General features: G+C 44.4%; 2 protein-coding genes across 10 annotated transcripts in view; both read right to left on the bottom strand.

Moving 5' to 3' along the window:
- Nucleotides 1-2,288: 2,288 nt before the first annotated feature.
- Nucleotides 2,289-36,284, bottom strand: edaradd (EDAR-associated death domain). Of its 8 annotated transcripts, none has more exons than XR_010014274.1 (8): nt 36,140-36,284; nt 24,295-24,356; nt 13,657-13,705; nt 9,314-9,384; nt 3,659-3,705; nt 3,122-3,559; nt 2,874-2,974; nt 2,289-2,776 (listed from the first exon to the last, which is right to left on the bottom strand). XR_010014274.1 is itself a non-coding variant. In XM_063007364.1 (7 exons), exons 1-6 carry the CDS (start codon nt 36,195-36,197, stop codon nt 3,166-3,168), a joined length of 681 nt encoding a protein of 226 aa, XP_062863434.1. In that variant the 5' UTR covers nt 36,198-36,284; the 3' UTR covers nt 2,289-2,776; nt 3,122-3,165. The 8 variants fall into 8 exon arrangements, 4 of the variants coding, with proteins under 4 accessions (XP_062863434.1, XP_062863435.1, XP_062863436.1 ...); XR_010014271.1 differs by having other exon boundaries at nt 2,896-2,974; XR_010014272.1 differs by having other exon boundaries at nt 2,896-2,974; nt 3,130-3,559.
- Nucleotides 36,285-54,173: 17,889 nt separating this feature from the next.
- Nucleotides 54,174-60,948, bottom strand: part of slc8a1b (solute carrier family 8 member 1b) — a 66,225-nt gene continuing 59,450 nt past the window's right edge. For both annotated transcript variants that reach the window (XM_063006969.1, XM_063006967.1), the window contains exon 7: nt 54,174-54,963. In XM_063006969.1, coding sequence (XP_062863039.1) covers nt 54,587-54,963 — 377 coding nt within the window. In that variant the 3' untranslated portion in view covers nt 54,174-54,586. The remainder of the gene's footprint in view (nt 54,964-60,948) is intronic.

Raw genomic sequence — 60,948 nt, 5'->3', positions numbered from 1 at the left:
GTACAAATAAACGATTGTTTACTTACCTTAACAATAACAGGATCGAGTTTTGTATGTTGTATAATATTTCCAGCATGTTTTTATTAGATAAATTATATGAAGGAAACATTTATTTTAAATATAAATCACTATCTGTGCACCTGAAAGGTCATAATGAAGTACCAGCGTCGGTACCGATGCTCTTTTATTCTACGTTTATGTAACAAACTTTAATAATATCAAACCTTTGTTCTGTAACTGTATAAAATATTTACACGAGTATTTTTTCAATAAACGTCCTTATGATGAATTTAAACGTCTACTTTTCTACTTGTGTCTGTTGTGCAAACTTTAAAAATGCAAGTTATATAATTAAATATAGGACAATATACCATTATTTTGGTATCATATTCAGGGCAGGGGCAGCTCAGTGCTTAGGGCACTGGACTAGTGATCAGAAGGTCGCTGAACTCCCGGGTTCGAGGCTCGGTGTTGCCACCGGTCGGCTGGGCACAATCGGCAGTGCCTGCAGCAGATACTAATCGGCCACCGTATCTGCAGGGTGGGGACCGGACTATATGTGGGTGGGTGGGTCTGTACAGGTGTAAAGAAGGCGTGGGCAGCGGCGTGCTCTCCTCAGATGCAAAGCTGGAGTCTGTCAGCAGCGGAGGACAAATTGGACGCACTGGTTCAATCGCCTCTACCGCCAAGCTGTCACAGTTGGGCCCCTGAGCAGGGCTCTTTAGTCTCAATTCCTTGCAATGTACCCACTCACCGAGCACTTTATTAGGAACACCTATCAGGTACATACAGTCAGTGATTATTTTAAAAGCCAGACAAACCATATAGATTAAATGTATAGGTATAGGGACGTCCCGATCACGTTTTTTTGTTCCCGATCCCGATCATTAATTTTGATCCCGATCCGATACCGAGTCTCAAACCGATACTTGTATTTTCTAGATATTGTCTAGATAAGAACTGGATAATACTGTTCACACAGTGCACACTTCAACTACATTACAGTTATTCACATTAATCCAGTGTACATGTTTAACACCTGAATAGCTCTGCAGTGCTGTAGGAAAAACATTGCCTGAGTCCGAGCTATTGCTTAATGTTCTTTTATTTTTACAAAATAAAAGTAAACAAACGTAGTGCAGCGTTGTAGTAGTAACACTAGAACACTCAGAATGAAGTGAATCAGCATCTCTGCCGTGTCAGTGGACGACCGGTTCCTCTTCTCATCATATAATAATAATAAACTCGCTGTATTCGGCCGAGTGTTGATTTTTTAGGCGCCGTATCAGATCGGTAGATCGTTTGGTTAAATGATATCTGGTTTGTTTATGAGCCACCGTACTTGTAGGCGTGTTGTAACTAAGCCAATCAGAGTGCTTGATACTAAGATGTCGTTCAGTCTTGTAACATGGTAACGCTGTATGTTATGCTCCTTTCATACTGGGATTAAAAGTGATTGTTTAGTAAACCGGAGTGATCCTGGACTCACACCCCGTATAAACAGTCAAATTCTACAGTAATGAACGCAGCCTCGTGAAGAGCTCACGTTACACTTTGCTGTTGGACTCTCCGTTCACGACACCTGCTTGACCGCTGACGCAAAACGAAGAATCGGGCTTAGTAAAGCCGATACCGATCAGTTAAAAAATGCCTTGATCGGCCCCGATTCCGATTTTTGAGATCGGATCGGGACATCCCTAATTACAGAGCATTCGGAAAGTATTCAGAGCTTCACTTTGTCCACATTTCGTTATGTTACAGCCCTTAATTTCACACACACACACACACACACACGATACCCTATGATGAAGTGAAAAAAGTTTGCATTTTTTGCAAATGTATTAAAATTAAACCGCAATAACAGAACACGTACAGAAGGATTCACAGCCGTGGCTCAATACACTTTGTTGAGGCACGTTTGACAGCAATTACAGCCTCAAGTCTTTCTGAGTTTGATGCTACACACATGCCACACCTATTTTTGGGCAGTTCCTCCAATTCTTCTGTGCAGAACCTCTCAAGCTCCGTCAAGGTTGGATGGGGAGCGTCGGTGCACGGTGCATCTTCAGATCTCTCCAGAGATGTTCAATCAGGTTCAAGGATCTCGGTGTACCGAGCTGCATTCATCTTTCCCTCTATCAGGAGAACATGCAAACCAGCCGGGGAATCAAACCCAAGACCGTCTTACCCATTATGTAACTTTATTATAATTATAAAGAAAGTAAATATTATGTTAAACGTGTGAGAAAAGCACTGACGATACAAACAAACAAAGGAAACAGAAAAGATTTTGATTGGTTCACTTTATTTGGGTCACTGCATCACCCCACAATATTTGCTGCCCTCGGGATCGTTCCTAATGAACGAAGTTCAGGTGTTCCGGCCACGCCCGTTAATAGCAGGTATTAAATCAGTGATGTAAGAAAGCATACACCACAACGTTGGTTTGTTCCTGAGGGTTCCACAGTGTGGAGGAACTCGTCCATCCACCCACCACCAGAGAAACCACGGTGTTGGGGCGCTTACTGCGTCGTATCAAACAGTCCGTCTCATCGGAGGAGCTTTGAAAAGGTCAAAATTCAATCAGATGAAGCCCAAAAGCACAAAAACGGTTCCGCCGCTTGTCGAGCCTCGGTGCTGCCACAGGCCTGACAGAAAGCCACCGCAACAGCGCCTCCTACTGCCATGCTGGAGGAGTCCGGAGAGCGATCCGCTGACAGTTCAAGCTCTCGAATCCCGGGCCTGACGGAACGTGGGAGAGAGTGACCTCTGCTGGCTGGTTGAGGAATTACAGAACATGTAAACGCCAACAATCATTCGGACAATAATTCTGCAGAGATGCTATAAGATACGTCATCAAAAGCACAATGTACCAAAATTGACAGCAAAACTCACGCGGTCACGTCATCATTTTGAACTGCGAGGCCCTAATTGGCACCAATTTGCCAACGACTGCTAGCTTGTTTGGTACCGACTGCGCCGAGTTCATCATTCGTTTCCATGGTGACCCATATTGAGAAGCAAAATTCATATTGAGATCCAAAAAATCCAGGATCCCAGCAGCACATCCACCCGTGTGTAATATTATTATTTACTTATATATATATATATATATATTTACATTCCTACCACCTGGCGGTAGCCGTCCGTGTGTCTGAGCCTTCGCTAATGCAGCTTCCTCCAGCGCGAGGGCCAGTCGTTCTCCACCCAGTTCTGGAGGAGCCGCAGGACGTCGATGCGCTGGTAGAACTGGCAGAGTTTGGCCAGCTCCGTCACCGGTTTCTGGCCGTAGCGGAACAGGAACTCCTGGGTGGGGCTGTGCGACGTGGAGCCGTGCGTCCGCTGCTCCAGCATGATCAGCTCGTCGTAGCTCATCCCCCAGCGGCTGGCGAAGTTCTTCCAGTTCTTCACGGTGTAGTGGGCGGGGTCCAGCTTCAGGCGCAGGGTGTAGAGGAGGTCCTCGTCGTCCAGCAGGTCGCTGATTTTGGGCGGCGGGGCGGAGCACAGGCACTTCTCGCAGGGGCACGACAGGCACTGGAGGTCTTTGGTGAAGTCTGAGGTTTACAGAGATACGAAAGAAAGAAAACAGCATTTATCCTGTCGCTCGGGATCGACTGCGATCGTCGTGAATGTGAAAACTGCCGGTAGGTTACCTGAGGTGATGGATCTCGGGCAGATGAACTCGCTGGCATCGTTCTCCACGGGCTGGAGGACAAGAACAGGATGTAAAGCTCGAGCAGATAAAAGATAAATGGCAGTAATAATACAGGATCAGGCTTTACGCTGGCTGCTCGCCCTGTTTGATGTGTAAACTTGCAAAGCTAAGAGAGGTTTCATTAGAAACAATCATCTACTCTGAGGTAGAACCTCCTGAAGAGCATTTATTTAGCACTTAGACTAAAATTAGAACTACAGTCATGTTTCCACCTAATGTTTTCTATTTGTGGGGCTGAAACTTTAGGGTGTGTCACCTTGTTAGCAGGCGGTGTGGTTTATACATCCTAAAAGCAAGAGATTAAAAAACAAACCCCAAATATTCAACTAAAATGTGCATTTACTGGAGAAAAATAGCTTAATCAATTCCCTAATATAGCTTGGGTGTTGCTAAATGTTTGCTGTGACAATTAAGGTGGTTTCTAGGTTATTTTAAGTAAGGCTATGGTATCCCAGGTGGTTATTAGAGTGTTAGCAGGTGTTTGTTATGGTATTTAAGGTGGTTGCTTTATGGTTTTTATGGTGTTCCTAATGATTGCTAGTGTTCAAGGCGTTTGCTATGGTGTTGCAGGTAGTTGCTAGGGTGTTTCTAGAGTACTGTTTTATAAATAAAATAGAACACATTTATTTGTCATATATATATATATATATATGTATATATAAACACACGTGCCGTACAACAAAATTCTTTATTTGAAAGCTGGGGTCAGAGCGCAGGGTCAGCCATTGTACTGCGCCCCTGGGGAGGGGTTAAGGGCCCTCTTTGTCGCCCTCTGCTGTTGCTGGAAGGAATGTCATCGATTGATGGTGCAGCTCTAAATTTACAGAGGGCCGATCAATAGTGGTTCAATAAGATTCATTCCAAATGACAGTGAAACTGACCAATCATATCCTTTCTTCACACAAGCAGGTTTTGTAATTGCTAAGTTTATGATTGTGAGAACACTGAGCTTTGTGAGGAGGATTTTGTTCGCGACCCTCGCCGCGTTTCCGATATCGTCTTAGATTTCGTTTCTGATAAACTGGGCCGAGTTGTTTTTGATAAGGGAGGGAGAGAGGGGGGCAGAGGGCTGAGGTTTAAGAGTCGGTTCACTACTGGTAAATAGTATAAATACACCGGATGATTCAGACACACAGATCCACCCCCCAACACACACACACACATTTGGCAATAGCTGAGAGTATTGGGCTGTGGGCTGTGTGGGCACGATTAAAAATAAACTTCCTGAACAGAAGGAAATCGCTGCTGGTACGAGACTCAGCTGATGAAATTTTACAGAAGTTGCGTCAGTAAATCAGTAAAACACTTACACTTTTGGCATTTAGCAGACACCTTTATTCAAAACGACTTACGGTACTGTGACGGTGTACACAAGGGCCAAACAGCAGCAACCTGGCAGTGGTGGGGCTTGAACCAGCAACCTTTGGATTACTAGTCCAGTACCTTAATTACTAGGCCACAACTGTCCCCAACCTTCATGTGAACTGAGCGTCAGTGCGACTTCTGAGCCTTTATTGATGATCAGTACAGAGCGAGACCGTTTCTACCTTACAGGCCTGATACACAACATGCTCAAAAGTATGTGGACACGCCTTTTAAATACAGGCGTACCCACTGCTAACATACCAACTAGGGATGTAAATAGAGATGCATGAGTACCGATACTGGTGTCGGGTATTTGCCCGACACCGCGCTCATTAACTCGTACTCGTCCTCGCAAACGAGGCTCCGATACTAAACATCCGATACCGTGTGCCTAGTGCACGTCGCTGCGTTATACCCGGTTCACACTACACGATTTTTGCCCTGATTTTCGCTCGGCGGCCGGATAGAGTTTTCTAGCAGGTCAGATATCTGATCTGAGACGTGCGACTGGGAATGAGCGACACGTCGAACAGCCAATGAGAACGCAGGATACGGTGTGAGGGGAAACGCAGGAGAGGAGTGTAAACCGGTGGGACGGGGGGATAATATAGTTTATATCAGAATACATCAGCACACACACACGTTTTACAGTATTTCTGACCTGATCGTTCTCTACAGAACATAACAACAAAACACCGACACTGCAAACATATTTATTAATCTCCAACTCACTACAGAACGATCCGTGCTGCTCGTGTTGCCAGATCCACTCAGATTCATTTATTTTTCCTCTTTGATTTCATCACGTCAGCGCACGAACACTTTGATCGCTCGCTACTTGTTGACGTGCATTTTTGGACGTGGTATCATTAAACTTCTCGTCACTTCTCACATGTGTTTTTGTGTAAAAAAAAACAAAACGGTATTCTAAATAGGTATCGGCAAGTACAAAAATACTTGTACTCGTACTCGGTTGGGGAAAAAATGGTATTGATGCATCCCTAGATGTAACGATACACTCTACCCCCGATACGATGCGATTCACGATACTGGGTTCACGATAACATTTTTTCCTGATTTCTTAAAACTGAAATTGAGGACAAATGATGACAAAGTAAAAAAAATACCGTATTTGTGATTATCTTTTATCCCTTTTATTTCTGAGGTAGGTACAAACTAGGCAAAACAATTTTGAATTAAGTCCAATTTGGCTGAAAAACCCCAATTTGGCAACCAGGCGTATAGCGGCAGTGACGTCATCAAGGCGAGGTGTATAGCGCCAGCGCCCTCTGCTGTTTAAAGTGAATATCGATTCATTTTACATGTCAAATCGATTAGAATCGTTGAATTTCTGAATCGGGTATTGACTGTATTGTGGTGAATCGTTACATCCCTAATACCGACATATCAATTGAACTTGGGGGTCCTGCTCTGGCATGACCGTACGTCCATGAACACGTGGTCTGATGAGTTTGTTGTGAGGACGGAACCCTGATCTGTGCGGTTGTTTCCTATGCAGTGTGGCGGTGTCGCTCAGCTTCTCGCTGTGCTTCCCTGGACGCACTCAAAGTTCACCTGATCGACCCAGTTTGCTGACCTTTTCGAAGCTCTTCCAATGAGACGAACTGTTTGACATGAGGCGGTAAAAACTTAACGTGACTTAAGGCCCCGGCGTGCCTCGTGCGGAGACGACGCTCGCCTGGCTCCGGCGGCCGGTGTGACGTGATTGCGGAGCGAGCGAAGAACCCGCGGACGTCGCGCCCTGTCGTGCGCACGGAAGCCGGGCGAACTCCGCGGACGACGACACTCCGCCGGTCGGTCGGTTAAAAAAAAAGAGGCGTGCCATGAAGACAAACTTTGAGGAGCGTCTCAACTGTGATCGTCGGCTGCGTCCGAAATCGCCACTATGAAAGTATGAACCTGAACAGTACAGTACGCAGGAGCGGGCGGGTGTGTCCGAATACGTAGTATTTATTAAACAGTACGTGAAAAGTACCCGGATAATCGACTGCTCGAGCAGCATTTGTTGTGTATGACACACGGCACACTCGTGTACTGAAAGAGCTTCTGCACCGGCCGAGCAGTGCGCACCGCCTCTGATTCAGTACGTACTGTTTAACTATGAGATTTTGGACGCAGCCATCGTTTATCAGTAGTCATGGAACTTAACATTATAAACGTCACAGCATCACCTGCAGCTGTATACCAGCTCCGCAGTTACGGAAGTATGTGGAGGCCTTTATTGTAGTAAAACAGCGAGTGAGGAATGTGATTAGTGGAGGAACTTATGAGCAGTAATAATGAAGAGAAGTTTAGTGCTCCTGTCTCCTTCTTTTACTACATTAAACCACGTTAAGCTTTATTTTCAACCAGAAGCGTTTTAGACTCTGGGAGAAGCTGATTCTGATTCTCACCATTTCTCAGAAGCTGGAGCTGTAACACAAGTTTAAAAGTGAAACAGGGAGGAGAATCCAGATAAACACAGATACATGTGGAGCTGTAACCCTGGATCTGCACCTTATTCGGCTCATAATCACACGCTGATGAGGTTTTACTGCAGGCTCGTGCTGATGTTACGTGGTTCTACGTGTAGACGTTTAGAAACACTTTATATCACTATAATGTTTATATTTATAGCCGTGACTCAGGCTCTGGTTGGAGGTGGTGATGATGCAGTAGAGTAGAAACACTTTGCATATAAGGCAAATCCCCAGTGTGTTTGTACTGACTCATCTCTACATCCACTCCTCTGTTAGATAAAGTTCTATATTTACACTTCCTGTAGTGACACTACAATCACTGCTCCATCACCTACAACCATCGAGCTTCTACATCCATGCTCCTCAGTGTGGTGGTGCAAGGTGCAAACATGGACGTGTTCTATTCTGATCGAGGTGTAAACGTGGGCGTGTTCTATTCTGATCGAGGTGTAAACATGGGCGTGTTCTATTCTGATCGAGGTGTAAACATGGGCGTGTTCTATTCTGATCGAGGTGCAAACATGGGCGTGTTCTATTCTGATCGAGGTGTAAACATGGGCGTGTTCTATTCCGATCGAGGTGTAAACATGGGCGTGTTCTATTCCGATCGAGGTGTAAACGTGGGCGTGTTCTATTCCGATCGAGGTGTAAACATGGGCGTGTTCTATTCCGATCGAGGTGTAAACATGGGCGTGTTCTATTCCGATCGAGGTGTAAACATGGGCGTGTTCTATTCTGATCGAGGTGTAAACATGGACGTGTTCTATTCTGATCGAGGTGTAAACATGGGCGTGTTCTATTCTGATCGAGGTGTAAACATGGGCGTGTTCTATTCTGATCGAGGTGTAAACATGGATGTGTTCTATTCTGATCGAGGTGTAAACATGGGCGTGTTCTATTCTGATCGAGGTGTAAACATGGGCGTGTTCTATTCTGATCGAGGTGTAAACATGGGCGTGTTCTATTCTGATCGAGGTGTAAACATGGACGTGTTCTATTCTGATTGAGGTGTAAACATGGGCGTGTTCTATTCTGATCGAGGTGTAAACATGGGCGTGTTCTATTCTGATCGAGGTGTAAACATGGATGTGTTCTATTCTGATCGAGGTGTAAACATGGGCGTGTTCTATTCTGATCGAGGTGTAAACATGGGCGTGTTCTATTCTGATCGAGGTGTAAACATGGGCGTGTTTCTATTCTGATCGAGGTGTAAACGTGGACGTGTTCTATTCTGATCGAGGTGTAAACATGGGCGTGTTCTATTCTGATCGAGGTGTAAACATGGGCGTGTTCTATTCTGATCGAGGTGTAAACATGGGCGTGTTCTATTCTGATCGAGGTGTAAACATGGACGTGTTCTATTCTGATCGAGGTGTAAACATGGACGTGTTCTATTCTGATCGAGGTGTAAACGTGGACGTGTTCTATTCTGATCGAGGTGTAAACATGGACGTGTTCTATTCTGATCGAGGTGTAAACATGGGCGTGTTCTATTCTGATCGAGGTGTAAACATGGACGTGTTCTATTCTGATCGAGGTGTAAACATGGACGTGTTCTATTCTGATCGAGGTGTAAACGTGGACGTGTTCTATTCTGATCGAGGTGTAAACATGGACGTGTTCTATTCTGATCGAGGTGTAAACGTGGACGTGTTCTATTCTGATCGAGGTGTAAACATGGGCGTGTTCTATTCCGATCGAGGTGTAAACATGGACGTGTTCTATTCTGATCGAGGTGTCCTGAACATCTTACCTGCTGTATTCGGTCCGTGGACGGTGTGAGGTATCCGGGAGGCACTGAGCTGAGCTGCAGGGTTACGTTTTCTGTGTGAAACAGTTAACATATTTGCTCCATTAGCCTAAAATCACAAACCACGTCTCAGTGAGTTTTAAAAGACCCTAATAACAACAAAACAAAACAAACCCCCGAACACGGACCCCTCTACGGTAGGTGTAATTAGGGAGGCACCTCTGTGCTTTAATAGGTGACGAGTGCAGGGATTAGGGAGAGCTGAGCTACTGAAGCTCAGAACAATACAGGGAGGAACCACAGCAGCTCCGACGGATCCTTAATCATCAGGAAAAGCCTCCCTGAATCACTCGCTCACTCAAGCGGAGCTGAGACGTAACTATGACTGAATGAATCAACTCACTAAGTTGTCAAACTAGTCAGATAGATGCTGTAAAGCGTGACCGTGTCATCTTTTATTCCTCTTATTGTCTGAATCACGCCAATTCAAACCTGGATTGAACTGCTTTAGAAGAATTTAATATGTTAAATATGTCGCACGTCAATTTTTCTATCCAATCCCCCAACGGTATTTCACCTCTACTGCTGACCGAGGAGGGTCGTGACTAACGCACGCCACCTCAGACACGTGTGCAGTACAGACCGCTTCTTTTCACCTGCACCAGGGTTCATACGGAGATCCGTATCGTGCACAGAGAGTCACACGTTAGAGAAATCCACCGTCTATGTGCGGCACCATCGATCAGCCAGCAGAGGGCGTAATTGCAGCAGTTATAAGGAATTACCTCTGGCGGATCGACCGTTGGTCCGTGTACCTTTGGTCATTCGTTTTTCACTTTCCTTTTTCGTTTCAAAAAACAATATTGAAAAACGGGAATCGGGGCGTTATTCGTTTTAAGATTAAAAATCAAATAACAAACAAGAGAAATTGAAAAACGGGGCATATTTTAATTTTCAGAAATCAACATTTTCTATCAGTCCAACCGGAAATAAACGCACAAGCGCGTGCACACACTGACATATACGTATTTATTTAACATATACTCAGTGTAAATCAAGCACAAGTGTTGAAACAGTAATAATAATGTAACGGTGCATCTAATGTTGTTCTGACGTTTGTGTTTGTATATTTGACGTGCTTATATTTGCTCTATCTGCAAACAAATAAACAATACGGGGAAGTGATTTCCGTACTGGACGTTGTTCACCGTCGTGGTCATGTTAGTTTATACTGGACGTCCAAGATGTCATTTATATATTTATCTTGTATTATAATATTTCTTGTTCTCGGCCAATAAACACCCAAACATGAATAAAATTGCACGAACGAACTCAGCAGTAATGAGGAGCAACAACAATCACATCTATTTCACAAAGTTATTTAGTTAATTTGTAGTTAAAGCTGTTCCTTTAATGTGAGGTTCGTCTGTGATAAACTGAGGGAGTGTTTAAAAGTGCATGAAGCAGAACGCTGATTAAAATGCATCAAATGTTGTGATAGTTACACAGTGACGGGTACGATTAGTTCTGCCTGTATTACAGAATTGAGTTCTATACGGTAATAAAAATATTAATGTAAAGATGTTAGAAAACAACATTCTTTTTCTTAGAATAGCCCTTTTATTTAGGATAAATAGTTCCTCTGTGAATTACAAGGGCAGAAAAAAACTACGTCAGACACAAAAGTCAGAACGGGGGACGCGGCGTCACGTTATTATTAACTTCTGCTCCGTCTTCTCAACACTTGTGCTTGATTTACACTGTATATATATACAGTGTATCACAAAAGTGAGTACACCCCTCACATTTCTGCAGATATTTTATTATATCTTTTAATGGGACACCACTATAGAACTAAAACTTGGATATAACTTAGAGTAGTCAGTGTACAACTTGTATAGCAGTGTAGATTTACTGTCTTCTGAAAATAACTCAACACACAGCCATTAATGTCTAAATAGCTGCAACATAAGTGAGTACACCCCACAGTGAACATGTCCAAATTGTGCCCAAAGTGTCAATATTTTGTGTGACCACCATTATTATCCAGCACTGCCTTAACCCTCCTGGGCATGGAATTCACCAGAGCTGCACAGGTTGCTACTGGAATCCTCTTCCACTCCTCCATGATGACATCACGGAGCTGGTGGATGTTAGACACCTTGAACTCCTCCACCTTCCACTCGAGGATGCGCCACAGGTGCTCAATTGGGTTTAGTCCATCACCTTTACCTTCAGCTTCCTCAGCAAGGCAGTTGTCATCTTGGAGGTTGTGTTTGGGGTCGTTATCCTGTTGGAAAACTGCCATGAGGCCCAGTTTTCGAAGGGAGGGGATCATGCTCTGTTTCAGAATGTCACAGTACATGTTGGAATTCATGTTTCCCTCAATGAACTGCAGCTCCCCAGTGCCAGCAACACTCATGCAGCCCAAGACCATGATGCTACCACCACCATGCTTGACTGTAGGCAAGATACAGTTGTCTTGGTACTTCTCACCAGGGCGCCGCCACACATGCTGGACACCATCTGAGCCAAACAAGTTTATCTTGGTCTCGTCAGACCACAGGGCATTCCAGTAATCCATGTTCTTGGACTGCTTGTCTTCAGCAAACTGTTTGTGGGCTTTCTTGTGCGTCAGCTTCCTTCTGGGATGACGACCATGCAGACCGAGTTGATGCAGTGTGCGGCGTATGGTCTGAGCACTGACAGGCTGACCTCCCACGTCTTCAACCTCTGCAGCAATGCTGGCAGCACTCATGTGTCTATTTTTTAAAGCCAACCTCTGGATATGACGCCGAACACGTGGACTCAACTTCTTTGGTCGACCCTGGCGAAGCCTGTTCCGAGTGGAACCTGTCCTGGAAAACCGCTGTATGACCTTGGCCACCATGCTGTAGCTCAGTTTCAGGGTGTTAGCAATCTTCTTATAGCCCAGGCCATCTTTGTGGAGAGCAACAATTCTATTTCTCACATCCTCAGAGAGTTCTTTGCCATGAGGTGCCATGTTGAATATCCAGTGGCCAGTATGAGAGAATTGTACCCAAAACACCAAATTTAACAGCCCTGCTCCCCATTTACACCTGGGACCTTGACACATGACACCAGGGAGGGACAACGACACATTTGGGCACAATTTGGACATGTTCACTGTGGGGTGTACTCACTTATGTTGCAGCTATTTAGACATTAATGGCTGTGTGTTGAGTTATTTTCAGAAGACAGTAAATCTACACTGCTATACAAGCTGTACACTGACTACTCTAAGTTATATCCAAGTTTCATGTCTATAGTGTTGTCCCATGAAAAGATATAATGAAACATTTGCAGAAATGTGAGGGGTGTACTCACTTTTGTGATACACTGTATATATATGAAGCAAATAATATACACGTCGGCACGTTTATTTCCAGTTAAACTGATAAAAAATGTTGATTTCGAAAAAATTAAAATATGATCCGTTTTACATGTTCTGCTTGTTATTTAATTTTGATCTTAACCTGAAAAACGAATAACCAATCACGAAAAATGATGACCAAAGGTAGACGGACCATCATTCCACAAGCTGACAAACCCTAAACACGGGCCTTTGTGAGGTCGGGCACTGACGTCGGACGATAAGGCCTGACTCTTAACTGGCGTTCCGATTCATCCTCTTTACTGTTTGGCTGATGCAAGTTCAAACCTGGCGAATTTTGAGTTGTGAACTCGATCGCTCAATGATTAACTAATAAAAAAAGGCATTTTTGATAAATACCATGAACATCCACGCCAGCGCAGCTTCATAGTTATGCTATGTGGCAAAAAGTATGAGGATCGGTTTGGGAAAGGTCCCTATGGTTTGATGAGTTTGGTCTGAAGGAACCAGACCTCGTTCTTACATGAGCCTGTAGAGGTTCTAACCAGCTCCTTTAGCACCAGACTCCTCCACCCACCGCAGCCATTAGGGTCTACAGTAACAACCGGACCCCATAACCAGCCCTAAGCGGAACCCTTTTCACACAACGCCCACATAGTCCGGTCATCCCACCCTAACAGAAACATATCTGCTGCAGGCACTGCCGATTATGCCCGCTAGATGGCGCCCAGCCAAGGAGTTCAGAATCTCGGCGCTGGTGTGCTAGGCCTTCTCGTCCAACGTCTGTACCTGACCAAATCCCACAGATTAGCTCCAAAATCTTTCAGTAAGCCTTCCCAGAATAACAGTAAATTACAAAATGAAATCGAATGGCGTCCACATACATTTGGCGATAGTTTATATATTTTATATATTACAGAAAGTCATTTTAATACCCTGTCTGAGATTTGAGAGAGATTAGTGAGTGTAAATGTGTAGAAGCCTCCATTACCGTGTGGATCAGTGACTTGAACCGGGTAGTTGGACTTCAGAGAGCGAGACTGAGGGAGAGAACACACACACACACACACACACACACACACACACACACACACAATCCGTCACCTTCATTTATCAGAGATGGAGCGTGTACACACAAAGCGAGCTGACACTCAACACGATATTTCTTTTATCCCTCTTTTTTAACCCACCGCCCCCCCGAGAACAGACATATTTGAACAGATTCGGAGGCTTGCGGGCCGGCAGACGCTCGCGGGCTGTGTGGGCTAATGAGGCCGGGACAAGCCGAAACACATCGACCGATGGAGCGCCTCCGTTCCTGCACCCCTCACAAAGCACAAAGCTAATACGCATGAACACGGGGTAGCAGGCACGACCAGGTACGAAGAGATATCACAAGCACCCTCACTAGGACACAAGTGTGATGAGATTATACTAAAGTACCAGGGGTATAAAAACGACCTTCTGTTTTACCAACTTATACCAACTTAGGGCTGGGCGATATATCGCAAATATCGATATACAGCGGTACTTTGGTTCTGGGAGTGGTGTTGAGTTTTAAAGACGTTGAGTTTCGAGGTATTTTTTTCCCATAAGGATGTTTGGGGAACCTGTTAATGCGTCCATGGTCCCGTGGAGCTGCAGATATTTTAGTCTCATGTAAAATAATGAGGTTGTTTCTGACACTTAAACACTGAAAATAACACAAATATAATATAAACACACTGAAATACAATTACTAACAGTTACACATCAATAAAAATACAATAAAAGCTGCACTTTAGTTTTACTTCTTCATCGGTTTCTTTGGAATACCGTATTCCCTTCAGCACCGGCGCATTCACACGAGAAGTGACAAAACCGCTTCTGCGCTTTTCTGCTTTTTTCCACGTCGAGTTTTGTGCACTGCCGCCACACTTCATGTGAATGCGCCGGTCCTGAATGGAATACGGTATTCCAAAAAAACCAATGAAGAAGTAAAGCTAAAGTGCAGCTTTTATTGTATTTTTTTTATTTAAATTCTTCTCCCCCTTTAGCGCATCCAGTTGTTCAATTTTGCATCGTGCTTCCTCTCTGTCTATGCTGAACCCCGCCCTGACCGAGGAGATCGACCCGCACATTGATGAATTTGGCGCCGCCTAGCGTTGCATGCGGAGAGACACACCCTAAGGGCACCCTCCCTCATCTCCTGTGCAGGCGCCTCTAATCAGCCGGCAGAGGTCGTAATCGCATTCTGACAGAGAGAGACCCACATCCGGTTCTTTGTCCCGCCCCCCAACTGAGCAACCGGCCAATCGTTGCTCATACAGCCGCTCAGCCTCGGACCGGTGAAGCAGAGCTGGATTCGAAACGATATACTCAGAATCCAGCCCTGGTTGCAGCGCGTCTCTTATTTTATTGATGTTTAACTGTTTTTCAATAGCAAACAATTTTAAGGGTACACGTTTCTCCCCGAAGGGCGTCGAGTTTAGGGGACGTGGAGTTACAAGGTACCGCCGTATTCTATAGGCATGTTTACATCAGCACAAAAGAACTGTGCAGCACGCTGTCTCTCGCATGAGCATGCACACACACACACACACACACACACACACACCACGCTGGTCCTCTATTGATAGGGTCCTGCTATTAAATTTCACTCATGAACTGAATGATAGAATAAATAGAAGCTACAACACACAGTACAGCTCCCTTAATAGTTGAATGTAAAGGTTCTGTCTCAAATACAAAAATTCTCGTTCATGTCTTGACCCCCCACAGGATCGGTTGTTAGTTTTCCAAGCTCAGTTACCAGAGTCGTGTTTTTAGCTGCTTGAACTCCACATCTCGGACATTTTGTGTAACCGAGCGTCTTTAGAGTTGCTGAGTTTATGAAAAAATCTATAAACTGAACACAGAGAAACTCTGGGGAGCAGAAAACTTTACTGCTTTGTTCTTTTGAGGTGCAGCACAGGGACGATCACGTGTGTAGAGAAACACACTTTTATATTCATTATGGAATCAACAAAGGGACAAAATTAGGGCCGCCACTAACGACTATTTTATCGATTAGTCGATTAATCCAAACGATTAATTTTCCTCCAAAAAATATAATTCAGAATCTGATTTAATCTTCTTTTATTTGAACACTAAACTGTACATGATAATAATCTAACCCAGAACTAAATGTAAACAGGGTTTATGTTCATATGATCACATTCTCCAGCGCTCCATATTAAACCGAGTGCAGCTCGTGTTCATGCTGTTCTGTACACACAGCAACGTGCTTCACCTTACAGCAGAGATAAAATAGTTAGATGTAGCCGCGTCTCAAGTCCAGCGTACGGTAACGACAGAACGATCCCCGATCCTAACCTCCACATTCACTCAACACTTACTGCACATTCTAAACCATGTAAACACGGTGCTGAGTGTTACGCTGTTACCGGCGCATTCACATGAGAAGCTTTTTGTGCTCCGAGCCCGACGCAGCAACCGTAAAAATCGCAGCCCTAAGGAATACGGTAATATAGACGTGCAGCACGGCGCCGGTGCCGCTGTGGTACCATCAAAGCTTTACACAGTGAACAAACCAGCTTTTAGTTCTGTACCAGTTTTAAGTATCACCAAACTTTGGATGATTTGGGTCGTGGAGAACTTTGATCTTTTATCTGAAAGCTCTACAATCGTCCTCTGACGGCTGCAGACGGTGTTTTTTAAGACGGCGCTCAATGCCGCCAACCAGATACGACTGAGGTCCTGCACACGGCGAGTAGTGCTGAGGGAATCATATGAACGCTTATATGTGTGGAAATGAAAAAGGAGCATTTATAAACATAGTCTTAAAAACCATGCATCGACTTAAAATATTGACGTCAATCACCGACTAGGTCGACCAATCGCGGCAGCCCTATTGGTGTTATTATCTCTAACAATTGCTAACTAACGATCTGTAATTATAGTGAAATGATTTATCTTAGTGGTGCCATCGTCCGAAACCCTGCGATTGATTGGCCGATCCAGGGTGTTCCTGCCCTCAACACAGTGGTTCCCAGTGGATTGGCATAGCAAACCCTGGCAAAAAATAAATATGAATGAATATATTTAAGGAAAGGACCCGTTTGTTTATTTCTTCAACTTGTCCGTTATTGAGGATCAGTTAGTCATGTGGAACGTCACAGAACAGAAGAGAAGTTCATTATCATTCCCTCTGTTACATACTTTTGGCGTTCGGTATGTGGACACATGAGCTTGTGTGACGTTCAGGGGGGTGTTCAGGTGGCACCGCGCTGAAATCCGCTAACACACCAGAGCTGACATCTTAAACTCGTGAGTTCAAATCTCAGCTCCGCTACCGGCAGGCTGGGCGCCAACACGGACAACAATCGGCCCGTTCGCAGGGTTAAATGGTGGAGGGGATTCCTCATAACCGCTACAGTTACGCCCTCTGCTGGGTGACCTGTGGTGCTGCACAGAGACGAGGGTTAATGGTCTATTGGTCTGCAGCAGTAGAGAGGAAGCAAAATTGCAATCGGGGGATTGGATATGACTAAATTGGGAGGAAGATACACTATATGGATAAGAGTACTGGGACACCCTCCTGATCATTCAGTTCAGATATTTCGAACACCCCCCCCCCCCTTCCTATTGGGTGTATAACATCAATGATGTAAAATTCATTCTATGCCTCCAAATATGTGGCAGCAGTTTGGGGAAGGCTGTTTCCCTTTCCACCAAGAGTCAGTTTGGATTTTGGTTGAAGGACCGTTAAAGTGTTCTTATGACTGAAATGGCATAAATTCCCGCAGTCACACTTCAAAATCTTGGGTGTGGAAAGCCTGCCCATGGGACTTAAGGAAGTCATTGCCCTACAAAGTGGGCAGCGGTGTCACCGTAATAATGCCCGTGCCTTTGGAATGGCATGTCAAACAGGCTCATTGTAAGGTATAAATTAAGCTGATGCAAGACGACGGAACAAATTCATCTTAAAAGATAAAAGCCGGTCGTCTCGGGCCCCCCCTTCCTCAGCCCACTGATTCGACGGCGTACTGTCGCGACTGACCTCAACTTTCACCCACGCCACAGAACGGGAAACAGAAGCTACGATGCAGCGCTTACTGTATACAGCTTGATCATCAAATAAATAAATAAATGCGGTCTGTGTGGGTCAGACATTCAGATTTAACTTGGAGACAATCAGACGTCTCTTCTCGGTTTTAAATGTCACAGCAAAGCGGTTGTATTCTTAGCTCGACACATAAAGCCGTATCGTATAAATTCTGTCTGATAATGTCGGCGCTACTTATTCTCATAGGTTTTATTTAGGGTCGTATTTAAGGACGCCCGTGTAGAAACGGACCCGGGTGTAGACGACGGGCTCCTCTGAACTCTTTACTGGCTTTCATTGGCTGTTCATTATATCAAATGTTGTTGTATCAAAGGTGTCTTGGTGTAATCCGAACAGAGACAAACTCTGGGGAGCAGAAAACTTCACTGCTTTGTTCTTTTGAGGTGCAGCACAGGGACGATCACGTGCGTAGAGAAACACACTTTTATATCGATTATGGAATCCACAAAGGGACAAAATGCCTCAATATGTAAACACACTAGGGTTGGGCGGTATGACGGTTTTAAAAAAAATGTGAAGCGCCAAATTTCTGCTTCGGGTTTACCTTAAAAACGGAGACTTTAGGACATGCGCGCATCCACAGTAAGGGAGGGGTGGGAGGGGTAGGCGGTTGGAGCTCGCTGATTGGTTGTGGAGGTGATCACTGAGGTGATAACACAAAAACTACCCGAGAAGGAGGCTGTTTGAAACCTTAGACGCCTTAATAAGCTGTAGTTCCGTATCTTAACATTTCAAGAACGAGTGAGCATCGGAAGCGTCCTCGGCTTAAAACATGGCTGACGGTGCGGAGAAACGGAATTATTTTCAAACGTAAATAAATGATTTTATTTGCAAAATCCAGCTTGTGAGTTGACATGCTGGCGCACTGTGCTATCCCATCCCATTGGTTTGAATGGCAAAATGCTAACTGTTAGCTTAGTATAAGACAGCCCCGATATTAATATCGATGATGAACGATCATGAACATTTTGCTACCTTGCCTTAAATGTAGACATAATTCAAACAACACTTCAATGAGAAAAAAGATTGATTTTAAAAGGAAACTACAGGAAAGAGACAGACTGGTTGCATTGCATTAAGTTTCATAAAAATCCTCTCTTGTGCAGAGATGTGTTTGTTTCTGCTTTAAAACATACACGCCATGAACCAATCAGATTTAACATCATTAAACGAGTTTTTTTTTCCAATTATTTGTCATAATACTACTAGCGCTCTCTTTATCTGTGTGTGTGTGTGTGTGTGTGTGTGTGTGTGTGTGTGTCGCTCCCCGTGATAACTGCGCACTTCTAATCGGCTGTATTTCACTCCGCTTCGCATCAGTAGACGGAATTAATCAGTCATTATAAAATAAAAATATATGTAGAGAGCTCCCTAGCACACGACACCACAGAACGGTCTCTTACACTAGCAATCCTACGGCAATTCAGTTAGCAATCAAGTAGTCAAAATGTCCAAGGGGATGAGTATTTTGTTATTTGAGACAGAACATGAAGCCTCGCACCACTGCTGGATGTTCTAGGTTTACATTCAGCTATTAAGGTCGCTGTGCTGTGTATCGTAGCTTCTACTTATTCTATCATTTAATTTATGAGAGTAATATAATAACTGAATTAAGTAGGGTGCTAGTTATAGCTAGCTAACAGCTCGTTTATCTTGGGTTTGCTTAGACGGAGCATTCGATTCATTTCTTAAAAAAATAAATAAATAAAAAACACACTTGCCGCTCAGGTGGCACAGTGGTAAAATACCCTAGCACACCAGAGCTGGGATCTCGAATACATCGTATCGAATCTCAGCTCTGCCTGCCGGCTAAGGATGAGCGGCCACATGAACGACGATTGGCCCGTTGTTCAGATATGGGCGGGACTAAGCCGGATGGGGTCTCTCTCTCATGACTGGCGCAATTGCGACCTCTGCTGGCTGATTGATGGCGCCTGCACAGAGATGAGAAGAGAGTGCCGTCAGGGTGTGTCTCTCCGTACACAACGCTGAGCTGCACTGCACTCGTCAAAGCGTAGGTGATAAGATGCATACGGCTGCTGCCCACGTGTCGGAGGGGGCGTTCTCCTCAATCAGAGCGGGGGTCGGCGTTGGTGGAGAGGAAGCGTGACGCAATCGGGCAATTGGACGCCCTAAAAAGGAGATCTTTTTAAAAAACACACTTGCCGCTCAGGTGGCGCAGTGGTAAAAAAAACATACATCGTATCTAATCTCAGCGCTGCCATCCGGCCGAGCTGGGCGGCCACATGAACAACTGATGCAATTACGACCTCTGCTGGCCGATTGATGGCGTCTGCAGAGAGTCGAGGAATAATGCCGATCAGGGTGTGGCTCTCCATGCACTCGGCTGGTGCAGATGAAAAGATGCAGTCGGTACTGCTCACAAATCGGAGGGAACATGTGTCAGTTCGCTCTCCTCAATCGGGGCGGGGGTCAGCACCAGTAGAAAGTAAAAAAGAAGTAAAAAAAGCCACTTAATTGAACAATAATAGCTTTCAAAGCAATATACTTACATATTAACAAATTATTTATCTCATGACTCCTACTGTTGTTTGGCGTCCCACTGAGGGGTCTTGCCCCTCTATTTCTGAACCGCAGGTTTAGAAGTAGTGTAACGTCCAGACCTACCAAACTCTCTTACCCCTTTTCCACCGACGCGGCACGGAGCCCGTTCCGTGTGTTTCCACTGGAAAAAAGAGGTTCCAGACAGAGAACTAGCGGGCCGATCTGGCACCACAGAATACTGGGTTTTTCAACCCGAACCGTGACGTCACCTGTGGGCGTGTCATGTCATACAGCTAGATGCTGCATTTTTATCTTTTAAACTTCACCTGATCACATTTTGAGTCAGTTTGCCGCTGATATTTTCAAAGCGCCGTTAAAAAGATGAACTGTGTGATATAACGTGGTAAAAGTGACCCGGACAGAACGGACACCGAACGAAAACACACGTGAAGTGAATCCAGTTAAACACAGATACACGTGGTATTTTAGAGTAGATTTGATGGTTATTCCACACAGATGTTTGTTCGTATCGTGGAACTTTAATGATGTTTTATCTCTCGAGTCGAGCGCTGAGTAATTCGGTTATTTACGCCGAGAGTCGCGGTGAGAGTGAAGCACAAAACGCTTCTCACGTCAACAACTGAGACAAACACGTGACGTCTTCTCATCACCGACAGCTGATCCATGCTTTATACATCAAAACCAACATCTGTAAGAGCAGCACAAACGCTCGTACATGATCTACACGCTCCACCATCATGTTACTGCTCTTAACTTTCGTTAAGTAACGCCCACCGATGATGACGCTGCTTAGTTCTCAAAAACTGGTGGAAACGTGGCTCGGTTCTCTACAGAACACCAAGGTTCAGAGAAACCTGAACAGAACCGGTTCAAGAACCAGAACCATGGTTTTTTTGGTGGAAAAGGGGTAACAGTGGCTGGCAGGTGATGCTTTAAAGTGTTTCCTCCACCTGTGTGCAATATAAGTAAATATGAAGGGACGGCTGCACTGGATGGTTAAGATGATGAAATAAATTAATCATGCTGCTACTTTTAGCAACGTTTGTACCGCATAATTTCCACAAGACTTTACGCTGTTATGCATCATCACTGCAGAAACCAAACCATTTCCACACAACCGACCCATGTGCAATCTTCTTTAATTAGATCTTCCCTACCGGTTTCGTTTTCCTCCATGGTTGACTGACTTATTAGTTATTTAATTCTTAACGCAGCGGTCGGTTCTTTAGGGAAAGACAGAGGCAACGCGGTGTTAGCGAAGGATACGGCCGTGGTAGTGAGACACACTGTGAACGAGTGACGTAGACCCGAGTGTGTGAGATGAACGTGGTGGATGTTGCCACAGCCGCATACACAACAGTTAAAGCCCTGCCGTATTCATGGCAGTGAGACGAGCGGTTTCCCGTGTAATGTGCAGTTTGCAGTAAAAGTCAAAATTTCAGCTTTGTGTTTAGCGATTGAACGTTTTTAACAAATCTGAGGCTCGATATAAAATATGAGGGGTCCTCGCAATCCCACAGTCATGACGTGAGTGTAAGAGACCTTTCTGTGCGGTCGTCTGCTGACAGTGTTTGACGTGTGTGTTTATGTATTGAGTAGGGCTGCCGCGATTGGTCGACCTAGTCGATGCATCGTTTTTAAAACTACGTTTATAAATGCTCCTTTTTCATTTCCACACATATAAGCGTTCATATGATTCCCTCAGCACTACTCGCCGTGTGCAGGACCTCAGTCGTATCTGCTCCGGTCACCGGTCGGCGGCATTAAGCGCCGTCTTAAAAAACACCGTCTGCAGCCGTCAGAGGACGATTGTAGAGCTTTCAAATAAAAGATCAAAGTTCTCCACGACCGAAATCATCCAAAGCTGCGATTTTTACGGATGCTGTGGAGCTCGAAGCACAAAAAGCTTCTCATGTGCAGTAAGTGTTGAGTGAATGTGGAGGTTAGGATCTGGGATCGTTCTGTCGTTACTGTACGCTGGACTTAATGAGACGCGGCTACATCTAACTATTTTATCTCTGCTATAAGGTGAAGCACGTTGCTGTGTGTACAGAACAGCATGAACACGAGCTGCACTCTGTTTAATATGGAGCGCTGGAGAATGTGATCATATGAACATAAACCCTGTTTACATTTAGTTCTGGGTTACATTATTATCACCTACAGTTTAGTGCTCAAATAAAAGAAGATTAAATCAGATTCTGAATTGTATTTTTTGGAGGAAAATTTATCGTTTAGATTAATCGACTAATGGATAAAATTGTCTATAGATGAAACGATAGAAAAATCGTCGTTCGTGGCAGCACTAAACACCAAGAACGGTCAGGTTTGTGCATTTGATCCCGTTGTTGACAGGAATTTTTGAGTGAAAATGTCCTTTGTGGTCCTATATAGACAGCAACTTTTCTATAGACAGATTTTGTGCTTAATCTGGCATAATCAGGTCAAATGCAATCAACACAAATTCGCCACCGGAGAGAGAAAATACAAGCGGCGCATTTAAAACCAAACAAAACAGGACAACGGCCACAGCGGGGCGAGTGGAGTGGTATTACCGCTATAGTTAGTATCTACACACAGTTTATGGTGGAGGATTTGAGTTCAGTGTTCTGTGCCACACAGGTTCTCTAGGGCGATGGCACATCAGGTACGACTCTCCGGGTTCTGGGTTTGGACCCGACCTAATTCACGTTTTTTATTCGTGCAGCGTTCGGGTTTCTCACATTTACTGGTTGATCCGGACTATGAGGCGTCCTATCGATCCTACGGCAATTCAGTTAGCGATCGCTTAATCAAAACGAGATTGGAAAACTAGCGGCCAATTCTGTGGACATAGAGGGAGAATTTTGGTATTTGAGACAGAACATGAAGCCTCGCACCGTCGCTGGATGTTCTAGGTTTACATTAAGGTAGATAGCTGTGCATCGTAGCTGCTATTTATTCTATCATTTAATTAATGAATTAATTTTTTTTTTCTATTTTATTTACGCATTTTCTCCCAATTTATCATAGTCGAGCAGGTGAGGAGGGTATATCGCTGCTCACACATCCTCCGACCAGCGCACAGCCCTTAGCGGAGCCCTTTTTCACCATGCGCCCCTTACACGGCGTTCGAAGACCCCACGTACATAGTCCGGTCATCCCGCCCTAGCAGAAACGTGTCTGCCGCAGGCACCGCCGATTACGTCCGCTAGATGGCGCCCAGACGACCCTTGGCGACACCGAGTTTTGATCCAAGGAGTTCAGAAAGAATCTCGGCGCTGGTGTGATAGCGGAATGTCCCGCTGCTCCACCTGGGCGCTCTATCATTCAATGTAGTAGAGCTCTAGTCATAACTAATCGTGACTGTGTAAGGCGTAAATAGGGCTGGTTCGATCTCACCCATCAGAATAAACATGGAACAGTGGTCCTGTACCAAGGGTAACCCAAAGGTCACTGTGCCGAGGGGAATGTTTAGATGTAATCCTGGACACACTACATAACAGGATGAATTAGAAGCTGGTGGAACATGCCGAGCCAGCTGTACATGCCCAAGAGAGACAGATGTGGACAGTAGGGCTGGGCGGTGTGACCAAAAAATTTTGTATCGTGGTATTTTATGCTTCTAAACCGCCGGCACGCCTCATTTTTGTTTATTTTTTCCCCCCACCATATACAGGAAACCTCTCTTATCTGTTAACACTGTTATACTAACGCTACCTGGCTAACAAGTGAGCTGTACTTAATCTGCACGGCGCTCCATATTATATGATTTGCTGCCTACTGAAGCTACAGCTGTTGTATTAACTGCGTTACGGTATGGAGGTATGTGAAAAATCCATACAGTACGAGGAATCAAAGCCGGTATACTGAAGGTACCGTCATACCGCCCAGCTCTAGCGGAAAATAAAAGCCCTCGCTCCTGATTTCCTTTGTTTATGTTAGCAGAAGTGTGAAAGTCGCTCAGCTCAGGGGTCCAACTCAAATTCATCATTTTGTAAATTTTCGGTTACTCACCATATCCGAAGAGAAGGTGCTGGGATCGATGTCCTCCACCGGCTCAGACGCGATACTTCCTCCTGAGGACACAAAACCCAGAAGATGTACAGATAAAAAAAAAAAAAAACACACACACACACACACACACATTTACAGACGGGGGCAAAACAGGAACTGGGCATGACGTAGATGGTTTCGGTTTAGCTCTTCTGAGAAAGTGGGAACTCTTCAAAGCTCTGTCGGAAATGCACAGGAACTCTGACGGCGTGACAGACTGACCAAGCCAGAGAAACGACCGCCGGACCCGGACGAGAAACGATCCGTCGGGTCCGAGAGGTGTTTAGGACGTGGTAATGAGATAATAAAACGGATTCTGATCCGTATCGGTGGTCAGGAAGCCCGTTAGGCGCTACTAATGCTATGAGTAGAACTGAGTGTTGGTGTAGGCTGTGGACGGAAAATGGAAATTCGGTGAGTTTATCTCACCACCTCATAAACGCATTTCCAAATTTCAGATGTGACTAAAGGTCTACAGGATGTCCACCTCCAATTTACCCTTTTGTTCAAACAGAACATCAGTGCACTCGTGGTAAATACGCAAATACGTTTCCTCCACTGAGACTGACGGGTACACAGGGGACACCTCTGACAGGTACACCGTCACAAAAAAGACACCTCCTTTACTAGGACTGACGGGTACACAAGAGACACCTCCCTTCACTGGGACCGACAGGCACACTGTCCCAAAAAAGACACCTCCTTTACTAGGACTGACAGGTACACTGTCACAAAAAAGACACCTCCTTTACTAGGACTGACAGGTACACAGGAGACATCTCCTTTACTGGTACACTGTCCCAAAGAAGACACCTCCTTTACTGGGACTGACAGGTACACTGTCACAAAGAAGACACCTCCCTTCACTGGGACCGACAGGCACACTGTCACAAAAAAGACACCTCCTTTACTGGGACTGACAGGCACACTGTCACAAAAAAGACACCTCCTTTACTGGGACTGACAGGTACACAGGAGACATCTCCTTTACTGGTACACTGTCCCAAAAAAGACACCTCCTTTACTAGGACTGACGGGTACACAGGAGACATCTCCTTTACTGGTACACTGTCCCAAAGAAGACACCTCCTTTACTGGGACTGACAGGTACACTGTCACAAAGAAGACACCTCCCTTCACTGGGACCGACAGGCACACTGTCACAAAAAAGACACCTCCTTTACTGGGACTGACAGGCACACTGTCACAAAAAAGACACCTCCTTTACTGGGACTGACAGGTACACAGGAGACATCTCCTTTACTGGTACACTGTCCCAAAAAAGACACCTCCTTTACTAGGACTGACGGGTACACAAGAGACACCTCCCTTCACTGGGACCGACAGGCACACTGTCCCAAAAAAGACACCTCCTTTACTAGGACTGACAGGTACACTGTCACAAAAAAGACACCTCCTTTACTAGGACTGACAGGTACACAGGAGACATCTCCTTTACTGGTACACTGTCCCAAAGAAGACACCTCCTTTACTGGGACTGACAGGTACACTGTCACAAAGAAGACACCTCCCTTCACTGGGACCGACAGGCACACTGTCACAAAAAAGACACCTCCTTTACTGGGACTGACAGGCACACTGTCACAAAAAAGACACCTCCTTTACTGGGACTGACAGGTACACAGGAGACATCTCCTTTACTGGTACACTGTCCCAAAAAAGACACCTCCTTTACTAGGACTGACGGGTACACAGGAGACATCTCCTTTACTGGTACACTGTCCCAAAGAAGACACCTCCTTTACTGGGACTGACGGGTACACTGTCCCAAAAAAGACACCTCCTTTACTAGGACTGACAGGTACACTGTCCCAAAAAAGACACCTCTTTTACCGAGACTGACGGGTACACTGTTCCACAGAAGACACCTCCTTTACTAGGACTGAAAGGTACACTGTCCCAAAAAAGACACCTCCTTTACCAAGACTGACGGGTACACTGTTCCACAGAAGACACCTCCTTTACTGGGACTGAAAGGTACACTGTCCCTAAAAAGACACCTCCTTTACCAAGACTGACGGGTACACTGTTCCACAGAAGACACCTTCTTTACTAGGACTGACAGGTACACAGGAGACACCTCCTTTACTGGTACACTGTCCCAAAGAAGACACCTCCTTTACTGGGACTGAAAGGTACACTGTCCCAAAAAAGACACCTCCTTTACTAGGACTGACAGGTACACAGGAGACATCTCCTTTACTGGTACACTGTCCCAAAGAAGACACCTCCTTTACTGGGACTGAAAGGTACACTGTCACAAAAAAGACAACTCCTTTACCAAGACTGATGGGTACACTGTTCCACAGAAGACACCTCCTTTACTGGGACTGAAAGGTACACTGTCCCAAAAAAGACACCTCCTTTACCAAGACTGACGGGTACACTGTTCCACAGAAGACACCTCCTTTACTGGGACTGAAAGGTACACTGTCCCAAAAAAGACACCTCCTTTACTAGGACTGACAGGTACACAGGAGACATCTCCTTTACTGGTACACTGTCCCAAAGAAGACACCTCCTTTACTGGGACTGAAAGGTACACTGTCCCAAAAAAGACACCTCCTTTACCAAGACTGACGGGTACACTGTTCCACAGAAGACACCTCCTTTACTGGGACTGAAAGGTACACTGTCCCTAAAAAGACACCTCCTTTACCAAGACTGACGGGTACACTGTTCCACAGAAGACACCTTCTTTACTAGGACTGACAGGTACACAGGAGACACCTCCTTTACTGGTACACTGTCCCAAAGAAGACACCTCCTTTACTGGGACTGAAAGGTACACTGTCCCAAAAAAGACACCTCCTTTACTAGGACTGACAGGTACACAGGAGACACCTCCTTTACTGGTACACTGTCCCAAAGAAGACACCTCCTTTACTGGGACTGAAAGGTACACTGTCACAAAAAAGACAACTCCTTTACCAAGACTGATGGGTACACTGTTCCACAGAAGACACCTCCTTTACTGGGACTGAAAGGTACACTGTCACAAAAAAGACAACTCCTTTACTGGGATTGACAGGTACACTGTCCCAAAAAAGACACCTCCTTTACCAAGACTGACGGGTACACTGTTCCACAGAAGACACCTCCTTTACTAGGACTGACAGGTACACAGGAGACACCTCCTTTACTGGTACACTGTCCCAAAAAAGACAACTCCTTTACTAGGACTGACGGGTACACTGTCCCAAAAAAGACACCTCCTTTACTAGGACTGACGGGTACACTGTCCCAAAAAAGACAACTCCTTTACTAGGACTGACGGGTACACTGTCCCAAAAAAGACAACTCCTTTACTAGGACTGACAGGTACACTGTCCCAAAAAAGACACCTCCTTTACCGAGACTGACGGGTACACTGTTCCACAGAAGACACCTCCTTTACTGGGACTGAAAGGTACACTGTCACAAAAAAGACACCTCCTTTAGTGGGACTGACAGGTACACAGGGGACGCCTCCCTCAATGGGACTGACAGATACACAGGAGACACTCCTTTACTAGGACTGACAGGTACACAGGAGACACCTCCTTTACTGGGACTGACAGGTACACCAGAGATGCCTTCTTTACTGGGACTGGCAGATACACAGGGGGCGTCTCCTTCAGTTAGACTGACAGGTACCCAGGAGACACCTCCTTTACTGGGACTGACCGGTACACAGGAGACACCTATGTTACTTGGACTGACAGGTACACAGGGGGTGTCTCCTTCAGTGGGACTAATAAGTACACAGGAGACACTCCTTAACTGGGACTGACAGGTACACAAGAGACACCTCCTTTAATGGGACTGGCAGAAATATCGTGAACAACTCATTCAGGGGACAAATACAGTTTTTCAGAGCCCTTACTCCTACTCCAAACCCTAGAGATGTAAACCTTGAATGGGCCTCCATGTGGTCTGTATGTTTTATTTACACTTCTTTTATTTTACTCATTTTTTTTTACCAACTGCCTGATCTGTATCTTTTAACTGGAGTCCCACAAGGTTCTGCACTTAGTCCTGTCCACTTTTCCATATACACCAGCTAGTGCTGGACAATAATTCGATATCGATATATATCGCGATAGAAAATGTTTCAATAACGGTGATATGATTTTTAAACAAATTCGATCGATATGCTTATGTAAGTGCATGATGACGTGCGCCACAGTTACCGCTCTGATTACGCTACCTACAACACGGTGGATATTAGCGGCTAAATGAGTTCAACAGCTGTGAGTGACAGTCAATCTGCGACCAGCCGTTCGAGGGGAAAAAAAGTCTGTGTGACTCTGAAAGTCTCCGGTGCACCAACAGACACACATTAGGCCCATATCTAATCATATCTATACGTCTAAACCAATCAGAGATAGTGAAGGGCGGGACCAGCGTCATCACCGGCGGGCGTTACACAGCGAAATATCATGACTGAGTGTGTAGAATATGTGTGAGCATCTGTGCTGCTGTTACAGATGTTGGTTTTCATGTAAAAACATCAATCGAATATCGGTGATTAGAAGACGTGACGTGTTCGTCTCAGTTGTTGTTTTCTTTAGTTCATTAACGTGAGAAGAGTTTTGCGCTTCGCTTTCACCGCGACTCTCGGCGTAAATAACCGATTTGCTCAGCGCTCGACTCGAGAGATAAAACATCATTAATGTTCCACAACACGAACATCCATCTGTGTGAAATAACCATCAAACCCAGTCTAACAGCTCCACATGTATCTGGATTTAGCTGGATTTACTTCACGTTAAACGTTGTTCGTTCTGTCCGGGTCACTTTTACCACGTCATATCACACAGTTCATCTTTTTTAAGGCGCTTTAAAAATATCAGCGGCAAACTGACTCAAAATGTAATAATGTCATGTGATGTCGCCTATGTCAATAATATGCGTCTCGTTACTGCATTAACCATATATAATATTCTTATCATTTAATGAGATGTGCAGTTTGAAGATCTTGAGTTTAAATTTCAGCTCAGTGAAGCACTTTAATCACCAACACTTTTTCAGTAAGTTACATTTCGTGTAGAATTGTGCTTCAGATAAAGAACTTTATGTTGACCAGATTGTTAGTTAATCATTATCAATCAAAGTCAGTATTAAAAAAAGTGAACCTGTAAAACAGGTGTTAAATGCGATGCGGTTGAAAATTTGGGTGCACCTAACTTTTGTGCTGGTGCACCTAAGAAAAGAAGTTAGGCACACCAGTGCAACCAGCGCAAAAAGTTAGTCTAGAGCCCTGAGTGTTGCCAGATTGGGCGGTTTTCCTCTAAATTGGGCTTTTTTTTTTTTTTCACTTCCATTTAAAAGAAAATATTCAGTTTTAAGAAGCTCCAGCATTGTGGAAGGATATTAAAAGTAAAGTGAATTTTCAATGCTGATTTGGCTTAATAGTGTTGGTCAGTCTGTATTATATTGTTGAAAGAAAATTAAAATGTGTTTTCCATGCGTTCACGCTAGCATGTTCTGGGGTTCAAATGAGTCTCATCAGTACACACAAGTTTGCAGCCAAATGATCAAGTATTGCAAAGGAATATCTTTGAAATTCTTCCTCATAATGTTAAGGTTATAGGCTATAATTTAGTTTTTTACTTGTCAGGGAAAATGAGAAAAAATAAAAAGCTTATTATGCTGGGCTTGATGTAATTCTACATGGTACTCACTGCCTGTATAGGTAAACGAGTGAGTGACCAAAACACTACTAGATCCACAGCAACCTGCCACATACAAAAAATAAGTTATCAGACAGTTTCTGTGCCGCCCCTGTGTGAGCAGTGGTCTCAGTCTGGCCACCCATATAGAAATTGTCTGGCTCCGCCACTGTCCACAGTTGAAAAAGAAGCAGATGAAATAGCTGATAAGAGATGAAGGACTGATTCAGTCGTGTATTCAGCTTTATTCAGTATTATTCATATCGATACCGGAATTATATCGTATCGACCGAAATTAGGAGTTATATCGTGATATAAATTTTAGCCATATCGTCCAGCCCTAACACCAGCTTGAGCGTACAGTGCATGTTAGGGCACAGACTTGGACCACATTGCCGTCCAGAAGTCTGTTCATTGTGTGATAAGATAAAAATATTACTAGATTTTTATTGGAATTGGATGTGACTCAATTTATCCACGTATGACTAAAGGTGACTTTAATAATATGAACCCAAAAAGTCATGTCGGGAAGGGACTGCAAGGTGTGATCTTGACCACAAACTGAGACACGCTGAAACCAAACCCGAAATACCCTGAAGTACCAGCAGTAACAGGAAGGACGAAGAGCTTAACATGAAAAGTTATTTCACTTCCCATGAGAAGCATTAAACAGGCGTTTTTTCATACAGGTCCAATAGTTCTGATCCAAACTAAGTCTCTCCGCTGTATCTAGCCTGGCGGATCAGGGCGACCATTGTTTGTGCTCGGCGGAGGGAATGCGGCGGGCGTGTAGCCGCTCGCCCGGGATGAACTCGAGGAGATGAAATGAAAACCACATCAGAAAATATCTGGCTGCAGGGCTGCCCTAGCTCTCAGATTAGACGCACCTCCACCGGCACACGGCCACGCCCAGTTACAGGAAAGACAAAGAAAGTAGGATGCCAAGATGATGCTAGAGAAAATGTTACAGGAACCCTAATGCACATGTATGGAGGGAATCGAACATGGCGCCGATTATCTGCCTTTGATCCGCTGTTTCGTACAGGAACCTCCGGTTTACTTCAGCATTAAGCTTCATACCTGACTGTCTCTGTCTGAACATGACATGATTTGCATGTGTTTATTTGGGGTGGGGCGGGGGGGGGGGGCGGTGTTTAAGACCATGCATTAATAGCAGCACTGCACTGGAACTTTCTAAAAAATAGATGCAGGATGCATGTACATACACCGATCAGCCATAACATTAAAACCACCTCCTTGTTTCCTTTTTATCAGCTCCACTTACCATATAGAAGCACTTTGTAGTTCTACAATTACTGACTGTAGTCCATCTGTTTCTCTACATGCTTTGTTAGCTCCTTTCATGCTGTTCTTCAATGGTCAGGACCCCCACAGGACCACCTCTGTGTGTGTTGTGCTGGTATGAGTGGATCCGACACAGCGGCGCTGCTGGAGTTTTGAAACACCGTGTCCACTCACTGTCCACTCTATTAGACACTCCTACCTAGTCGGTCCACCTTGTAGATGTAAAGTCAGAGACGATCGCTCATCTATTGCTGCTGTTTGAGTCGCTCATCTTCTAGACCTTCATCAGTGGGCACAGGACGCTGCCCACGGGGCGCTGTCGGCTGGATATTTTTGGTCGGTGGACTGTTCTCAGTCCAGCAGTGACAGTGAGGTGTTTAAAAACTCCAGCAGCGCTGCTGTGTCTGATCCACTCATACCAGCGCAACACACACTAACACACCACCACCATGTCAGTGTCACTGCAGTGCTGAGAATCATCCACCACCTAAATAATACCTGCTCTGTGGTGGTCCTGTGGGGGTCCTGACCATTGAAGAACAGCATGAAAGTGGGTAACAAAGCATGCAGAGAAACAGATGGACTACAGTCAGTAATTGTAGAACTACAAAGTGCTTCTATATGGTAAGTGGAGCTGATAAAATGGACAGTGAGTGTAGAAACAAGGAGGTGGTTCTAATGTTATGGCTGATCGGTGTACAGTCTAAGCAATTGAGGTTTAAGGGCCTTGCTCAAGAGCCCAACAATGGCAACCTGTCGATGGTGAGGCTTAAACCAGCAACTTTCCGATTACTAGTCCAGTATCGCTACACTAAGCTACAGCTGCCTTTGTTAAATAGCTGTCTGTCGGCTCGTTTATTCACCATTAATTATGCAACCTAGTCTGCTCTCTAGGACTCTAGGACTGTCACTGAACTGATGATCAGGGCTCTCAAATCGAAACAGCATCGGAAACTTTGGTCTTTGCCAATGCATGAAAATGTAGAATCGTTTACTCCAGTGATGAACTTTAATGAGTAACCTTGAAGAATTGAGCTCAGGTGATGTTATGCTAGCTCATTACCGCTGGGATCCAGGGTTCGAAACCCCAGAGGTGCTATCGGCTGGTCTGGCGTCTACATACAGACACGATCGACTATGTCTGAAAGGGGCTGGAATGGCCGAGGACCAGCGATAGACTGCCGTCCTGTCCAGGGTGTGTCACAGCATTGTGCTCGTTGATTTTGGGCAAGTCGCACCCACCGCGACCCTGTCCAGGATTAAACACTGGTAAAGACTGGGCCATTTCGCTGAATTGGTGCTATTTCCATTCCCAGGACGTTATATGTATAAATGTTTATAAAAATCAACTTTAAAATGCATTTTTAATTGAGCACATTAATCTAAATGCAAATTTAGGATTTATAATTTAATACATCAATAAAAAAAAAAACCTATAAGACTGAATAATAGTATTAGTTCACGTCCCCTCTCTAACCCGACACTTTAGAATGAAATATAAGAGTGAAATCAGTCAGAAATGCTTTTATGTTCCATGTTTTTAATCTTTATTTTCCATCGGAAATGTAGAATAATGTGGTTCAAATCCCCTCAGTCCTGTTACCCTCACACATTCATCCTTCTAAAAAATCACATTTAGAACAGAAATGATCATTATCTGTGTCTACTGAAGCTCACAAGAGGAGCATTAGCAGGTTCTCCCTTTCCCCCCTGTATGTTTGATAATATTGTAACTCTGACTGAGTAGATTCGTCTCCACCTTCATTCTTTAGTTTAAAAAGAACATTTAGTGATAAGTCACTAGACCGTGCCCGGCGTTCTGGTGAATTTAGCATGTTCTCCATGCTGCTATATTTCACGTGTTTACTAATTCTAGGTATTTTCAGTCCTGTTACTCATATACAGCTTTACCGTCCTACTTATAAACCTTGTAATAATGAAACAAATGCCTGAGATTTGATCAAAACACATTCTGAGTAGTTAAGTGTGTGTTACTAGATTCAGTGTTGAACAAAGATAAAAAATAAGGTTTAATTTTATCTAATTACTACATGCAAACGGCTCCCATTCGTTGAAACGGCCCAACTACACCCAAATGATCTTGGTCTCAGGTAAGTAAGGTAGGTAAGTGTGTGCGGCACTGCTACGTCTCGTGGATCATTAGGGCTTCAGGGTAAGAACTGCTAGCTTTGTACAACTTTTGGCCCTGACACACGAGGTAAAAACCCTTCATTCGCCCAAACATGATTCTTATAACTGATTCATCAATGGAAAATCATAACTGGCACAACGTTCTCAAAGGTAAATTAATAAAAGTGGATTAAAAGCTCAAATGAAATAAATTACATCTCAAATATACACAGATCAGCCATAACATTAAAACCACCTCCTTGTTTCTACACTCACTGTCCATTTTATCAGCTCCACTTACCATATAGAAGCACTTTGTAGTTCTACAATTACTGACTGTAGTCCATCTGTTTAGGTGGTGGATGCTTCTCAGCACTGCAGTGACACTGACATGGTGCTGGTGTGTTAGTGTGTGTTGTGCTGGTATGAGTGGATCAGACACAGCGGCGCTGCTGGAGTTTTTAAACACCTCACTGTCGCTGCTGGACTGAGAATCGTCCACCTAACCAAAAATATCCAGCCGACGGCGCCCCGTGTGCAGCGTCCTGTGACCACTGATGAAGGTCTAGAAGATAACAGCAGCAATAGATGAGCGATCGTCTCTGACCTTACATCTACAAGGTGGACCGACTAGGTAGGAGCGTCTAATAGAGTGGACACGGTGTTTCAAAACTCCAGCAGCGCTGCTGTGTCTGATCCACTCATACCAGCACAACACACACTAACACACCACCACCACGTCAGTGTAAATACCTGCTCTGTGGGGGTTCTGACTGTTGAAGAACAGCATGAAAGGGGGTAACAAAGCATGTAGAGAAACAGATGGACTACAGTCAGTAATTGTAGAACTACAAAGTGCTTCTATATGGTAAGTGGAGCTGATAACATGGAGAGTGAGTGTAGAAACAAGGAGGTGGTTTTAATGTTATGGCTGAATATATAGTGTTTTCCTATATAGTTGTAATTTGTCATACTGTTGTATAATAGTAATCACATTACATAGTCAATATTTTATGTTATTTTACTCTATTTTATTTACTCTAACTGCATTTACTCTGTGCTGGAGCTGCTGTTACACTCGAATTTATCCAATGGGGATCAATAAAGGAATCTTATGGGGAAGACACGTGTGCACAACTTAATGCAAAATTACTAATATAAATTAAGCCTAACGTCTTACGATGAGAGAGTTCCGGCCAGTAAACGGAGACAATGCAACACACTGAATGCAAGACCAGAGAGAGTGGGTCTAAATTTCCTTAGCTTGGCGTCAGGGTGGCACCCTCATGATTAGGTTTGGAATATTTCACATGGAAACCTACATTACTGGACCTTAAGTCACTTTTAGGTTGGTTTTCGTGCAAAACTGAGGGCACAAAAGAGGCGAGTACTTCCAGTTCTGAGAGTGTGAGACGCAACGTACAGGACAAAAACGATGCCCTGTTTTATACATACTACTGTATAATAATAAGTAAGATTTTTTTTTAATATTCACTATATTCTATAGAAGCAGATTAAAGCAATAAAGCACCGTGTGTCCTTGTATATAGCAGAAATGACAATAAAGCCTCCTGAACTTCAACTTAAATGAGCTTAATTAACCTTTACATCAAGGTAAAACTAAACATTTAATCATAAATCATAGTTGTAGCCTGTATATGCATAATCTGATAAAAGTGGACTAGTTCAGTACCAATTTCCATCAGGCAATGAGTCAAATTTGTCTTTTAACTTAGGGACACAGAACAGTGTTCCATACGGCTGATTTTTAATTATAATCCTTTTAAAATAAACACGAGCACAAACCGTCTCCTCGTCTAGTTATTTCTGCAAGTCTAAATTTCCATCATATCAAGTGTCCTAGAATTTGCGGTGCTTTTCTTTGTCTGTGACTGAATGACCAGCCCTTGTACCTCTTCACCCAAAACCCCTTTCACCCATCTGATGGAGGTTTTTTGTCCGAATTTGTCCCAGGGTCTCCCGTCCCACGTGTGAGCGTGTCTCCGGCCGAGCAAGCTTCGCTGAGCCTCGACGGCCTAGGACCGAGTGGACAGAGAAACAGCGCTGTGCTCCCTCATCACGTACTGATCTCGAATCGGTCAGAATTCGTCCCACGGTCTGCTGACTTCTCTGTGCCCATGTGAACAGGGCCAGTTTGCATTCCAAGAACTGGAAAAAAAAAAAAACACTGCAATTCTTTCATGATTAAAAGCTGCCGGAACCACGTGTGGGCGTGTCTACAGCCGAGCAAGCTTCACTGAGCCTCGATGGTGTAGGACCAAGTGAACAGAGAAACAGCACTGTGCTCCCCTGATATCTAAGCTCGTGGTGATGTGAAGCTCGCCTGACTGTGGACAGTGACCTACAGCTCCATTCCATTCCATCATATTCACTATAGGCCTGGGGAATCTCCTTACAGTGTAAAACTAATGGGTTCAGTCAAACTAGCCCTATTTATGTGGGTGGGCACAGAGAAGCCACCAGTGGTAGTCAGTCAATCCCAAAGTTTAATGACTATCTAGAATATTAGATTGTCAAAATTTCCAGAAAAGCCACAATAATTCTTCTAAAAAAGAAGTCAAATTAAGAAATGATAGAAATTAGTTTATAAATAGCCACCATGGCTAACGTATTACTCTCAGGTGAACGTAAACTTTCGACTTAATTAGTAAGACTTTTCACTTTCGTTTACTCACCGAGCGAATCGTCCAGCGCCTTCAAACTGCTCATTTTGATCCTAACAGTGGATAACATAGAGAAAAATTAAAAATAAAAGCTTTAAAACCTCATAAAAATAAACCGAGACTCGGAAGATTCCACACAGCGACCGTTATAGCTCCTTCATTCAAATCGGGTCGCGAGCCCTGCGCGAGACTAATATCAGGGGGGCGTGCACCTGTGAACGACGATTCATAAGCGAGTCGACTCTTCGTTCTAAGCGACTCTGTGCAACACATTGGCATTAAATCAGGGAATCAGATTCATTCAAATGATTCGATTCGTTCCAGCCAGGCGTGTTAAGTGAATAGGACACGCGAGATTCGTCGGAGTTTGATTCGTGAATTGAATCAGTGGGAGGCACGATAGAGCGATTGAGGTGGTGAAGTTGCAACACATCGAGAGTCCTAGAGATCTCGGTTCGATCCCCATCTCCTGTCACTAGCTTACTTTTGCATTAATCAGTGGTGGTGGTGGTGGCGTGTGTGTGACTCTTTCGGTAGGCCTACTCTGGTGTTTTGGCAGGTCCCAAAACCTGCAGAAGGTGGATTGACTGTGATGGAGTGGCTCTTTGTGAATATGAATCAATGTATTTACTTTTAAATGGCCTTCGGTTGTACTTAAATAATTCTAATCCTGATTTGTTTGATTACTAAAGTTGCTGGTTGTTTTGGTTCTGCGCAGAAACACAAACCCCAGAGACCTGGGTTTGATCCTTTCCTGCTAAATAAGGTGTTTACTTATTATTACTCACTTTCTTAACCGTTTATCCAATTGGAGTCGCGGGGAGAACATGCACGGGGAGAACATGCAAACTCCACACAGAAAGGACCCGGACCGCCCCGCCTGGAGATCGAACCCAGGACCTTCTTGCTGTGGGGCGACAGTGCTAGTGCCCATGAGGCGTTTATATCTATTTAAACAATTTAATTTATTTGAGCACACCTATTATTTAACACACTCTAAGTAAAACTAAGAGTGGAACAGTGAATAGTGTGGCTGGTAGTGTGGGTGCTGCACAAGTACACCAGTCCCAGACACCTGGGTTCAATCCTCACCTCTGGTCACGGTCTTCAAGCTAATTGAGGGGTTCATATCTATTTATATGAGTGAATTTGTTTGAGCAAACCTATTATTTGGTGTAGTGTTAAGTAAGACTGGGAGTGGAACATGGGTGGTGCTGCTGGTAGTGTGGGTGCTGCACAGGACACCTGGGTTTGATCCTCACCTCTGGTCTTTAAGCTAAATGAGGGGTTCATATCCATTCAAACGATTACATTTGCTTGAACAAACCTGTTATTTAATGTAGTATAAGTACGATTGGGAGTGGAACGGTGGGTGATGCGGCTGGTAGTGTGGGTCCTGCAGAGCTGGAGGTTCGAGATTAAGATTTGAGACCAGTTTGTAAGCAGAAACGTGGAAGCTCTGCGGTTCAGATACTAGACTAGTAACCGTAAAGTTGTCACTATTGGACCCCTGAGCGAGGCCCTTAACCCTCAAATGCTCAAAGTGTATTCAGTCATAATTGTAAGTGGCTTTGGATAAAAGCGTAGCTGCTGAAAGATGTGTTTAGGTGCAGTATTAGATGATCCGCCTTTGCTGGAACATGAGCGAAACTATCCTCAGTCAAGCAGGCTTTACATGGTCATGGACTCGAAGGCTAAAGCTGGACCGAAGTTTGCTGCTGGTCTCATGGACAAAGGAAAAGAACAAGTGAGAATCCCTTAAGCCCATGATGATGTGAAGCTGGCTTGACTGTAGACAGTATCAGTCATGTTCCAATCAGTAAGTCACAGGAAAGGAAGAGCTGCAGATCTGACTGAAATCCTGAGAGCATGAAGTATGCAGTGTGAAATCACGTGGTAGCGTGAGATTAGAGACAACGTTCGATTTTGCTAATTTTTTAGCTAATTAAGGGAAATTAATGCGCTTTGACGAGATTTAACAATGCTGCACTGATCTAATCTATAACTATTAACTATAAATGATTTAAATGTATTATTTAGGATTATTTTATCTCTCTTTCCCCGCTCTCTTTCTGGATTGTGAGATTAAATGTGTTCATGCAGAAACAGAACATTTATCCTCCTGCAGAGTGATCATTAGCGGTTAGCCCCGGGCTAAAGCCGAGGCGCTGTGCTGTTTGAAGAACTAACCGTAGCGTTTATGATCTATAGATCTGTACTGATGCGAGTTTCCTGTATTTTTCCTCTCACTTCACTTCACCGTAAAGAAATAATCAACAGTACAGTGTAATACCACTTACTCCTGGTACTTTCTGTAGATCTGTAAAGAATCTGTGAAGAATGAAGAGTGGCATCGACAACACAATATACAGCGGTACCTTGAAACTCGACATGAGTCGGTTCTGGGAGCGGCGTCGAGTTTTAAAGACGTTTTAAAGAGTTTTGAGGTATTTTTCCCCATAAGGATGTTTGGAGAACCTGTTAATGCGTCCATGGTCCCGTGTTATTTTCAGTGTTTTTGACACTTAAACACTGAAAATAACACAAATATAATATAAACACACTGAAAATAACACAGATATATACAGTAGATAGATAGATAGATAGACAGATAGATTATAGACAGACAGACAGATAGATAGATAGATAGATAGATAGATAGATAGATAGATAGATAGATAGATAGATAGATAGATAGATAGAGACAAGACAGACAGATAGATAGATTATAGATAGAGACAGACAGACAGATAGACATATAAATATATAGATAGGCAGACAAACAGACAGATAGACATATAGCTAGACAGATAAATAGATAGATTTTTGACAGATGTTAGACAGACAGACAGGTAGGTATATAGACAGACATATATACAGTAGATAGACAAACAGACAGACATTAATAAAGAGACATACAGACGGACAGAGACAGACGGACAGACAGATAGATAAATACAGGCGACCCTTGACTTACAACTGTAATTGGTTCTGAAGCGCTGTGCTTAAGTCAGAATGTTTGTTAGTTAAACCTGTTTTTCCCATAAGAAATAATGTAAATACCCTTACCCCTAACCTCTCTAATATCTTAAATGCTCTTATTGTTATAAATACACGTATATTTTCCCTTAAATCTTAAATGATAGAATAGATAATACTGTAATAAACAATAATAAACACCAATACACAGTAGTACTGTACATAAACACACACATCACATCTCAGTACAGTACGTGTGCTGCACCATACACCATAATACATTTCCTTCTTTATTATAAACTTTATCTACCAGAAACAACAATAACTCTCATATTTCTCTATTATTTCCTTCTTATGTCAGTAGTGTTGTATTTTGTAGGTGTAATTGCATGAAAGAAAGAATACTTTACTGAGCTGAGTTCCTTCTTCTCTCTCACTCACTGTCCCCTCTGTCTGATACACAGTGACAACACCAACAAATAATAGATTTGTTCATTTTCTCACCACTACGCTTTCTCTGCACCTTATTTGGGGACATTTTAATATTGAAAACACCGGAAAAACACTGTCCGCTGTCCGAATGTTCACTCACTGTATATATATATAGAGAGAGAGAGACGGACATACAGACATACAGACATACATATAGATAGATAGATACACAGACAGATAAATAGAATAATAAGATATAATAATAATAATGAGCAGTAGTGAATCTTCTTATAAACTATAACTACAAGTACATACGTGTAAATATGTACATAAAATGATTGGTTATAGATATAAATGTATACATTGAAGCAATAACATATTATAAACACTACAGTACAATAATCGATCAAACTAATAAAGGTTTTATTGATCAGTAAATCACTGTGCAGATACTGAACATTAACGTGTCTGATAGTAAATAAACGTTTAATATTAATGAATAATTAGATGAACACATTGAAACCACACAGCTCTCTCTGTTAATGAGTAAAACACCCACTCTGGTCGGTCGTGATGCTAAATGCTAACGCAGAGGCGCTGGAGTGTGAAAGTCACATTACTAACACTATTATTCACCCGGCGAGTGGGACGGCGGGAGGTTCAGGCCTCATTAACACACAATTAGAGAATCGTTTACATCCATATGGAGAGAAGAGGTGACGAGAACGGAGGAGTGAGGAGAGCAGAAGAAAAGCCTGGTTACACGGTTCTATTTATTCATTCCAGTTCATTCCAGTATATGTGTTGTTCTGGGTTTAACACAGCTGTCAGAGTACAGAAGCAAGACAGAATTAATGAATGAGCGCAGGATCGTGCTGATTAACTACAGTACTAAATACTGCCTAATTAGTACATCACCACCCTCGGGTGCGCGGCGGTAAAACACACTGGCACACCAGAGCTGACAACTTGAGCTCGACCGGGTACCTGTACGGACGACGATTGGCTGACCTCAGATGACCTCAATTATAAGATAATGGAGACCGGTGCGTGACTCTCCGTGCACGATACAGATCTCTATTGGTGAAAACAAGAGGTCTGTACTGCACATGTCGGAGGGGGCGTGTGTTAGTCATGACCCACCTTGGTTAGGAGAGGAGGTCTGCACCAACAGAGGTAAATATGATTGGGGAGTTGGATATGACTAAATTGGAAGAAGGGAAGACTGGGAAGAATGCATGACAAATGAATACACTATCAGTGGTATAGTTACACAATATGAAGCACATACCGTAAAATGCAGTTTGGGACGCAGCCCGGAAATCACTGATATGTACTGTGTAAACAGTGTGTACCTGTCATCATCATGGATTTAAGCTCTTATTGCTTGAAGTGACCAGAACATTTGTCAGGTAAGTGTGAATTTGTCATCTCACCTAACAGCAAGAAGGTCCTGGGTTCGATTCCCATGTGGAGCAGTCCGGGTCTTTCTACATTACGTTTACATGTACGGCATTTAGCGGACGCTTTTATCCAAAGTGACTTAGACTTAAGCCATTGATGGTTCAGGGCCTTGCTTAAGGGTCCAAGGGTGGCAACCTGGCAGTGGTGGGTCTTGAACCAGCAACCTTTCGGTTATTATTCCTGTACCACTAGGCTACAGCTGCCCCTACACACTTTCTGTGTGGAGTATGCATGTTCTTCCTGTGTCTACGTGGGTTTCCTTCCACAGTACGAAGACGTGCAGTCAGATTAACTGGAGATACTTAATTGCCGCTAGGTGTGTGTGTGTGTGTGTGTGTGTGTGTGTGGGCTCTGTGATGGACTGGCGACCTGTCTGGGGTGTTTTCTGCCTTTCACCCGGTGAATTGCACCCACCGCGACCCCGAATACAATAAAGTGGTGTTAAAACATACAGTGAATGAATAAATTGCAGCAGAGGAATTGCGATAGGGAAGTGGAAACGACTAAACTGGGAGAGAACAAAGGAACGTGCACAAACAAGAACAACTAAAAACATCATCTGGTGATAAACAGAGCCGAAATTCAGCCTGATTTGACTCACAGACTTTCTAAACAAGCGAGTTCAATGTCACACCAATGACAACATGCGAATTACCGCCGTCTGGTGGTGGAAGAGTGTAATTGCATTACATTTACATTTACTGTATTTAACAGACGCTTTTATCCAAAACGGCTTACAGTACTGGGACAGTGTACAATCTAAGCAATTGAGTGTTAAGGGCCTTGCTCAAGGGCCCAACAGTGGCAACCTGGCAGTGGTGAGGCTTGAACCAGCGTCCTTTTGATTACTAGTCTAAGCTACACACCTTTATTCTTTTGTTAATTCATTGTCTGTTTTACCACTGGTTTGGTTGCCAGTAAATCACAGGGTACACACACACACACACACACACACACACACACACACACACACACACACACACGCACAGAGCAATTGAGTGTCTCCAATTCACCTCATTGCAGCATCCAGAGGAAACCCACCCAGACACAGGGAGAACATGCAAACTCCATACAGAAAGGACTAAAACCGCTCCATCTGGGAATCAAGCCGATGACCTTCTTGCTGTAAAGTGACAGGAAACCCACGTGAACATGGGGAGAGGAGAACATGCAAACTCCACACAGAAAGGACCCGGACCGCCCCACCTGGGAATCGAACACATGAACTCTTTGCTGTGAGGCGACAGTGCTACCTACCAAGCCACTGACACACACACACACACACACACACAGCAATTTAGTATCTGACTGCATGTCTTTGGACTATGGAAGGAACCTGGAGTACCAGGAGGAAAACCATGTGGACACGGGAAGAGGAAAACATGACATGACACAAACTCCACACAGGAAGGACCTGGAGCGCTCCACATGGGAATCGAACCCATGACCTTCTTGCTGTAAAGTGACAGTGCTACCCACCGAGCCACAGACACAGACACACACAGCAATTTAGTATCTCTAATTGACCTGACTGCATGTTTTTGAACTGTGGGAGGAAACTGGAGCATCCAGAGGAAACCCCCACAGACAAAGGGAGAACATGCAAACTCCACACAGAAACTTGGCAATCGAACCCAGGACCTCTTTGCTGTGAAGTGACAGTGCTACCAACCGTGCCACCCTGCATTACCTGTATGAAAACTGAATGCTGCACCATGTAAATAAACATAGTCTGTTATAAAGTTGCTGATAAATTACACACACACACACACACACACACACACACACACACACACACACACACTTGCTGCATGACATTTCCCAGTTACTTCTGCCTTGTAAATGTCAGAATGCTAAGTGCAGTGTATATACGTGTCTTCCATGTTGTCTAAGTTGTGGCATTTAGATAAATTAGCGTCTCTTCAGTCTCTCTTTAGTCTCGGTCTGGTGCTGCGTTCAGGTCCTCATCACAATCTTGTAAATGCCAAATCACGACCCTCTTAAAATCATCTCCACTGTATATTTCCATTTCCACACGTTCAGTCTGGGGTTACATGAGGAAATCTGGAGATGCAGGATGACACTCGGTGGGGTTGTGCACTCCCAGTCCAACCAGCTTATGGTCAAATGTCCACAGCTTTGATCTAAAGCCAGTAAAGAAGGCATTCCAAACTATTAAGGGTTAGGAGCCTTGCTCAGGGGCCCTACAGGAGCACCGTTACATTGATCGTTAAGTCTCATGTTCATGCAGTACACACTCTCACCGGCAGATGGCACTAAAGCAGCAGCATTGTGATTGTGGATCATTAAACGGCGTTCACGACCCATCGAATCCCACAATAACACTCTTGTGTGGTACAAACACCACAGGGGGCACTTAAAGCTCCACCAGGTCTACACATGACCTTGGAATATTTAATGCATCCACTTGTGTGGTATCACAGCTAATCGGGCAGATTTAGTCTGAAGTGGCTCGGTGGGTGGATATCTGAGCAGGCTGGGAACGATTCCATTGGGTTCGTTGCACACATGCAGTTTTAAAAGTGCTTCTTTCTTTTTACAGTTGGTGGGTTTGACCCCACGCATTAGCCTGCTAGTTCGGGGTACGGGGCGTCAAACTCATTCTCACCGAGGGCCACGTCTGCATCATGGTGGCCCTCAAAGCGCCGATTGTAACGTATCCTGCTGTGATTGCAGTCGCCTTTTAAGTCCTGGACAATTTGTTGTTGTTTTTCTAAATCGTTGGAGGATAAATTCTGTGTTTGATGTGTAAAAATACAAAATTTATCCTGTATATTTATAACGTATATCTACATTTATATTGTTCTCCTTTACCACAGACACGCCTCATAACACAAGAGACGCGCCGCTTTCTCTTCCTAAAGCACTAACTCGTTTTCACTTTCACATCTTTCATTAAATTTCCTCCTTCTGCTTCAATTTTCTCTTCTTGTACACTTTGGGAGTATTTGTAAATATTTCTCAACAGCACTTGTTGGAAAACCGCCTCAGTTAAACGCTGATGTGGAAACGCTGCCATCTAGTGGCGGGATGCGAGTCAGATGCAGTTTATGTAGGATTTGACAGTGTATTTTAAAACAATCGTACGTACTTTTAAGATCTCGCAAGCCTTGAGTTTGACCCATGTGCTCTAGCACATAGATCTGCAGCTGGGAATTCGAATGCCCCGTCATTAGTTCGGCTCCTACGTGTATGGAAAAAGCCACTAGCTCCGAGATCCGGGGTTCAAATCTCACCTTCAATTGGCTCTGTCTGAGGTTAGGGCGAGGTGGTCCCACTATTGGAAGGTTCCCAGGTATTGGGAGATTCACTAGTCAGTAAGTTCTCAGTGCATGTCACAAGCCCGGATACAACAAGGAGCGTTGCACCAGGAAGGGAATCTGGTGTAAAAACTGTGCCAGTTTAGGCAGTTTGGGGAGGGGGGGGCAGTTGTATTTCTTTGGTTGCTTGCTGTGTTATTACTGATTTGCGTTCCTGACTGCAGGTGAAATAAACTCATGTTAATAATGTGATAACACTTAAGAGATATAAGTTATAGAAGTCCTCCCAATCTAGTCGTATCCAATTCCCAGATCGCATTTCGCTTCCTCTCTACTGCTGCAGACCTCCACTCCTGACCGTGGAGGGTCGTGACTAACACACGCCCTCTCCAGCACCCTCTTCTTTTCACCTGCACTGGGCGGGTTCATACGGAGATCCGTATAGTGCACGAGGAGTTACGCACCGATCTCCATTATCCCCCGTCTCTGTGCAGCACTATTGATCAGCCAGCAGAGGGCGTAACTGCAGCAGTTATGATAAATCCATACACATTCCTCCGTCGGACAAGCCAATCATTGTCCGTATAGACGCCCAACCAGCTGGTAGCAGAAATTTTATTTTTATCATACTTTGTTCATTTAATTCTTTTTTTTCTATTTTATTTACGCATTTTCTCCCAATTTAATGTCGTCAATCTGTCTTCCGCTGCTGGTAGATCCCTGATTGCGGTCGAGGTGGGTATATTGCTGCTCACGCCTCCTCCGACCAGTGCACAGCCCTTAGCGGACCATGCATTCTGCACAGGCGCCTTAATATACTAACCAGGGTCCTTACACAGCGTTTGAAGACCCCGCCCACATAGTCCGGGTCATCCCACCCTATCAGAGATCTGTCTGCTGCAGGCACTGCCGATTATGCCCGGGGGCAACGCCGAGTTTCGAACCGAGGAGTTCAGAATCTCGGCGCTGGTGTGCTGTAGCAGTGGTGAGTAAAAATCAGACCTCTCATTGATGAGTTATAGTGTATTTTTGGACACCATTAAATCTGGCCACCCTGTGTGTGTGTGTGTGTGTGTGTGTGTGCTTAAATAAATCCACGCAGCAGTCGATGGGCTCTAAACAGGATCTCCCAAACTTTATTTCCTGTGTAGAGTTGTACCATGGGGGGCAATCACAGTTAGTGGACTTCCTTCTTATTAGTCTGAGTGCAACATAAATATCAGGACACTAAAGAAATCAGATCATCGTTTCTTCATCTGCAGACGAAATTAAAGGGTAAATTCTAAATCAGAGAGAGAGAGAGAGAGAGAGAGCGTGAGACAGAGAGAGCGTGAGACAGAGAGAGAGAGAGAGAGAGAGAGAGAGCGTGAGACAGAGAGAGAGAGAGAGAGAGAGAGAGCGTGAGACAGAGAGAGAGAGAGAGAGAGAGCGTGAGACAGAGAGAGAGAGAGACGTGGGTGGAGATGATGATGATGGAGGTGGATTAAATGTGGATGAATGATGGATGGAAATTTGAGGGGCAGCTTCTCTGTCTAATAATTTTCTCCCTTTTTCTCCCAGTTTAGTCGTAGCCAGTTCCTCTGCCTCTGCTGGAGACCCTGACGGCGTACAGAGGGTATATTCTCCTGACACGCCCTCCCTCCGACACGACCCCTTCTTATTCGCCTGATCGTGAGGTCGGTCTCACACACGGAAAGTCACGCGCTGATCTCCACGTTCCTCCACTTCTGCACAGGCACCTCGGCCTCAAAGACCCCGCCCACTTTTCAGTCCTCCCAATCAAGTCGTATCCAATTCCCAGATTTCATTTCGCTTTCTCTCTACTGCTGCAGACCTCCACTTTTGACCGTGGAGGGTCGTGACTAACACACGCCCCCTCCGACACGTGTGCAGCATCGACCGCTTCTTTTCACCTGCACCAGGGTTCATCCGGAGATCCGTATCACACACTGATCCCCGTTATCCTCCAGCACTATCGATCAGCCAGCAGAGGGCGTAACTGCAGAATCCCAGTGCTGGTGTGCTAGAGGAACATCTGTAAGATTTCCAATCTAATTCCAAGTAAATCCACCTGACGCCTCAGACGCACCGCGATGCTTCGTGAATTTTGGTTTTGAAGCTTTATAAACAACAAACGCTTCCCTAAAAGATGGTACACTCCCTTCAGGTAGGGGGTGAGACCCTACCCCAGTGGGAGAGAGCTCAAATATCTCAGGGTTTGGATCACGAGTGATGGGAAGAGGGATCGTGAGGTTTGGTGGGTTTGGTGGGTACTGGTACAGAGGGAGCAGAGCCACAAATCAAAGCTCTGAATTTATGGGTCGATCCCAGTCCCACCCTCACTTATGGTAATGAGTTCTGGGTAACGATTGAAAGAACGAGGGTTGAAGAGCTCGGGGCAGAACCACCCCGGTTCCCCCGAGCGCCCCGGTTTGGAGATCACGAGACGTGAGGAGTGTCGATGATTACAGAGAGAGAGACGAAGAGAATCAAAGAACATTATTAAATATTAAATATTACTGTTAAACCCCTGATAACATCTGAGCAGGGCGAGAACACACACACACACACACGGCCAACATCCATATTAATATATTATTATTATTATTATTATTTATTTCTATCGTTCTACGTATATTAATATGAATGTTAGAATGAACGACACTCAGGATTAGACGCGCTCATTATTGCATCGGGCGTTAGTGTTCAATCTACTAAAGCTGTAGCTCATCGAGCAAACCTCAGAGCTGCTGAAGCTGAAGCTGCAGGGTTTCAAATTCACACCAAATTCTACAATATTTAATCCAGGGAGAACATGTTTAACACGGTAACGTCGAATGAAACGAGGACCCCGAAGTAGTAGTGATCTGCTACTCTGGTGTGACGAGTAACGAGTAAAACGAGGGCCTAGCAGTTAAAGTACTGGACTAGTAATCAGATTGCCACTGTTTGGCCCTTGAGCGAGGCCCTTACCACTCAATTGCTTAGACTGTATACCATCACGGGACATCTCACTTTGAATAAATGTCAGTGTGAAAGTAAAAGTGGACATTTAAGATAAGGAAGGTCCTTCAGCCTCTCTTTCATCTTCAAAGCCTTTGCGTGTGATCAGGGTTGCCAGATATGAGCCACACGAGCTCAGCAAAAAGCAGAAAGGTTTACTAAATAGCTCAAAATGTTCTGTATTATTATTAATGATTAAATTTAATAATATAAACATGTAAGAAATGAAGAATAGGTGATTATGTGTAAACTGCGCGTCCAGACTTCTGCACTGGGTTCATTTATAACACGTAATGTACGCAAAAAGCTTAGCGCATTCAACCCTGAGTGTCATAAATATCCGGACACACACACAGACGCACCGCTCAGCAGAGAAACGAAGATACAAAGCAATACGCCGTCCATCTAAAAGGCAATATCTGTCATTCCTGGGTTGAATAAAGGGATTGAAATAAATAAATAAGCATCAAAGCGGAAGCAGCGGCGCTGGATTCTGATCCGACTGTACAATATTTACACACGAACTCAAAGATAAAGAGCTTCTGGTGTTCAAGATCCTCATCTCGTCTCCAATATTAATAATAATACAACCGGACAACAAGCGAAATGAGGCGAGGCATCAGAATGACCATGATTCATATCATTCTCATTATTCTTATTCTCATTATTATTCTCATTATTATATATTTATACGTATATAAGTACCCATGCATCCCCCACGATTAAAAGCCCGTCGTGCTCCGCCCCGAATGACAGATACCGCCTTTTACTCCACGTGTGCAAAATAAAACATCAGTCTAATAATAATAAACAAAACAAAACAAACAGTAATGAAAGAAAGTATGTACATTTGGTTTCAGAAGCGTCCGGCGACGACATTAATGAGTGAGTTACTGCAGAATATATACACACAGGTTAGCATCCATGCACAGTGTCAACAACTAGCACGTTAACATTCCAAATATCAAAAACACAAGGGAGAGGGGGTTCTGGGGGGGGACGTGGGACGAGGGACGAGGGACATGGACACGACCAGGAGCCCGGAAGGGTGTGAAGGGTTTGGGATTGAAATGCAGTATCACAGCCGAAAGTACACAGACAGAATCAGACGCAGGTACGTCGTTAGCACTTCAGTCCTGGAGGTTTGGTTTCCTCACGCTAAACAAACTGGGGTACGAGTGTTTCCAGAAACCCTTCGTAACTATTGTAGTACTTAAAATCGTTCGTACATTATGAGTACTCTGACCCATTCCTAACTCACTAGGTACTTCTTTTTTTATTATACAACAGTTAGTTCCGACCTTACAATCTGATTGGTTGAGAAGCGTTCTAACTGTGCTGATATTCGTGATAACAGCACGGCCTTTTCACACCACTATGGTATTACTCCGCTGACGCGTTGCCAGTAACGACGAGCTTCATGCACACAAACGCGCACGCAGGCGACACAGACTTTTTTTCCAATCGCGTTTTAAATCCGTTATTTGATACACAATCTAGCGCGCTGTGTAGGGAACATAAATCAATTTTCTAATTCACAATCTAGTTCACTATGTAGGGAACATATATCCGTGATCTGATACACTATCTAGTGCACTATGTAGGGAACAATAATGTGTTTGTAACGCGAACAGTTAGCTTAATAGCCCAGTTAGCAGCTCCTAGATGTTCTGTTATCACCCATAATCCTTTGGTGTGTGCGAGAGGTTTTTTATTTCTTTTTTTCCCTTCGGAGGTTCTTGCCGCCTTCTTCTTATTGTTCTTACCTCCCTGAAATGAGTTTTTGCAACTGCTTTGTAGTGTTAAACTTTATATTCGTTGTGGAACTACTTTTTGGCGGAAGGTATTGTCAATATTAAAGCCTATTTATTATGAAATTCAGGGCTTCTTTGATTTATTTTCATTCTTTATTTTGTAAAACTGTTGTATAAAAGCAATAGAACACTCGAGGTCGTGTGTTATCACGAATAACATCAAGGCTGTGATGATCTACTGTACTCGCCTTCGGCTCGTGCCTGCGACCGAATCACAGCCGTGATGTTATAGGCGATAACACACGACCTCGAGTGTTCTATTGCTTAAATATATTTGATCCATTTTCTCCCAATTGATCGTAGTCGATTTATCTTCAGCTGCTGGTGGATCCCTGATTGCAGTCGAGGTGGGTATATTGCTGCTCACACCTCCTCCGACCCGTGTTCAGCATTCTGCACAGGCGCCTCTATCTGTTAGTCAGGGTCCTTACACAGCGTTTAAAGACCCCACCCACATAGTCCGGTCATCCCGCCCTAACAGAAACGTGTCTGCCGCAGGCACTGCCGATTATGCCCGCTAGATGGCGCCCAGCCGACCGTTGGCAACGCCGAGTTTCGTACCGAGGAGTTTAGAATCTCGGTGCTGGTGTGCTAGCGGGCACCACTAAGTACTTCTTAACTTGAAGTCTGTGTGCACAAAAACAACATATGTATATATCTGTGCGCCTATTTATAGGCTTGATATGTGATAGATTGCAAATGTATTGTATGTTTGTATGTTTGTATGTTTTTATTCCAGTAATTTAAAGATCTATTGGTTGGTTATTAGTTAATGTCATGCCACTCAGGTGGCGCATTGGTAAAACACGCTAGCACACCAGAACTGAAATTTCGAACTCGTCAGTTCGAATCTTAGCTCTGCCATCCGGCTGGGCTGGGCGCCTACATGAACAACGATTGGCTTGTTGTTCATCCAGGTAGGGAGTTGGACAGGGAGCTCATAACTGGTGCAATTACGACCTCTGGTGGCTGATTAAGTCGAGGAATAACGCTGATCAGGGTGTGTCTCTCCGTACACAAGGCTGATTCGCAGGTGACAGGATGCAGTCAGTACTGCACACGTGTCGGAGGGGGAGTAACACCATCTGGTAAAAAATGAAAGAAAATGCGTAAAAAACGTTTTCTTAATGAATGATTTAGATTTTTATGATATAATAATGAGCAATCGTTTGATAATCGGTGATTCAGTTTTCGACTGGCGATTTCGACTGTTGAGTCAACAAATAACTTAAACCTGGTTTGTAGTTTCGGAGACACTCGCAAAATTGGCGCTCTTAAAGTTATGTAGTTCTTAAAATCGTTATCGGGAAACGCAGCCCTGATTCGTATTTTCGTCTAATAAATGTTTTATTTATGTGTTTCTTGGATGTTTTGTGTTTTCGTTTGTTTTTTATTCATTAATCTGGTTAATACTGAGCTGACACCCTGCCGCTGCTGCTTACTTGATGATTTTAGTCGCATCAGACGCTAGAGATGGAAAAATGAGGGTTTAAGGGCCTTGCTCAAGGGCCCAACAGTGACAAGCTGGCAGATGTGAGGCTTGAACCAGCAACCTTCCGATTACTAGTCCAGTACCTTAACCACTAAGCTACCCCGGCCCTACAGAATCAATTGTTGTATCTCCATTTCACCTCACTGGCATGTCTTTGTTAGTGTTTGTGGGAGGACACCCACACAGACACGGGGAGAACATGCAAACTCCACACAGAAAGGACCCGGACCGCCTCAGCTGGGAATCGAACCCAGGACCTTCTTGCTGTGAGGCGACAGTGCAACCCACCGTGCCGTCCTTCCAAAAAACGTCCAAAAACGCTTACCATATAGAAGCACTTTGTAGTTCTACAATTACTGACTGTAGTCCATCTGTTTCTCTACATGCTTTGTTACCCCCTTTCACCCTGTTCTTCAATGGTCAGGACCCCCACAGAGCAGTGAGTGGACACGGTGTTTAAAAACTCCAGCAGCGCTGCTGTGCCTGATCCACCCATACCAGCACAACACCCACTAACACACCACCACCATGTCAGTGTCACTGCAGTGCTGAGAATCATCCACCACCCAAATAATACCTGCTCTGTGGGGGTCCTGACCATTGAAGAACAGCATGAAAGGGGGTAACAAAGCATGTAGAGAAACAGATGGACTACAGTCAGTAATTGTAGAACTACAAAGTGCTTCTATATGAGTGTAGACAGTGAGTGTAGAAACAAGGAGGTGGTTTTAATGTTATGGCTGATCAGAGTATATGTTCTGTATGCTGTAAATCTCCAGGACTGAAGTTTAACAAACCGAACACACACACACACACACACACACACAGTTAGGTGCAGAAACATCTGGAAACATCAGCAGGAAACCGCAGGTACAGGAAGTCCGTTTGCGGTTGGTTATGGCTGTAGTTCTCGCGCGTCCTCGTCAGATCGTCGCTTTATTTTTATTGATCGTTTGATCTGTTTGTGTGTTTTTGTCTGGTGTTTGAGCCGCAGGTCTTCAGCTGCACGTCCACGTCGTCCGTGTCCTCAAACATCATCCTTAAAGACGCTTCTTTTATTTCCTTTCTTTTCTTCTCCGAGTTTAAGAAATAAATAAATAAGAAGACGGACTCCCTTTTTTTTTAACTCGTCCGCGATCGTTCTCCGTCGTCCCGTAGAAAGGCTTAAGAAACGAAAGCGAGAGGGGACGCGGGGACGGGATGCGGGGACGCGAGGGTGCGGCGCCTCGGCCGGATGCAAAAGCATCGCACACAGGACGTCGTTAATATTGCGTATAAATTCTGGTACGAAATTCCTCCCAGACGCTTCAAACTTCACAGCTCGATTTTCTCGGTAGAAAAAAAGGAAAGGAAAACGTTCAGTGGGAAAATACAAAAGCTGCCGATTAGCCGGGACGCGTTTTAGAAACGATTTATCGTTATTTTTTTATCCCCTTTGGCGATTTCTTCACTTACAGAGCTAAAATAGAATCAGCGAATATTTCAAAACTACGTCAGGCTAACGGCTATGTCAGATCTGGACTTAGAAAAATCTTAACCAGGCTAATCGTTTATAAAACCCAAGCGGCGCTTGGTGTAGCATTCGGGCTAATCTACGCATTTAAACCGGACTACTTTTGCGCGTTTACGTCGAGCTAATCTGCACTAACAGTGAGATAATCTCAGCGGGACTGGAGGGACAAGCTCCCTCGTAAACTCCACACGGATGAGCTCGGGCGGTAGCTAATGAGGCTAACGTGTGTCTCGCATGCTAATGATCGCGTGCATGTTTTGTGTGTGTGTGTGTGGACCGACGGTAACAGTCGTCAAGTGTAAACTTGGCGTAAAAAAGACGCGAGCGCAGGCTAAGACGCGCACTCATCTGTCCGGGTCGCCGCTATAGATCTGGCTCTCGTCAATAATAGCTAGCATTAGCATAAAAAATGTTGGCTAGCTTGTTAAACACGGAGGCTAATATCAAGGCCACGCCGCTCAGTGTTTAGCATGCGAAATGGCTAATAAGTTAATAATAATAAAGTGAATCAAAAAGCAATAAGACACATTTTCCCTCCTTCTTAGCGTGTTAGCTTTCTGTAGATTAGCGTCAGTGCTAATTTAGCATCCACTAGCTAAACCTATAGTTCTAATCAAACTAAAAATCTACCTCAAAGCTAGCTGAAATGTTGTGGATCGTATCTTCATAGTGGGCGTGTCATTTAGCTTCATTATTAGCTTTGGACAAGCAGATTAGCTCATGTGAGCTAGCTAGCACTATCAGTGAGGATTAGAAGATCAGGCTAGCACATTTAGCTAACTAGATAGCATTATTTGCGAAGATAATCGATGTATATGAAAAATTCCTGTCAGAAATCCAGTCAACATAGCATTTTGGCTAACTGAGAATGAAATAATAACATCAGCTAGCTGGCTAGAGTTAGCATGACATGTTTGTTAATCGCCCTATAAATTTCCTGACAGGAATCCAGTCAGGTTAGCTCAGTTAAGCTAGCATAATCAGTACAGACTAGCTAGCATTTACAATGAATTATTATTATGGCTTTTCTTAGAAATCCTGTCAGGTTCGCTAATGAGCTAGCTAGCATTATCAGTGAGGATTAGAAGATCAGGCTAGCACATGTAGCTAGCTGGATAGCATTATTAGTGAAGATAATCAATGTATATAAAAAATTCCTGTCAGGATGTTAGAATGAAGAAAGGAATAATATCAGCTAGCCGGCTATAAACGTCCTGACAGGATAGCTAGTGTAAGCTAGCATTATCAGTACAGACTAGCTAGCATTTAGAATACATTATTAATATGGCTTTTCTTAGAAATCCTGTCAGGGAAGCTACGTTTAGCTGGATGGCTAACAAAGCAGGCTGGCATTGTTAGCCAACTAGAAACTGGGCAAATGAACGTACATAACGTTTTAACATGCTTAAGAAATCCTGTCAGGTTAGCTCACATTAAGCTAGCATAATCAAATCCTGTTAGTTTAGCCTACAGTAGCGAATTGGCTTGTGTTAGCAGTACATGTTTGTTAATCACCCTATAATTTATTTATTAATAGCTCATGAAAGCTAACATAATCAGTACAGACTAGCTAGCATTTACAATGAATTATAACGTGTTTCTCAGAAATCCTGTCAGGGAAGCTACAGTTAGCTGGATGGCTAACAGAGCAGGCTAGCATTGTTAGCCAATTAGAAACTGGGCAAATGAACGTATATAACGTTTTGACATGGTTCAGAAATCCTGTCAGGTTAGCTCATGTAAGCTAGCATAATCTAACGTTTAGCTAAATGGCTATCAAAGCAGGCTAGCATTGTTAGCAGCTAGTTAATATTATCAGTAGAAACTGGGGAAATGAACGTATCGGACTTGTCAGGTTAGCTCACATTAGCGAAATGGCTAAAAACATATAAATATAAACGCTACTTTTTGTAGCTAAAGACACGCCCACTTTTCCTTATATGGTGTCAATCCTCAGAACTACTAATTTCCCATAATTCCACTCTCTAAACGTGGTTTAGCACTGGCCTTAAATTGTATATTTGATTATTTTTAAGTAAGTTTAAAAATAGTTGAAAATAGTCAAATGAAATGATGGAGGTGAGAAAATAAAACGATAAATAATAAAACAAATCCGACGTTTCCTCTCACAAAAAACAACATAAACGTTAAAAGCGGAGGTTAGCGGAGGTTAGCGAAGTTCCGCCACGCTTGCTAGCTTCCTATTTCCGTCGTCTTTCCGCTTTATTAGTTGATTGTTTTTTGTACGTAGCGCTTTAGCTAGTCCGCGTGTGCGCTGGACCGAACAAAATGGAACCTAAAGGATAGAAGCGAGTCCGTGGGCGTTCCCGTCAGCGTCAGTCCTCCCTCGTAGCCTGTGTGTGTGCGCGGATGCGGTAAGGTAAGAGCGTGGGCGCCCCCGTGTGGACGCCGTACAGTCCGATGTTTGGTGGTTTTCGGGGATGCGTGCGTGTGGGCGTGGCGTGTGGGCGTGGCGTGCGATCAGAAGCCCTTGATGTGGCAGTAGGCCTCCAGCGAGGAGAACAGGATGTAGATCAGCCACAGGCTGAAGAACAGCATGGTGGTCAGCGCTTTGGCAGTCCTGGGGCCGCCCAGCTCGCCCCCGATGTCGGGCCGGCGCCGGTACATGAGCACGGCCACGCAGATGAACGCGAAGATGGTGAAGAGCGTGACGGAGAAGGCCAGGTTGCCCGGCTCCACGCGGAACTCGCGACCCTTGGAGTTGTGGAAGATGGCGGCGATGGACCACGCCAGGCCGATGCCCAGGAACACGTTGACCGCGTTGCTGCCCGTCACGTTCCCGATGGACGCGTCGGCGTACTGGTCCTGGGTGGCCGCCACTTTACTGGCGAAGGTGTCTGGAAAAAAAGAGGAGAAGAGCACGGTTATACATGCTGCCAGATTAAAACAGGTTGTCGCAATCTTACCATATAGAAGCACTTTGTAGTTCTACAATTACTGACTGTAGTTTATCTGTTTTTCTACCCTGTTCTTCAATGGTCAGGACCCCCACAGGACCCCCACAGAGCAGGTATTATTTAGGTGCTGGATGATTCTCAGCACTGCAGTGACACTGACATGGTGGTGGTGTGTTAGTGTGTGTTGTGCTGGTATGAGTGGATCAGACACAGCAGCGCTGCTGGAGTTTTTAAACACCTCACCGTCGCTGCTGGACTGAGAATAGTCCACCAACCAAAAACATCCAGCCAACAGCGCCCCGTGGGCAGCGTCCTGTGCCCACTGATGAAGGTCTAGAAGATGAGCGACTCAAACAGCAGCAATAGATGAGCGATCGTCTCTGACTTTACATCTACAAGGTGGACCGACTAGGTAGGAGTGTCTAATAGAGTGGACAGTGAGTGGACACGGTGTTTAAATCCACTCATACCAGCACAACACACACTAACACACCACCACCATGTCAGTGTCACTGCAGTGCTGAGAATGATCCACCACCTAAATAATACCTGCTCTGTGGTGGTCCTGTGGGGGGTAACAAAGCATGCAGAGAAACAGATGGACTACAGTCAGTAATTGTAGAACTACAAAGTGCTTCTATATGGTAAGTGGAGCTGATAACATGGACAGTGAGTGTAGAAACAAGGAGGTGGTTTTAATGTTATGGCTGATCGAACCCAAAGACGCTCACAATTTTCAGTGCACAGAGCATCACAGATAACAAGTACATACAAATAAACAATAAGGAGAAGACCTGATGGAGGGGCAGTCTAAGCTTAGTAGCCCGGCTGATGAAGACCTGAGAGAGCGAGAGGGTTTGTAAGGAAGAAGAGGACGAGACTGTTTAGAGATTTATAGGTTAGTAGAAGGATTTTGAACTGTATGCGATATTTACAGGAAGCCAGTGGAGATGTTAGAGAACTGGCATGGGGGGGGGCCCTCCACGACATGAATTTAACCCCCCACTGCACTGCCTTCCCATTGGCTGCACTCACCAGGTCGTTATTATTATATTACAATATTGTAGCGGCGATATGTGAGTGACATTCAGCTCAGCCAATAAGAATGCAGCACACGGTTTATACATGTGCAGTTAGTTAGTTTTCTATATGAGACTCGCCGTATGGCCCCAGTATTGAACCCAGTAGGTAGTTCGGGTGCTGGAGCTGGAGCTAGGCGGTCTAAAGTGTTGTAACGCTCACTGAAGTCCTGACTAAACAGTTAAAGTGACCTCGACCATGTGGTGTGCCTTTATTCCCACACCTCCACCACCGCACGTTTTTTTTTCTTTAATTTACGTGTGTGTGTGTGTGTGTGTGTGTGTGTGTGTGTGTGTGTGAGTGTGTGTGTATCCAGCTTCACTGTAATGTGATGGCGAACAGATCAGAGCGTGACAGAACGGTCGAGTTTTAACCAGACATGAACTTCTAAGTATTTATTTACTGAAGTCGGATGTAAAGTTTTACACGTCCATGACTGAAGCGGTCAAGACCAGCTTTGTGATTTCTGAAAATAATATCCAACAATAACACTCAAAAACAGCAAATGAGGTGATTAGACTTTAAACTAAATAATAATAGACTTCGTGTAAAGTTAATTTAACATTTGTTTTCAAAAAAGTTGATTAAATATTAAAATAATGTTAATGTTTTTATTCTGCCTGCTTCTCATTTATATTACCTGAACATAACATCGACTCTTATCACTAACAGCTCATCAAAACTTTATTACTATAAAATTTACTGCTTTTTATAAAGAGATAAATGAATATCGAGCAGAATTAAGTTCACCCTGTTGGTCCGGCCTCCACAACAGTCCCAGTTTGTCATGTGGCCCCTTGGAAAATGTAATCACCCCCCTCTGCCGTGGGGTAAAATCTGAAATTATGCGTCGAGTACAAAGGGCAGAACTGACGCTTTACCGTGCGCGTGACTGAACTTCCTTATCTAAACAGCGTCGCTGTAATGAATCAGACCTGAATTTATGGCTCGGCGAGGCGCCGTGCTATCAAACCCACACTGAAAATGTAAATAAACCAAACGCTTTAATTAAAAGTCGTCGGTCTGGACTGAAAGTAATTAGTGAATGATAAAGAAAAAGCCGTTCTGTGTCTGTGAGCTCGGTCCCGCGGCGTGTGCGTGTGGTTAACCGTGGTTTATTGTTATGGCGTTGTGGCTAACCGCTAATTTAAATGTAAACATGACCAGCGCTGGAGCAAAACGACATGGCTAGAAATTCCTCTCTCACTCTCTCTCTCTCTCTCTCTCTCTGAGCTACCGGGACGAGATTTAAGTGTTTTTATTTTAAATTTTTTATCCAAAGTAACTTACAGTACCGTGACTCAAGGGCCCAACAGTGACAACCTGGCCGTGGTGGGGCTTGAACCAGCAACCTTGTGATTACTAGTTCAGTACCTCAACCACTAGGCTACAACGAAATAATACAAATATTTACAAAGACGTGTTTTTCCTACAACAATTGTGTCAGTGATGCAAAACTTTATTAGTTTTTTTATTGTGAGGTGAACATGCAAAATCTCCTGCGGTGTGACGGTAATAAAAATTAAGTATAAAATATAAAGCTGTATAAAATAAATCAGTGAGAACTGCACGTGTTTCTAAATTATTGTGGCTTTATTTGACGTCATGTCGTGTGGTGTGACATCATGTCTTGTAGTGTGACATCACATCCTGTGGTGTGACGTCAAGGGATGTGGCGTGATGTTACATCCTGTGGTGTTACGTCATGTCATGTGGTGTGACGTCATATCATGTGGTGTGATGTCATGTGATATGTCATGTGGTGTTACGTCATGTCATGTGGTGTGACGTCATGTCCTGTGGTGTGACGTCATGTGATATGTCATGTGGTGTTACGTCATGTCATGTGGTGTGACGTCATGTCCTGTGTTGTGACGTCATATCATGTGGTGTGATGTCATGTGATATGTCATGTGGTGTTACGTCATGTCATGTGGTGTGGCGTCATGTCCTGTGGTGTGACATCACGTCCTGTAAAGATGAGGCATTTAAACCCAACATTACTGTACTGCACTGTAATGTGAAGCATGGTGGTGGTAGCATCACTGATTATTTACATTTACATTTTCAGCATTCAGCAGACGCTTTTATCCAACTTAGCAGTATTGAGGCTTGAACCTGCAACCTTCTGATTAACCACTGAGCTACCGCTGTCCCTATGATTATTGATTATTATTGCATTAGAGTGTGACAGCAGCTCCAGCACAAATACAGTTAAAATAGGCCGGTGTAGCTTAGTGGTTAAAGTACTGGACTAGTAATCAAAAGGTCGCTGGTTCAAGCCCCACCACTGCCAGGTTGCCACTGTTGGGCCCTTCAGCAGTTTTACCGCCACAAACGAAACCCAAACAATCATTGAAGTTTATCTTAAATGCGGCTCAAATTAGAGTTATTGTTCCCGGCTTGTTTTTTTTACACTTCACCTCCCGTCCCAACTCTTTCTGAAGCAGGTTTGTAGTTTTGGACCAGATCAGAACTCAGTATTAATTTCAGCTCCGTCTCACCGCCGGCGTCTCCAATCTGTTGCTTTGATTCTCTGGGTTCTATCGTCACCGTCTCCATGGCATTACCATGGCGATCCCGGGCCCAGTCGCAAACAGAAGGTTCGCTAACGCTGAGAACGCCGGCGTGGGCGTCGTGGCAACGAGCGCCGCGTCCCACGATCCCGCGCGGGAGAGACACGGCGGCGTTCGCAGAAACAATTACAGACCTGAGGGGGCCAAATCCTGCAAATCTACACCTAAAGCACCGCCGCCGAGAGGCTCACGGTTACTGCAGCCACGGTTACAGTGGCGAACGTGCACCGGTAAACACACACCACCTAACACACACACACACTGATGAACACACACCACCTAACATACACACACACACACCACCTAACACACACACACACTGATGAACACACACCACCTAACACACACACACTGATGAACACACACCACCTAACACACACACACACTGATGAACACACACCACCTAACACACACACACACTGATGAACACACACCACCTAACACACACACACACACACCACCTAACACACACACACACTGATGAACACACACCACCTAACACACACACACACACCACCTAACACACACACACTGATGAACACACACCACCTAACACACACACACACACACACACTGATGAACACACACACACACACTGATGAACACACACACACACACACTGATGAACACACACCACCTAAAACACACACACTGATGAACACACACCACCTAACACACACACACACACACTGATGAACACACACACACACACACACACTGATGAACACACACCACCTAACACACACACTGATAAACACACACTGCCTAACACACACATACTGATGAACACACACTGCCTAACACACACACCACCTAACACACACACACTGATGAAGACACACCACCTAACACACACACCACCTAACACACATACACTGATGAACACACACACACACTGATGAACACACACCACCTAACACACACACCACCTAACACACACACACTGATGAACACACACCACCTAACACACACACACTGATGAACACACACCACCTAACACACACACCACCTAACACACACACACTGATGAACACACACCACCTAACACACACACCACCTAACACACACACACTGATGAACACACACCACCTAACACACACACACTGATGAACACACACACACACTGATGAACACACACCACCTAACACACACACCACCTAACACACACACACTGATGAACACACACACACACTGATGAACACACACCACCTAACACACACACCACCTAACACACACACACTGATGAACACACACCACCTAACACACACACACTGATGAACACACACACACACACACTGATGAACACACACCACCTAACACACATACACTGATGAACACACACACACACTGATGAACACACACCACCTAACACACACACCACCTAACACACACACACTGATGAACACACACCACCTAACACACACACACTGATGAACACACACACACACACACTGATGAACACACACCGCCTAACACACACACACACACACACACTGATGAACACACACCACCTAACACACACACAGTGATGAACCACCACACACACACACTGATGAACACACACCACCTAACACACACACAGTGATGAACACACACACACACTGATGAACACACACCACCTAACACACACACAGATGAACACACACACACTGATAAACACACACCACCTAACACACACACACAGATGAACACACACACACAGTGATGAACACACACCACCTAACACACACACACTGCCTAACACACACACACTGATGAACACACACTGCCTAACACACACCGCCTAACACACACACTGATGAACACACACCACCTAACACACACACTGATGAACACACACACACACACACTGATGAACACACACCACCTAACACACACACACAGATGAACACACACACACTGATAAACACACACCACCTAACACACACACACAGATGAACACACACACACAGTGATGAACACACACCACCTAACACACACACTGCCTAACACACACCGCCTAAAACACACACACTGATGAACACACACCACCTAACACACACACTGCCTAACACACACCGCCTAACACACACACACTGATGAACACACACCGCCTAACACACACACTGATGAACACACACCGCCTAACACACACACACTGATGAACACACACCGCCAAACACACACACACTGATGAACACACACCGCCTAAAACACACACACTGATGAACACACACCACCTAACACACACACTGCCTAACACACACCGCCTAACACACACACACTGATG

This window comes from Trichomycterus rosablanca, chromosome 13 (assembly GCF_030014385.1).
Source record: "Trichomycterus rosablanca isolate fTriRos1 chromosome 13, fTriRos1.hap1, whole genome shotgun sequence".
NCBI classification, from domain to species: Eukaryota; Metazoa; Chordata; class Actinopteri; order Siluriformes; family Trichomycteridae; genus Trichomycterus; species Trichomycterus rosablanca.
The sequence above is the reverse complement of the archived record's forward strand: the minus strand, read 5'-3'. Positions and strand labels throughout refer to the sequence as shown.

Bases quoted from the DNA above. Each gene is read 5' to 3' on its own strand.
- edaradd (XM_063007364.1), bottom strand. From the start codon at position 36,197: ATGTTATCCACTGTTAGGATCAAAATGAGCAGTTTGAAGGCGCTGGAC. The intron at 24,357-36,139 runs GTGAGTAAACGA...TTGTGTCCTCAG, and splicing joins GGCGCTGGACGATTCGCTCG to GAGGAAGTATCGCGTCTGAG. The intron at 3,706-9,313 runs GTAAGATGTTCA...CTTGTCCTCCAG, and splicing joins CCACGGACCGAATACAGCAG to CCCGTGGAGAACGATGCCAG.